Source organism: Telmatherina bonti (genome assembly GCF_933228915.1).
Source record: "Telmatherina bonti genome assembly, chromosome: 5".
Lineage (NCBI taxonomy): Eukaryota > Metazoa > Chordata > Actinopteri > Atheriniformes > Telmatherinidae > Telmatherina > Telmatherina bonti.
In genome coordinates, this window is record NC_136623.1 from 35,958,294 (window position 1) to 36,030,382 (window position 72,089).

The 72,089-nt window shown below is 40.6% G+C and overlaps 1 protein-coding gene across 2 annotated transcripts; it reads right to left on the bottom strand.

Annotated features, from left to right (window-relative positions):
* Nucleotides 1-4,003: 4,003 nt before the first annotated feature.
* On the bottom strand, nt 4,004-45,617 carry tgfbr2b (transforming growth factor beta receptor 2b). Of its 2 annotated transcripts, none has more exons than XM_079240713.1 (10): nt 45,394-45,617; nt 36,800-36,941; nt 34,182-34,378; nt 18,422-18,711; nt 18,081-18,329; nt 17,797-17,910; nt 17,268-17,405; nt 15,468-15,609; nt 6,403-6,530; nt 4,004-5,114 (listed from the first exon to the last, which is right to left on the bottom strand). In XM_079240713.1, the coding sequence occupies exons 1-10, from the start codon at nt 45,515-45,517 to the stop codon at nt 4,854-4,856; spliced, it is 1,785 nt and encodes a 594-aa protein (XP_079096839.1). In that variant the 5' UTR covers nt 45,518-45,617; the 3' UTR covers nt 4,004-4,853. The 2 variants fall into 2 exon arrangements, with proteins under 2 accessions (XP_079096839.1, XP_079096840.1); XM_079240714.1 differs by having other exon boundaries at nt 34,182-34,375; nt 36,796-36,941; nt 45,394-45,616.
* Nucleotides 45,618-72,089: the final 26,472 nt, after the last annotated feature.

Genomic DNA, 72,089 nt, shown 5'->3' on the forward strand with positions numbered 1-72,089 from the left:
GTGCTCAGAAATGTTTCATTTTCTTCCTTTTATCGGGGTAGCTAAAGCGGCCGATCCTTATTTTCTTATGTGTTTGATTGATTACAAAACATCAGATCAACTTCTGTCCCAGCCATGTAAAAACAAAAAAACCTCTTATTTTTTGTAAATAAGCAGCATAGTCTTGTCTGCTTGGCGTTCGTTTTGCAGTTTTGCTCAGAACGAGACAATGGTGTTTCTGACAGCCTGGTTATTTTATTAAACACCGAGCTTCCTCTGTTTATAACAAAACGGTCTGTCCTGACCCCACCACACCCGTTTCACAGAGTCAACAGTGCAAATTCCAAACTCCAAGCTCTTTTGCATCAAATCTTTATCCAGCAATGTCAAAACTTATCAACTGGAAGACCTCTTCCACAAGTCTTATCTGTGTATGTTCAAGGCTTCTTTATGAATAAATCCACATGCAGGATTATAAGAGACAACAAGGCTGAGTTGATAATAAAAGAAAAATAAAACAACAACTTATTTTACATCAATTCATGAATTTGCAGCATGAAACAGATCCACCAACAGATGTCAATGACAGCTGTTCGTGGGAAGCATTTTGTTTGTTAGTCATGTGCTGAAATGAAAGGAAATGAAATGAAAAATACTTTCATTTCAGTTTGAAAGAGGAAACTACCAGTCGTTTGTATTTTTGGGGAAGACAAACTCGGTGCATCCAGTGCAAACCCAGGTTCAACTGGTGTCCTGGATGAGCCATTCAGTTGTGCTAAATTAAGGCTAAAAGAAAGTCTTTGAAAGCATTAAGGAACCTGTAAATCTCATTACACTCAACATTGGTGCTTTGCAAACCACATGTCCAGGTTTGTAGCTGCCTGCTGTCGTAGAAGAAGAAGTTTATTCTCTTGTGCTGTTAGTTCCTACTCAAAGAAGACAAAAGTCGTGAGAGACAAGGGACTGCTTTACGTAGTGAAATTAAGGGTTGAAAATAATTAAAGGTACTGTGTAATTCTTGGCCATTAATTGTTATTTATTTAATTCAGCTGTATTTGTATAGCACCACTTCACAACAATGTTGTCTCAGGGCACTTTGCAGACACATGATTTCAATCCAATTCATCAATAGTTTAGCTAGTAGAACCAACTGGTTGCATCAAGTCTTGACTTCGTTCCAACCCTGAGCAGACATGAGGCGACAGTGGGAAGGAAAAAACCGCCTTTTAACTGGAAGAAAAACCTCCAGCAGAACCAGCTCAGGGAGGGCAGCCATCTGCCTGGACTGGTTGGGCTGGAGAGGACATAAACATCAACATGTCTAGCAGCTTTTATTCAGGAAGACCTGCGGAAAAAGCAGAAATATATTAATGATGTCAATGCTGTCATATATTTATACATGAATGAAAAGGAGTGAGGAACTGCTCAGTACCCTAGTAGGTGATGTCCCCATGGCTGCATATGTAATGGATGACGAGACTACCTCTTACTATAAGAGCAAAACAGGGGGGCCCTGTACACGCAGACTCCAACTCAGGAGACGCTCGTCTCCTAACTATAAGATTTGTTAAAAAGGTCTTCAGCTTGACCACTAGGGGCACTAAACCTGTAACTTCCCACAGGCCACACAGCAGTGGGTACAGTTACGTGATGCTTTTCAATTTTTACTTACTAATTCTGAAATAATTAATTTCAACAGCATGGATGTCCTCAAAACTGTGATCTATTTTCCAGGCACTTGGTGTTGATAATGTTGATAGGTGTGGATGGATTTATTTTTGAAAAATGAGGTCCTGTGGGCTTTTTACTGGCCGGAGGGGGGAAGGTATTCGGTTTTACAAAAACCCAGAAACATGTGTACAACCTGTTTTCGTGTCATAAGATGATGGTAACTTGAATGAGAATGAATTTCAATGGGAAGGTAAAGCAGAACCACCACATGTCCAGTGAGAATATAAAGATCCTTTTTTTACACTCACAAAAGAAAATGGGACCCCAAAGACAAAGCCTCCAGATTCTCCAGCCCTCAGCAGTCAACATAGGCTTGTGGTCTACTCAGACAGGAAAGGGAATTGCCAAGAGGAAACAATGGATACTTGAACAAACTAGAGGTTTGAAGAGGGTTAAGGTGGAGTTCAAAGCCACCCAAACAGAAGATGCTTATTGTTTACCAGATGACATGTCAAGTGAAGCCTATGAACCTAAAGAAACTCCTCTTGCAACATTCTAGAAAGAAGAAGCCAAAGAACTGAGAATTCAGATGCTGTGAAGGTCAGATGCTGTGATGCCTGCTGTTGTCCACCCTGCCTTTGGTTCGTAGTCTAAAAGAAAAACCTGAGAAGTAAACTAAAATTCAGAGCTCTGAAAGTCAACTTTGGAAATCTGTGTTGTCACTCATGGGACATACTTCCCGTTGCCATTGACCGCTGACCCTTTCCCTGTTTTGAGGTTTTTTTTTTAAACACCAAAACCCCAAAAATGCTCTAAAACACAGGACAGCTAAGCTCAGAAACAAGTTGAAACAACTTAAAATTGATTTTAAACAAAGCAGTTTGCTGCAGAAATCTTTTGTTTTCCAGAGTGCAATTGTGACTGGTTCAAATGAGTAACCTTAAAAAAATGATCTTTTACTTCTAGATCTAACCTGATTTTCATTTTTACACAGTTATGAATGCTTAACCTGAATCACTTTCAGGTGAAAAGAAAGCACCTGTAGAAATGGAAACACAAGCAGAGCCGTTATGGAAATGACAGATTATGGAAAGCAGGACCAACCTCCAACCAACAGGGTCCCGCATGCCAGTCAACAGAGTAACAACGTCAACGTTCTGACTCCAAAACAACAAATATAATAGCAGTGTGTAACGTGTGTACACTGTCATGTAGGACGATGCTGCCTGTGTCGTCGTGCGGCTGTGTGCAACAAACACAATATGTCAATCATTACTGGAGCTTCATTCTGGACTTTGTACTGAGCCCACCTGGTGGCATTGAAAGAAAGAGTATTTATTTAATAGATTCCAGGTGAAAATGAGATAATTAGGTCATTGGTTACACTGTGGCAGATCAGGAAAATTTTAGGTGTATCCACATCAGGATGGTCTGCTAGACTCAGACCGATTGGGGACTTGGCTCAGTTGTGGCGGGGGGGAGGTTTCCATGCGGGAAACCGAGATCGTGTTGCACTTTGGTCAAACAAGGCAAACCATTAGAATATTATATCCCCATTCTCACCAAAGAGGACGCTGTCTAGCAAGAGAGAGGACAAGACCGGTGTGAAGATGAAAACTTGTTCAGAATTTCTGCAGCTGTGATATATTTTCCTCTGACTATACATCTGTTAGTGCTTTTACATCGCCATCGCTCCACAAACCACTTCTAAAGATTCATGTGTGTTTGTTGTGGTAGCGTTTGTCTATAAGGCCCCATGTTTACCTACAATTCAATTCAATGCCAAATGCAGGAAATGTCTTTATTTGTAACTTTGTAGTCCACTTCCTGTGTTTGGTCACTTGAAACGGACCAACGCCTGAGTTTGTAGGCAGACCAAGTCTGCTTCTTTGATCTGAATCAGAATTTGTTTGGTGCATTCACATTTCCCCAAACGAAGCAGACTTTCCAAGGAAAAGGACTGGGATTCGAATCCAACAGGCTGATGTGAACGCCATGTGCCCAAAGGAGGGGAAGGTCTACAGGGAAGCATGACCTGAGTTTACAGAATGGTGGTTTAAGCCTCTCCAAGGTCTGATTAATAGAAAATAGTAACATAGTTACTGACTGCCAAAGCTCTTCGACTGGCAGTGTATTTTCTACATGACTTAAATGTATTTATTCGTTGACGTTGGATGTAAATGAAGTAGAAACCTTTTTGTTACCTGTGTTTCAGTCTCTAGACCAATCCTCTTCCAACTTTCTTATAGGAAGTGACACTAAACGTCTAATTCTGGAAGTTTTAAGGTTGTATCTTATGTAACACTGTCCAGAATATTATACAGGAATAAAAAATAACTGAGAACAGCATTGGTATACAGAAATATGTTTAATTCATAAAAGATTTACAATATCTTACATATGACACATACTGTATTGTAGGCACGGTAAAACATATTTGGCAAACTGCTTTTTGATACAAACAAAACAAACACTCTTCAAAGATATTCATGCTTTTGAAGTCTTTTTAATCTCTGCGTCCAACAACAAGCACTTTAACAGGATTACTTTCCCTTTACGGCTGATTTAGTTTAAATGTGAACCAACCGTCTCTACGTACATCATGCTTATCTGTCAAAAAAGGTTAAAATGTAGGAAATTACAAACATAATCATCCATCATCTCATACAGACACACACACACACACACACACACACACACATATGAATCCTATAACAACCTGCTAGTGAGGATGGAGTCTGCTGCATTGTTGGCAATAAGGCACAAAGACACTTTCAGGCAGGTTAGAATACAGAAAAATGAAAATGATAAAGCATCTGTAACACATAAGTATGTCATATTAAAGTGCACATCCATCATCTTTGGTTTGATACATATTGCCTTATTTATTTCTCAAACAAAGACCGTTTGGTTTAGAGTAAAAAAACCAACAGATTCTGCACATCTTTGGAAGTTTCCAGTTCATTTTGGATTGCTGCTTTTAGGTCAATCATGACCTTTAGTTACATGTCGAAAGTGGCATGACCTAGAGTTTACTTTTACTGGGCGGCAATAAGATTCAACACGTTACTGACACTTGTATTTGGCTCAAATCTGGCAAGAGCTCAGCTCCTCAACATCGCCATACTTAATCCCATCAGATAAGAACAATCATGCCTGCAGGGAGGCATCTGAGCAAGTCCACAACGACGGAGAGCTTCCTCTCATTTCTGGTCGCTCACAGAGCAGTCCACAGCGATGATGTTCTGTATCTCGCTTATTTTCACCTCCTGCTCTGGGATCTCCACTGTGATTGGGATTTTCAGCTCCTCCAGGATCTTCTCCGCTGAGGAGCTACGGCTCGACAGTTTGTCCGGCTCGTCCTCCAACTCGGCGATCCGTTCGGCGACGCAGTGGGCGGTAAGCCGGGCCTCAGGATCGTGGTCCCAGCATTCCTTGATAGTGGCACATATCACTGCAATGCCCTGCAGAAGCAGAAGAAAGATTTGTTTCAGATGTCACAACTTGTATAATCGAGAATTCAGTTTCAGTTCAGGAAAACAACTGTAGGCTGTTTAACAATTTACTGATAATTTCCTTATTTATACAACAGATACTTTTGTTAAAATCAGCCTATAAATGCCAAACACTTGTGGATTGTTTGAGGTCATTTTATTGTATCCTATTATTCTGCTAATGTTTTTAAAATAATATTTAAAAAGCTGTTCAGTGTGGCTCAAGCACTTAAAGTAACCACATAACTCTGATGTTAAACTTCTGCACTTCTGACTTGTGATGACACACTGACATTATGTACATTTCTGGAGCTGTCATCACCCTGCAGTGTCTCAAAGCTGAGAAAACCCACATCACAACTGCCTAGAGCTGGAGTTCAAGCAGATACAGCTGCATTTTGCTTTTCAGAAACACATCACATGCCAGCAACTGCTGAACAACACACAACCTGTTTCAGACGCACACTGTGTCTGATTCAGCACAGAAATGCAAGACGACTTTATCGGACAAAGTGAGGAAACAAAGAAAGAAAGTGACAGACTAACAGATAAGACAAGGGTCAACATCAGACTGACGTTTTCTTGCTGCTTGCAGCTGCAGAGATCTCAGAGTAGAGACAGGAGGCAAAGCAGATGCAGAATTAGTTGGTGTTTAAAGGTGCTTAAGTGCAAAAATCACACAAACTCATGCTGTGGGATGCTTCATGTCAACATGGAGCAACATCTCTGAGGAACATTTCCACTTTGTTCAATCATCACACCAAGAATTAATGAAGTTTGAAGGAAAACGGGGGTCTAACTCAGTACTAACCAGGTGGAATGATCTAGGGACTGGTGAGAATGATTACATTAAAAGAATATTTAATACAAAGAGAAAAAGTAGTTTGTGACATTTTCAGTGCGTCACAGTTTAGCTGATTTTCTGAAGTAATGTTTGTGTCTAACCCTACTCAGGAAGTCTTAGTCTCAGCTGGAGCTGAGAAAGTGGACAGTAAATGTATATTGAGGTGTTTTATTGGGCTCTGCACTCTGTTTGTTGCCTGAGATGATAAGACATACAAGTAAAATATACTATTTTGCAGTTTTTCCCCTACCATTACATTACGGGGGCATAAGACGCAGTTATTTGTATCCTCGTCTCTCTATATATATCGCGTGCCGCTCCAACCCCCCACCCAATCCCACCCACTGTGACACTCCACAGCCAAAAACCTGGAAATGAGGAATAAAATAAGCAAACATATTTTTTACGACAGACCTGATGCCTGAGCCAGCTGTCAGGGATTTCAGGTCTCCCTCTGTCTCTCAGCACGTTGTCCTTCATGCTCTCCACACAGGGGTGCTCTCGCACTTTCGACCCAAACGCTGGTTCATAGTCTTTCACCTCTGAGAAACAAACACAGCCCACAGAACAAACACAGACTGTAAGTTGGGAAAAGCCATCAAACCAAGTTAACTGTTGATCAAAATCTGTAAATAAATAAAGTTTTTAAGGTTTTAAAAAAAGTTGAATGAATTAATAAGTAAAATATAAAAAGCAAAAAAACATGTAACATATATAATAGGTGACCCGTTGAATTTGTGTGATTATTAAAAAAAAAAAAAGAAAGAAAAAAAGCTATGTTACCACAAAAGTACAGATCTTTTTTTTTTTTTTTTAACTCATAAACTGGCAGTTATAATGCTGACAGGACAGAAATAAAATGTTTCGTCCCACCGTAAGGGGAAAAAGAGTTGCTAATTGCTTCAAATAACATGTCCATTTCCAGACTGCCCAGCACCAAACTCACTGTCTGCTCATTTTTTCCTCTTTTGTGTTGAAAATTAGACAGGGTTCTACAAAAAACCCAAAAACTTGAAATTAAAACCATGAAAAATTAAAAACAAAGTTCTGGGAATGAGTCCAGGCAACATGAAACCAGACTCGCAACAGCTGCAGGCTTTCTTCAGCACGGAAGCAAAGAGACGGCTTCAGCATTCAATTGAAAAACCAAATAAAAAGGAAATAATATGAAGTATTAAATAATTAAGAAACTAAAGAAAAAAATTCAGAGGACAAATCATGCACATTAATGCACCCTGTGTTTTTTTTTTTTTTTTTTGTATTTTAGAAAATTCATTCATTCATTCATTCATTGAATGAATGAATGAATGAATGAATGAATGAAAAATTTTGTGACTGCAATATAAGATATGTTCATTAACATTAACTAAATCCCTTTTTAAACTGGTAAAAATATGAAGACCTCTGCCATCTCAGAGGTCTTTATCAGGCCCAGTTCACAGCACCGATAGAAAACAAGTCATGCGTGTTGTGAAAATGTTCCAGTCAGGACAGGAAAAATAAAACCAGCTTTCCAAAACATATGCTGACTGATCCTAATACAGCATAGATGCTGTGAAACTTACAGAAATGGCTCATGGACTAAAGGAAACGAGGAAGTTCAGCTCACTGGTGTTTGCCTCTTTTAGACACAATCTAGACTTACAGTTTCAGAAAATTCTTCCCATCAGAAGCTGTAATGGTGTTATGTTTCAGGTGTCGTGTTCTAGTTTCCTGTTTTATTTTGTAGTGTTGGGTCTTATTTCCTGTTTTGCTTTTCACGTTCATTAGTTTTTACCTGGACTCAGTTAGTTGATATATAACACCTGTGTCTTGTTCTGTTTCTGCCAGTATTCATAGTCCTAGTTTTCAGTTCTGTTTGTGGGTTCACTAGTTCTGTTAGCCTCCTAGCTGTTCTTGTCTTCAGTTATCCTGAATTAAAACATCAGTTTCTGCATCTCCGGCTCCTGTTTCTGCTTGTTGGGTCTATACCTCCACCATACTTGTGGCTAAAAACTACGTGTAGAATATCTTTTTTCATGCCTTCCTGTCGTAGACACAGGTTTCTTCCCTGCGCCGGGGTAAAATACAAGACTACAACTTGTAGCACTGATGCTATACATACTAATACAAAAATATAAAATCACATTAACTTGTAGGTATGCCCATTTAAGAAAATATGTTTAATTCATAGACTGTATAACAGATGTAGGGAGCCTCAGTGACGAAGCCCGTAAGCATCCTGAAAAGCTAAACAGAAGCTAATTGGATGGTTCCTACCATCGCCATCTTGGCAGCGTCATGCATGTCATCACTACCAGAAAATACAGACATGGGAAAAGAGGTGGAGCTGAAAGAGGAACTGTGAGTGTGGGAGTGGATGATTGACACTTAAACTCTGACCTGCCTGTATAGCTAAGGAGCTAATTGAGCTAACCAGAAGCTAATGGAAGATAACCAGCTAACCGAGGTCGGTGGGCTAAAGCTAAAGCGTTATTTGGCTAAAAGCCACAGTTGATCTATGCTCTCCTCTCATGCCACTCGATATCAGGTACCTGTCAATCAAAAGAACACACCCTTAATTGTGCCAAATTTCAAGATTAAATAACATCTAACAGATAAGTTATAAAAAAAATTAATTCCCCCACAGTTGTCATGAAGGTAAACCTAACCTATTAAACCTAAAATGTATTTTTGTACCAGGCTGTAAACATGTTTATTTCTGCTGTAAACTCCGTTTTGAAACTCCAAGTGGATGAGGAGTGAATTGCAATTTTTGGCTCTCATATCCAGGCTTCACGTTTAACCACCGAAGGTTGCTACTTGGTTTAATTACGTTGTATTTTGTCTCAGAAATGCACAAGTCATTATTAACAGTCATGATAGGGCATTGCCAGTGCAGTCCAAAATCAAAACTAATTTCCGACGCTCAAAATTTGTCTCTGTATCATACTATGTTGTCTTTTTTTTCCAAAATATTATGTATATTCCCAACATAAATCAAGGTCTCGTTATTTCTCCAAGCTGTAAACATCAAACAATCTTCTGATGACTCAAGATCATGAAGCTGGCTTAATAACTTAGTTAGATAGTATTCATTTTAGGTGATTGGATGACTTTAGTGCCATGTGACCTTGTAGTAACCTTCAGTAATAATCTTTGGTCATCATCAATGACATGGTAAATAGTGAAAGTACAAACATCTTACAGATGAGTCAGGCATGTCTGGAGGTTAATATAAACTTCCATTTTACTACAACACAGGCATTTTTTCTTTATGCTACCAGAGTCAGCAGCATTGTACCATAAAATATAGTTCCCACATAAATGTTGGACTTCCTCATTGTCTCTGCTAAAACCCAGAAAGTCGGGAGATTGGCTTCAGTCAGGAAGTCAAAGACCTGAAATTTGGACTCTGTGTGGAAAAGCTGACTCAGCAGTCAGCTTTTCCAGGTCTGCACTTCCTGTTTTGACATGTGGAACTTCCTTCGTTTTGAGCATTTTAAAACGAGGTCCAGCCCATTCCCCTGGAGGTTATTTATGCCAGAGCTGGCATTGTCCTCAGATCTCTGCTATTTACATCTCCTGCTGTGGGCCTGGTATAAATACCACGCATTTTCCTGGAGTGCATGCAGCTGAAACAGCGCAGCAAGAGAGTGGGCTGACCTAAGAGAAAAGTGGTGGGACGCTTTTTAAACATTAGGACAGAGTAAAAAAATGTCTCATTTAATTCTCCAGTACCATTTGTCTCCTATTCTCGTCCTAATGTTACTGTGAGCTGTAAAAACTATCTCTACGGTCTGCTTTCCTTCTCTGGACATTTCAAAGCTATGAGAAGAATTTCATCCGTGGTTTGAGAAGAGATTTCACAAGAGACTGCAACCAGTCTCAGTCTCACTTTCCCTTTGCTGTCTGGGGCCAGCAGTTAAAATTCTGGCATATTCAATCCAAGGGGCGGAAAGTGGTTTACAACAGTTTCCTTTTCAGATTATCTGTCTGAAACCTTTGTGGCCTGGAGGTTAGCAGGAACCCCTCTGGCCGCCAACACTGTCTGGGATCTACTATCTTCAGACAAACACAGCATCATGTTTGCAGTTCAGCAGAGCTTTGAGAGGTATAACATGAAAACACATTACAGTAAATGAACCTGCATAAATTCACTGAAACAAAATCTCTCTTCATCCAAACAAAACATCTGCCCATGTCTGGAGAAAGTTGTGGGCTGAATTCCTGTGGCAGGTTTGTAGGCTGCACATTAGTTAAACTGTAAAGTTAAATGTCAGTACAGTCAGGTTTTTATGATGGATTTTATAAGTCAAAGAAGGGATGGATTACCTCTTTTTGCTTGAAATCAGGTACATTTGACAGCTTTAGGATCCAGGTCTGAAACTTTTCATCTAAAAACTGGTTGAAAAATAACTTGAACCTGGGTACATGCATTTACTGCATTACTGCAAAAAGCCGCCATCATTCCCTTACTGGCCCACATAAACAAGTGTTATTAATAAGAACATTAACCACTATAATATGTTCTGAAATGAAGTAGTTCTACATGTCATGAAAGTCAGTTAATAAGTTGTACAGTAGCTGCCAATAACTGCAATTAAAACAACATGGTCGCCCATCATAATCGCTGATTATTAGGCTGATCAGGCTGTTTCCCCCACCTGCAGATACAGAACATGAAGTGATCGTTGGATATAAAATGCACCCCAATGCATAACTGTGCACAGCATCTGTCTCTACTGGTGGACATGGAGACTCTGGCGTTGAACCCGGCGCCTTCCAAAGGAAACTGACTGACAGGTGGGGGTTGCTCACGCCACAGTGGTGTAGCGGCCACCGGGCTCATGACGTGCAGGCGGAGGTGCCTTGATGCACAGGATGAAACCTGTTGCACACCTGCAAATATGTGCAAGATAGTGGAGGCATATGCTACATAACATGGCACTAAATGAGCGCATGTTATGTTCACCAGAGACAGGTGCTGCTGTCCCCGATCTCACGCATGTCAGGATGGTCTTTATTTCTCCTCATCTGCTGCTCCATCTCCTTGATGGTAATTATTGTGTCCTTTATATGGACATTGTTGGAGGGCACAAGGTGGAATCACTGGACTCCCCTCTTCCACCACAGCTGCTGCGCTACAAACCCACTGGGGACACACAGGAACTCCAGTATTTTAACAGTAAATAAACTGGAGTCAGACTTGAGTCTCATTTGTGTCTATATGTTTATTTTACAATGTGAAGCAAAGGAATAAACCGCCTGCAGCATCATCCCAGTGTATCTGTAGACTCATTCGTTATTCCTTCCAGCTTCTAATCTGTGGGGGTGGGCAGCAGCCCCCCCATCCTCCCTGGCGAACATCCTCCTGTAAACGGCGATGCACTTTCTCCCTACATTTAATATCTGATACTTTCTGGATAAGTCTGGTGGTCTGATGAGACGCGTCGACAGCATCTGTCCCCTGCTGACGCTCCTCTACCTTCCTGGTGGTGGTGATGTCCATCACGCTTCCATTAAATCAAATGGTTTTACATTTTACAACATTGTCTTTTAGAATTTTGACCTTTTATAGCAAACATGTCAGCGTGACAAGATGCTCCTTCACAAGCACCAAATTTAGTGTTGATCCTGATTCATAAGGAGAAAGAGACGTGGGACGTGTGTGTGCGCTGCTTTATGAATCGGGAAGTTGTTTTGCGCTGCATTTCCTGTTTTCCAACGTACGTCACCTGTATTCATCGTTGCTACGCACAGTTTTATAAATGAAGCCCCTGGTCTGGATATGTGGTGCTCATGTGGTATATAGTATGGTCTAATGTTAACAGGCAGCAACTCCAAATCACGGCTGCATAACACAGTTTTAATGGTCGGATGGTAAGGATGGCACCAACTGTTCATATGGAAGAAAAACCACGTCGGTCCATGTTAGAATCTGGTGGACAGCTGGATAGTCACGTCTCTTTGAAGCTAAGCAAACTCCCCCTAATACAGCTCCGTTGGCTCCCAGTCAGCCCAATCAGCTCAATAGGAGGGGAAAAATGTCCAAAACAAGCAAAAGATTTCTTAACATCTCGCCAAGTGCACAAATGTGCAGTCGTCCTCACACACGTGCAAAAATGATCTCCTCTCAAGTAAGACAGTCAACATCGGAGTGACTTTTACTGGCTGGACAGAGCTCAGAAATGAGACAGGATGCAAGATGGCCGCTGAATTACCCTTCTTCAAGGGGCACTACAGGGAGAAAATCGGCCAAAGTCCAAAGAGCCAATTTGAACTACACTACAAGCAGGTGGAAAATGGGAACTTTGACCTATTGGATGATTCAAGATCTCTGATCAACTCTTTCTCATTTAAATTCAAATGGACTGAAGGCGTCACGAGATAGTTTTAACTGGAGTAACAAAAACACCCTCTCTTACTGGTTTGTGGACTACCTAGTCTTGAGGTCAACATGTTGTCATCCTGAAAGTGAAGAACATGAGTGAGTGGTAGATCTGACTGAGAAATGTGGCGACTATTTGTGTTCATTGACAAAAAAGAAACAAAATGTTCTATTTTTAGTATTTACTGCTTTATTCTAGTCAGCAGTATTAGCTTGTAATGTTTGCTGTTATGCTACTGAAACCTTAAAATAATTAAAGATTTTAGTCCAACTGATAATAAAACCTTTGCAAGAACAAGAGTGATCCCTGCAGGCCATTAGATGGCAATGGGGAAAACCCTTCACCCATCACTGGCAGTGTCTTTCTGTAAACTACTACTGTAAACTCTTCACCACTCTCCATTTACAAGCTTACCCTCAGGTCAGAGAGAACATGCAGTCCCTGCCACGCCCTGTGGGCTAATTCAGGATATGTAAATATAATGACACACTGCTATAACTGTCAACAACAACAATGCCAGCACAGGATAGTATTTCCACCATTCTGACCTGGTTGTTGCGGTGCAGAACTATCATCCTTAAGCAGAGGAAGCCCAAAAACACACGCACGTGCACGGGCACCTGCTTTGTATTGACTTAACACAACGTAATCCCCAAACCTCTTAACCAAAACACCTGAAAGGCTAACTCTAATCCTTACTGTTGTCCCAGAAACAGGATGAAAACTAGTCCATATATCCCATTCATATAACCACACTCAAACAAGTCTAGTTTGAGATACAGACAGCATAAAAAACATTCACAAACACAGACAAGTCAGGACATGACTGCCTCACTCTAAACGTCTCAGGCTGTTAAGAAACAGTGACTCCTCAGAGAGAATCAGGTGGACGGAAGCCTCTCTTTGGTCTCTGTGGAGAATTATTTAGAAACAAACAGATATTTCTGCATGGAGACAGTTCTATCTTTGTAGATCTAGCTTGAGATTTCATCACTACAAAACAACACTCATCAAAGAGTAGAAACAAAAACTAAATTTAAAACATCCTTTTATAGCTACATGCAAAGCTCGCAGATCTTCGTTTGCAACCAGACATCTGCCAGTAACCAGGGCAGGAATGGAAAACTAAATTCATGTCCTTTTGCGAGATAAAAAGAAAAGTCTATTTAGTGGTTGTCTCTGCCTCCTAATTCTGTTTATGGTTCTCATAAGCTGTAGCATCTCTAACTGTAGCTGCTGGTGGAGAAAGTACTTTCTGCTATTTGTAGACCATGTGGTTCTGTTCATCAGACCTTGATGTTCAGTTTGCACTTTTCAGCCAAGTGTGAAATCACTGGGTTGAAAGTAGGCACCTCCAAATCTCCTACAGGTCATTATTTTCTGCAAGAGCGATTTGTCATCACAGCTAAAGGATTTTCAGCATCTTCTGGGTCTAGATTACCTTTTAAGGAAGCAGGTCTTACATCTGGAAGAAAGCTTGAAGTAGACTTCTAATCAAAATTATGCAGCTCGGGTGATAAAAATATCAGTATTTCATTCCTTGTCTTAAAGAATCAGTGTTTGTCTCTGACTTACAGACACACTCCACACACACCAGCACAGCCAGTGAAAACAGAGAGTGTTTTACAACACTACAACTCTCTCCCTGATTTTCTGCCCAAAGAAGGGCAAGAGATCAGCTCAAATTGTCTCCCTCACACATCAGACATTCCTCAGATTCCCGCTGCAGACCTGAAGCTGAGGTGCAGTCTGACAGGACAGACCATAAGTTTCTCATACTAACACTCATCCACTGCAGAACGAGAAACACACAAGTTCATTTTCTTTTAAACCACTATTGGCTGGACAAGTTCTTATAGTAAAAATAGCCCACAGGTGCATATCATGCAGAAACAATTGTCTGAAGATGTTGGAAGTGTCTCCAGTTTGGATTAATCATTTATATTGCCAGGCTTTATTGTACATTTTGTTTGACACAGTATAAACACTCTGGCTCATTTACACTCTATGTTAAATTCATTTAGAAGCCAGAGTCCTACTCCGCACAGTAAGAGGACTGTGTCAGGCTATAACCACAGTAGCATGGCTATTTTTCCCCTTAAACAATCCCATCCACAAGGCGTTGTGGAGGTTTCAGCTGGGGTTCAGGGAGCAGAAAGGCAGAGTGGTGCAGCTGTACTGCATGTCTAATTCCAATCTGTCTTCATCTGCAGGGGTGTGCCAAGGCTCCGGTTCAGGACACAGATCTGAGAGCAGACATCCAGGCTGGCTGGGGGTCTTTCTCCCATACCTGTTACTGTCCTGTTGCTGTGCGATCTGAATGCCTGCTAAAGCAGTGACACTGCCACAGACGGATGCATCTCCCATGTGCAGATGAAAACATCCTTTTTCCTGATCCACATCGTGATCTTTGTTCTCTGATTAATGCGAGTCCCGAAGCTGTTCTGCCAGCTGTTCCGTCACGACGTTTCGCTGTCCTCAGCATCAGATTCAGCGAAGCGTTTTGGTAGATTTTAATGTTCTTGTAATAAATAAATATCCTTCCACATATTTCACAGCTTCTTTGGCTGAAACAAGTTGTGTGAAATGAATATTTTATTCCTTCAGGAATCCCAGAGGATATTTATCAGAAATAAACAGATAATACATTTCAGGATTCGTTGCAGCTGACGGTGTGCAGACTTGTGCATTTTCCATCAGGTTGTGAAATGGCTACATGAGCATGCATCCTGTGAGCTTATTGTGGGGAAGACGTTGTCTTATGCATGTTTTTAACAAAGTTTATTGGTGAGAAATCTGAAAGGGTCTGATGTGCCACTGCTATGATGCAAGACAAACAGATTGTGATACACACCAGTCCTCCTGTGTACACATAAGCAGCACAGTCATTATGTTCATTCTGCAAGGCGTTTGCCTAAAAATTCATTTCAAAAGATGAAAATTAACAGAAAAATCTGTTTATTTTATGTAAGAACTAACAAACCTCTCATGTTGAAGTAAAAACATGTGACATTATTACCAAGTTTCCTACATGACATCATATTTGCAGCAGCTCAAAACCAGTAATATGTGTGTTTGTCGTGTGTGTGTACATGTGCACATGCTGACCTCCGATAGCTTCACATCTTGACGTCATTTCCCACAGAACCAAGGCCATGGAGTAAATGTCAGTCTGTTTAAAAGACTCAATATTCTTCAGGTTCAGCCGGGCCTCCAGCACCTCCGGGGCCATGTAGCGAGCAGTACCCACCTACATAAAAACACAGGCAGCAGAAAAGGTTCACACACATAATAATCAGTAGTAGATATAAAGTAGATTAAAAAAAGTAGAAAAAACACTGATAAGTCTGAAGGAGAGGAGGCGCTCTGCGACGGCACACTGTGGTGACAAGCTTCCTGTTTTTCTTATTGATGTCTTAAATGTGCAAAATGATATAAATGTTTTCAACTCTCACTGTTCAACCACATGTTATGATGCTTGGAGCTCAAAAGTCACAGTTTGCAACATGCATGAAGAGGAGAACGTTCCATAACCATTAACCCTTCACCTGCCTGCTCTACGGTTTGGTGGGGAAACATTTTCAATCAATTGAATGGATCTCATTCATCATCTCAAAGTCTTGTTTCGGTACATAATACCAAAAATGTTTGTGATTTCATTTGTGCTTTAAGTTGAAATGTTTCCATATTGTTAACTCTTCTCTCAAACACTTGTTAAAAACATTGATTGTTGTCAAAACTAAAAGGAAAGATGAAAAAAATCTTCAAAGGAGTAGAAGTTAAATCCCCTATCAGGTCAACTACTGGATTCAGTGCAAGTAAATACTCTAAATTACAGTGAGAAATAACAATAATGCTCATTCTTAACTCTAAATCCACCAAAATACCCTTTAAAACAAAGTTCCAAACCTGCTTGTTCTGCTGATGTTATACGTATCTGCAGCACACGCCGGACCACATCAACACACACATCCGAGGTTATTACTACAGCTGGGAATTTCCAGCTTCCAGTTGTAAGTGGAACACTGAGTAACAGCCAAGAATAAGAATTTGGACATGTGAGTGGATAAAATGATCACACACTGAACAGAAGAGTTTCATTACGAAGGAAAGAACCAAACAGCGGCAACATGTGCAACAAAGATGATAAGTGTATTCTAGTTTTTATCTCTCTAGATTTTGGAGTGCTTGTGTGACCTGTGTGTTTCAGCAGAGCCTTTGCCTCTCCATTTATTCCATAATAACTAGATTTCTCATATCATACAAAACTACACAACATGGTCATACCTCAGCCAGGTCCAAACCCAATTCACAAGACCTCTTCACGTATGCCTTTCTAATCAGATCTGACCCACCTGAGTGGGTTTGTGGTACCAAGGTGCTGAGGATGAAAGTGGATCTGCAGGTGATGCTCTTCTGAGCTGACTAGGGAAGAACTAGCAGGTCAGACCCCCATCGGTGTGTGCTTATGCACATCAAGTAAGCACTGTAGAACTTTAACCAACATCGTTGTGTTGTCAGCATGATGCCAACTTCACACGCTGCTGCGTGGCTGCTAGGTGCACCACAGAGTGAAGCGCACGGCATGAATGAACGTGATAAACCTCCATCATTACAAGCAATATACAGCAGTAAAGATGTTCCTGGAAAACTTCTCCTGTCACACATTTAAGTGTGAGAGGACTTGTGAATCCTGTGGCAGGAGAAGTTTAGGTAGAATCTAAGTAGAAATTTAGTATGCAGGCATTTTGCTGATAACACATCATTGTCATAGTGCACATTTCATGGTATTTAATCTCATTTAAATAAGTTTCACGGTGCCTTGATCAGCCACACAGGACCGTTTTTCTAAATAAAAGAATAAATGATAAAAATGGAATAATGTTGAGACACATAATCTGGACTTACTTGTCCACTATTAGCAAGATCGTCCACTGACAGGCTGCTGTCCAGACAGAGAGCAAGACCAAAGTCACACACACAGCAGGTGAGGTTGTTCTTCACCAGGATGTTGGAGCTCTTCAGATCACGATGGACGATGGGTACCTAAAAAAACATTTCAGGTAAAACTTATCCATCAAAGTCGCAAAGAAAGAGATAAAAACAGTAAAGAAGCTGAAACTATATGGATAAATAAATGTTTTATCAGTCAGTATTAGCTGTGTTAGTCAGTGACACTGCATGTTATAAAATACAGTTTGAAGATTATGTGATGATATTTTGGTGACTTTTAGTTTTTCATTACAATTAGCAACAAAATAAATAAATGAATTAATAAATGGAAAAAAAAAATCATCTGACTTCAGATACTTTATTTTTCCTGCAACATCATCTCCAAGCTCATCCTTGCAAATACTCCCTGAGATATTTCTGATATGCTTCTGTTTTGGGAAGGTGTTTTTCACCGGAGAAGGTGGAGGAAAGGCTTCAGTCTTACCTTCGGGCGACCACAGGGGAGGTGGTCGCTGTGGAGATGTGCGACACCCCTCGCTAAAGAGCTGCTCAACACCTGCAGTTCCTCCCAGTTGAGCACGTTTCGTGTCAGGTACTCCTGTGGTGTAGACGTATAATGAGCTGAAAGTTACTATTATCCTTTAACATCTTTATTCCCACTGGTTCCGTTGGCGCTCCAGTGGTATGCTTTGTCACCGTACGGTGGTAATGAGGTTATATATACCAAACAGATCCTCTCAGAACAGGAAAGCAGTACACTGCTCTCACCTGAAGGTTTCCTCTGGGGTGGAACGCAGTTATGAGCCAGTACTGTTTCTCCACCTTCCTCTCCTCAGCGGTCAGGAAGTGCAGGATGTTCTCGTGTTTCAGGTCTGTGTTAGAGAAGATGTCCTTCTCGTTCTTCCAGGAAGCATACTCCTCATAGGGGAAAATCTTCACAGCCACCGTTTCAAACTGATCCGAGGTTGTCTGCTTTAGTTTAGCCTTGTACACCTGAGCAAAGCGACCCTTTCCGACCTGCACACCATCACATGGACCAGATGGATCATTTGAGTTAAAAGCAGAGCAGCTCCTTAGATTAAGTCTGATATGATGATATTCATGCCTACCAGCAGATCGAGGTCTATTGGCAGTGGCTCGTTGTTGTGGTTCAGGTTGTTGGCATGAGTTGAGCTGCTGTCTGACCCATTGTCATCCCCTATAATGGCACAGGCATCACTGCAGTCCAGCCCACTGGCAATCGGCTTGCACTTCTTAATACCACTCTCCCATTCTTGATTGAGCTGGTGTCGCCGATGCGTTCGGCACCAATAGAACATTCCAATAACTATAATCCCCATCACCAGCAGGGGCAGCATGCTAATGAGGATCACAGACGCCAGAGGGGATGGATCCACAACTGGGAAAATGACAGAGAAAACAAAATCATGACAAGCTGTAGGAAGTTTAAACATGTGTAACAACATTTATGGGTTTATCTGTCCGTTAACTCAACAGCCTTTTGAGACATTGGTAACCTATAAAGAGCTTTATATGACCCCTTAAATAGTTAAATAGACTTAGTTGAGAACACAAAACAATTTATATACACTCACAATGCTTTGTTTATGTAACTGTTTTGGCTGGAAGCACCAAAAAAATGACTTTTTTCTAGATGTTGAAGCTTACTGAATATTAGAGCTGAATTCAGTGATCGTAACACATGGCTGTTAAAAACTTAGAGGAAATCCCTGTTTGGTGGGATCAACTTAAAAAGTCATAAGCTTCAGCTGTCGTTTGTTACTCGTTTGGCCACGTACAGAATGCACACTGCATTCTCCTTATGATGTGGTGGAACTGGAGATTCTCATCATGATGTGCAGCAGCTGAATGATGCTTCATGTCAATTGTGAGAAAAATCTCTGAGGGATTTTTCCACCTAGCATTAATGCAGCTCTGGAGTCCAACCTGGTTATAGCAAGGTGGACCTAGTCAGATTTCTTTTTCCATGAAAACCTGTGCATATGTAAGAGATCAACAGATCTCAAGTAAACTAAACTCAAAGTAAAGACACAGGGACTTCCCATTTAAAAGCTAAACTACTCTGAGGTAATACATCACATTAAGACTCACTTTGAGCTGTGCGGTGAGCTTGGTGAAGGACATGCATCACTGTAAAGTTTGGCTTTACTGGGAGCAGCTGCAGGAAATGTTGAGTTGTTCCAAGATATTAAAATGTTATGCTGATTAGCGTTTACTGTTTTTGTACAAATCTACATGTGAACATCTCTTTCCCCTTATGTCATTATAGAAACTATCAGAGTGCTACAACGCACAAAAATACACAACATTCCTGAAATTAAAACCATGCCCTAAAGTGATGAGGACCAAGATCGCACCATTTCAGAAAGGTTATTAAAAACAAAGGTTGTGGGAAGGTTGAGAAATAAAGGAGGGTGTCGGGGGAGTATGCTGCCATGTTTGTGCACAGAGCAACCCTGGTTTTCTTCCAGTGCTTTTACAATAGCAGTCCAACAGCAAGTCCATAGCAATGAAGCCATTCCTAAACCTGCGCTAGGAAAACATTTTCCCCCACTTCACAATGTAGTACGAATCCTACAATACTACACATAAAGTACATTTAAACATATCAGTCTGCGTGTTTCCACATGTGATCCCAGAAGAGAAAGGCTTCTAAACCTGGTAAATATGTCTGGACGCTACCAACAAAGCTAGTGTTTAAAGCCTCATGAGCTGGAGCAATAACTCCACCCTGGCAGTCTGGAGAGAATGGTAGCCAACCCTCAGAGCTGCAGCGACGGGGAGAGAACAGTTGAAAGCCTGTTTGCATCGGCCCGTTCTGGTCTGGGCTGCGCCGGCTGGGCATCTTTTCAAAGAGTGTCTCATTCGGTCTCTCAGGGGAATGTTACCCGTCTGAGCAAAACGGCCATTTTGACTGGACGGAGACGAACCTACGACTGACCAGTGAAGAACTGGTACCGTACTACATCTAATTTGCAGGAAGATTTTCCAACCGCATGGCGCCATGAAGACTCAAACAAAAATATCAACCAATAAGATGGAAAAGTAATTAATCAGTTAATTATACTGAAACTGAAATTTCACATAAATGTAAACTTCTGATTAAATATTTAACAAGTGCTGATCAGGATGTTTTTCTTGCTTTAAAATAAAGTGATAGACTAAATTACTAAAGATGAACCAACAGTTTAATTAAGTTTGTTTACATGGTGGAAATTCATGACATGTTAAGGTATATCATAAAAAACTACATGCTTTAATCGCCACAGTATAAACAAACTATAAAACTCTGAGGTCAATACATAAAAATTCACAAATCACATACATTTGCACATCTTATGATGTGTAGGCAGTTGGTTTTGTTAATAACACACTGTTTCCAAGTGAGATAAGTGTAGACCAGGGGTGTCCAGAGCTGCTGTCCTGAGGGTACTAAATGTACTAAATATTGTGTCCACTATGATATGAAGTATGATGCCAGCACCGAGTGTTGAAATTCAGAACAAAACAGAATACACTGCATCATTTCCCTGTGTTTAAACTTTCTCATACAAGACTTGGGGTCTGTCAAAAGATTAACTTCCTTGGTCATTTGTTAAGATATTATATGAGTCATGATGATGATAATGATGGTACATGCAGACAACTTTGTATATGGACAGGAAAACACCATTACACTTAAGTGTAGGTTTTGCTTTACGAAAGTGTTTTTGTTTAAAGCTTATTTTACACCACTTTATCTTACATGATGTGTGAGAAGAAGAGGTGAAGGGAGGGTAAGGATAGGAATGTGGAACGGGACTGACTAGGTAAAAAAAAAAAAAAAACAACTAAAGAACATTGGATTACCCTAACTTTTTATTTATTTGAACCCAAAATAGCACGTGACATAAGTAATAAACATATTTGGAGGATGAAGGTAAGCTAACCTGTGTAGTAGCATGTTATCTAAAAGTCACGGCTGGTTTTAACCGCAGTGCCAGAATATCTGTATTCCAGCCTCATTAATGACTTGACTCACAAGGTTTTAAGTTGTCTTATCAGCAAGTTTTACTACTGCTGTCACATCAAATAAATCTAAAATGGATGGATAAAGAACATCCTCTGCTTGTGTTTGTGTGGTAGTCGATTTGCAAGAGGACAGAGCCATATGTCTTTCTGAGATTACTCCTGGCAAAACCTCTAATGCAATGAATCAGAAGCATTAAACACACAAGCCCCCCCCCCCCCCCCCCCCCCCCCCCCCCCGTCCAACAACACTGCCCGGCACTCAGACTCTTCTGTTCACATTGCACATTTCAGTACATGAGTGTTTGCTTTTTAAGGGTTTTAAGATTGCTTGGAGGTTTTAAGGGTTCCAAGTTTAATTCCTTGTTGTCTCACGGCCATGTTGAGAGTGTAAATGTAAAGGCAGTTTAAGTGTGTGTAGGTGCGGTACAAACACAGCCAATCATTCAATGCTTGTACAAACTGGTTGTAGGATTACTGTTGCCTTTTCCAAGAAGGATACCAGTGTTTCCTGAACATTTCACACGTAGCTCATATGAATTGAAGGATTTTTGCCTCAGGCTTGTAATCACTCTCATTATTAGCATGTTTGCCTGTAAAAGGATATAAATGCTAGGACTTTGAATCTTGCCATGTCTGACTCATACTCTTAATCCTCAAACCAGTTGTTAGAAGCTGGTAGGATGTTTAAGAGGAACTTTTTACCTTTTAGGCAAAATTATTTCATGGCTGAAACAGGTGATGGGTGAATAGATGGCAGTCATTTTAAACAGGCTTTAAACAGACTGCTTCCATGTCAGATTATCCATCAGTTCCATATACCTGCATTTTCTTCACTGAAAAAAAAAGTATATATGTAAAAAAAAAGTATCTAAAAAAAAGTATATATAAAAGTATATGTAAAAGTATATATATATATATATATATATATATATATATATATATATATATATATATATATATATATATATATATATATATATATATATATATATATATACATACATATATATACATATATATACATATATATATATATATATATATATATATATATATATATATATATGTATGCATCTGGAGGCAGCTGATGGGTGCCGGCGGGCTAAGCGGCATGCGGCTTCGGCCGTTGCCGAGGCAAAAACTCGGGCATGGGAGGAGTTCGGCGAGGCCATGGAGAAAGACTTATATATATATATATATATATATATATATATTATATATATATATATATATATATATATATATATATATATATATATATATATATATATATATATACATATATATATATATATATATATATATACATATATACATATATATATATATATATATATATATATATACATATATATATATATATATATACATATATACATATATATATATCCTCGAAGCCGTCCGGAAGTCTTTCTCCATGGCCTCGCCGAACTCCTCCCATGCCCGAGTTTTTGCCTCGGCAACGGCCGAAGCCGCATGCCGCTTAGCCCGCCGGTACCCATCAGCTGCCTCCAGAGTCCCACAGGCCAAGAAGGCCCGATAGGACTCCTTCTTCAGCTTGACGGCATCCCTCACTGCTGGTGTCCACCAACGAGTCCTGGGATTACCGCCACAACAGGCACCAACGACCTTGCAGCCACAGCTCCGGCTGGCCGCCTCAGCAATAGAGGCACGGAACACAGCCCATTCAGACTCAATGTATATGCATATATATATATATATATATATATATATATATATATATATATATATATATATATATATATATATATATGTGTGTGTGTGTGTGTGTGTGTGTGTGTACATACACAGAATAGCTCAGAAAAAAGCTGCTTGTAGGCAACAGCTGAAGATTTGCACATGCAGGTCTTCTTCACAACACAATGGTTTCCATGTTGACTTAATGCACCGGGACGTTTTATACAATGAGGAGAAGTTCCACCTTGAGTTTTTGTTCATGATCTCTCACCATCTATTCTTGGACCCTTTTATTCTGGATGTTTATGAATGTTTTGTTTAAAAGAAATGCATGTTTGGCTTGCATGCTTCACAAGCCTATGGGCAGCCTAAAGTAAAACACTGACATGTTTTTTATTTGTTTGCATTTTGACTTTTGTGCTACTTATACAACCCAACATTGTCATCAGGAGTCACTCATGATTCATCAAGTGACATAAACGTCTGGCCGATAGCAGCCTGCAAACTGTACACACCCCATTATCATCACATCCAACGGAGTAGATGCTAAAAATGTGTCTGTTCGGCCTGATAGAGTCTGATGGAAATGACTGCAAATCAGGAGAAGTGTTGGGCTGGGTTCAGTGGGTGCTGGTGGAAATGGACTATAACCCCAAATTGGACTAAATGCTACTAAATGAATCAGTCAATGAATGAATCAATGGATGTTATGTAATGTATAAACACAAACAATCAAAAGCTAATAATCACAAAAGGAACCACAACAAAAAAAGACAAATGTTACTATGTAGACAACATTCCTAAATCCTGCTGCTTTTTTTTAAATTTTTTTTTTTATATCATTTTATTCTTATTAACAATACTAAAACTGACCACCATGGTGAAGAATGTGTCTGTTTCATTCATGAAGTTGTCCTGCAGAAGAAGTCTTTTTCTTTTGAGTATTTTCTTTTTCTTTCACTTTGATTTGCAGCTGACACTTCACTGTTTTAGGTCTTTGTTGAAGCTCACAGCATGGTTTGGTTAACTGTTAATTCCTCCATGCAGGAAATACGAATTGCATCACAAAAAGAACAAAAATAGAAAGGAATTAAAAAAAGCACACAATATTTACAGTCCCATGGCTCCTAAAATACATGCAGCGGAAAGTCCCCATGTTGTTTATGGTAGTTTAAGAGCATGATGTTCCATCAGAGTCAGCTGGCTGAAAATGGAACCACAACATCGGCCAGTCAACCATCCAAATATTCCCTTTTGTTTGGGTGATGTTTGTAGGGCAATGTGTAGAAATCCCCAAAAATAAAGTGGAGTTTGGCCAGTTATACATGTGTTAGATGAAACGGTAAACAAAGTGCTTAAAGATTATTTTCAGAACCTTCACTCCAACCAGTGGCAATATTAATACCATGCTCAAGTTTCAGGTCGAATTCCAGCACAGTCTTCTACTTCTTGCTAATCTTATCGATCTCAGATCAGTGTGAACCTCTCTGGTATTTTACATGAGAGACTCTGCCTCTCTGAAATTCTCATATTACGACCTGCTGCCAATTAACCTGATTAGCAGTCAAATACTCCTCCAATTGTTTTTACTTTTCCAGCCTTTAGCTGCTCAAGTTCCAACGTTTTAGAGACACTTTGCTGCCAGTCGGAATAAAAATGAGCTCGTTTCCCATGAAATGCTTATATTTCTCAGTTTTTGCATTTATTGTTTGTTTTTCTACTGGGAATAAAATATAGATTTATGAAATTTGCAAATAATTGAACTCTGTTGTTTTTTACATTTTACAAAACAAGTAATTTTTTTTAGCTCTAAATGCACATTTTATAAATAGTGCTTGTAATGTCGGTCTGGTGTTTGGATGGAATCTGCACCAGCTACGTCTAAACCTGTTTTATGAACACAAACTGTGTTGGATGTGAAAAGTGATGCATTATGTGTACTTTTCTTTGGCAACAACTTTGTGATAGTTGTTTTTCATTTTTTAACATTTTCCTGGTACCCCGGCTTCCTCCCACCGTCCAAAGACATGCATGTTAGTTTAATAGGTTACTCTAGGAGAATGAATGAATGATGATTTTTTTTTAGCATTTATAAATCCTTTCCTGATCCAACTATATTACATTAAACCTGTATTTAATTTTTATATGACTATGCTGGTAACCAGAGTTCAGACCTAAACAGAAAAAGGATAAAACAATTCATCCAGCTACATTTAGCTGTAACATTAGACGGCCATTAGTCATAAATTAGTCATAAATAAGTGAATGCAGCTTTAACATAACTAGTAATATGTTTTGCAGCTGCTGCATCATGACAGACCTTTTTGTTCAGTATATCAACATGAAAGAGAAAGTTATTTTTCATCTTTCAAAATGTAGATTAAACCCAACTAAAAGTTTATAAATATCTGCGTTTATCCCAGCTGGTATCATGTCAGGGCATCGTGTGGAGGAATCCAGCCACAGCGAGGCTGGGAACACTTAGTGAAAGTCGGTTTCATGCTCACTATTTACTTGTTATGGTAACAACGCGATCTTTTCATCCCAGGCTGCTTCATAGAGATGCTTTATGTTTCTCCAGCAAAACATTACCTTCCTTCTCTTTGTTCTGCTCCTCTATCTATCCCTCTTCTACTTCTGAAGGTCTGCTGGAGCCATTTTCCTACAAAGCAGTCAGCTGTGTTCTGGAATGACTGATGTACTCAGTGATGAGTAGTTCAGATTCCACAGCTGACTGTAAAAGTATGAGCAAAAAAATCCCATCTTGGAACATCGAAAGATCCATTTTTATAGTTCTTCTTCCTCTCTTCCTCTTTGTGGGCTGAATCAATATTGATTTAATTATTTTTCCCCAGTTCTTATTTATCATCAGAATAAAAACAGCCCGCTCGCATCAAAAATTCCTTTTTCATGCCAAGACAAAGATGATGTTCATCATAAGCAACGCAAAAATAAGCCATGAAATGCCTTGGAAGGGATCATCTGTGTGGAAAAAACACTGACTACACAAGAATATATCAGTTCTACCTTCATCTCGTTGCTTCCACTTCAGAGTGCCTGCAAACATGTAACCCTGATCTTCACAGCTGTAAACACATCGCTAAAACAAGTTAGTTACTGTGACAAGACAGTGTTTACTACCACCCCCTCCCTTCCTGCTGCACACAGCTCACCAGCTTTGAAACAAATGTAACGGATGGCGTCTGAAAGGAGAGATGAGTCATTTCTGATCAGAAACAACTGCTGGTTCAGAGATGATGAGATGTCCTGGCCTGGACGATGATTATCTTTGACCAGTTTCAAAACTGTCAAAGAATCTCATTATGGTTGCGACAATAAATACGTAGTTTATAGAACTTCTTGTCGTCTCCAAAAGAAACGAGACATGAATATCTGGAGTGTGTGTTGCCCCTTTCACTGACAGAGAGATTCTGTAAGAAAGTCCTCCGGTCTGCCCAGAAGTTGCGCACATACGATAAGCACACTCTGCACACACAGTCTCCAAAAATCACAGATATAACTTCTTAGGAAAGACTTAACCTACCGTATTTTCACGACCATAAGGCGCACCGTACTAAAAGGAGCAGTCTCAGTTATGTGCGCCCTTTCTGTATTTAACACATACATAAGGCGCACCTGACCATAGGGCGCGGGTTTTATATACCGGTACAATCCACGCCCACACTTCCCCCTTACATACAAGTATGCCTTTTTAAAAATAGAGCGGGAGCAAAACCGAGTTTGGTTGTGCTTTATTTAAGTATTGATTACAAAGTACTAACATTTTGTAATCATCAATCAACCATCAATGGGCGTGGGGATGGTAAAACACACGGATAAAACAAGCACACAAGTGTGCGTATTTAACAATAGACCAGGACCAAAACTGAGTTTGGTACTCACATTTTTTTTTACCGGTAATCGTCATCAGTCAAACCCATCAAAGTCCTCATCCTCTGTTTCTGAATTGAACAGCTGCGCTAAATCTCCAGCAAACATGCGAGCTTCACTTTCTTCACTGTCAGAGTCACTTTCCGTGCCGTGCGGCTCCTCGGAAATGATGCCGGCTTTAGCGAAAGCGTGGACAACATTGCCAGCAGACACGTTGTTTCCCAAGCGTCTTTCCTCCAACTCGGGCCACCTCGCCTTATGTCCACGGAAACTCAGCTGCGTCTTCTTTACCTGTCGGAGATCGTTTTCCATCTTCCTCCACTTGCGAACCATCGATTCATTAATCTTAAATTCTCTCTCGGCTGCTCGATTTCCACGTTGCTTGGCGTAGTTGATGGCCTTCAGTTTAAACTGTGCTTCATAAGCGTGTCTTTTTGCCATTTTCAGGGTTGTTAGAAAAAGGTGTTCTGCATAACGCACATACCTGTTCTTTTATATGTGATCAACGCCCACACTTCACCCTTTAACGTTCTCATGGTGTTCTCTGCTACGTCCGATTACACCATCAACAACAACAACAACATGCACACAAAGGGCACACTGCACTATAGGGCGCGCCGCACATTTTGAAGAAAATCTAAGACTTTTATGTGCGCCTTATGGTCGTGAAAATACGGTAAGTACATTACTTGTTTGTTTTATTTAGTTTAAGTGCACAAAACTTTTCAAAACCTAGATCTTCTTGAGGATCTAAAATATGTGAAGAACTAAATACAGTTAATTTGGTCATCAGGTGTTCAGATCCAATGAGGAAGCAGTCTGTGGACGGGCTTTCCCATATCTGGAGCAAAGAGGTGGTTAAAATGCTCCTGGGGAGCAGAGCATTGGGCAGGGGGTAGATGAGACCCACCAGAAGTTCCTCAATGTTCTGGATGCTGTTGAACTGTCTTGTTCAACAACAGGGAAGGTGGTCCTACTCTTCAAAACGGGGGGACTGAAGGGCGTGTGTTCAACAACAGGGGCTCATACCTGTCTGCATCCCTGCTAAGGCCTGGAGAGGAGCGTCCATTGGCCAGTGAAGCTTGGACTGAGGAGGAGCAGTGTTGTTTTCATCCAGGTCATAGAAAACTTCACCAGTTCTAGACTTTTAGCAGGATCCTGGAGGATGCATGTGAGCCGAACCAAAAATAATTTATATAAATCTATTAGCTACAGAAAATACATAGATACTGACTAGATCATCTACTGTTATCTGATATGATGAAAATCCTAAAAATCCTCAAACAGTCTTTGTGATGTTGGAGTACACTATCACTGTACTCCAAAATTTATCTAACATGATAAAAACTGAAGCGAAAACAGAACATTTGCTTGGTTTTATTTATGTGGTGACTAATTTGTCGGTGGGCAATGACTTCCTGCAGCAGTCTCACAAGATATATAATTGTTTTGCTCTTTGTAAAATAGATGTGAAGCATCAGGGCTGAGAATGAGTCATTTTTAAGACAATGTTGGCAGACTTGGTTAACTAAAATGTTGTTTGTCTGTTTCTAACTTTGCCTAACACTTTGATCCAGTGTGTTAGGATGGTTAAAAAAAAAACAAGCTGAGTCAACCTGAAAATGTAAGGCTGCAAGCTTCAAAGCCCTTCTGAGTAAACTTAACTAAGCGGTTCTGCCTTGGTCCCTGTCAAATCCAGATGGATCCACTAGGAAAGACCAACAAGGCGACTCCTGTCGGAGAGATCAGGAACAGTAGCTGAAGATGTTATCGATCACTCTGCATGCATCCTTGATGGAATGAGGCTTGTTCAGAGACTGAAAGGTGCAAGACTTGCATGAAGGAGGAAAGAGTATGTGAATAGATGTGGTCTTTATTGTACACAGGAAAGACCAAACATTGCTACGGCTATTTTTCCACCCTCAGCGGAAGAACATTGCCCTGAGACAAATGTTGCACAGTGGGAAAAAAAAGTTTTTTAAGAAATACAAACAGCAAAACTGCCTTGATTAGATTCAGTTTGGACCTGTGGAAGCTGTCAGAAAACCAGAAGAAGCTTTGACACAAACAGGTATTTGCAGCCTGTGGAGAGACGTGGTTTCGTCTGAGAGAAAAAGACTGGAAGGTTGTAGAGGAGCTGAAGTCTTTCATAAAAGGAGACAGACACCTGCATGCTCCTACACGCTAGAAGCATTTCTGCAGGACAGAAAGCCTTTAAAACTACAGTTTGAAGAGTCTGTGCACCTCTGTATTCATTAGACAGATACAAACCATTTAAAATGAAAGCTATCAAACTAGCCATTAAAACTTTTACCAAACATGACCTCATAAACGATGAGCATGGAGGAGAATATGCACCAGAACCATGAATCTAATTTCTTGTAGGGAGTGGTGAACTTCATGTGCCAAAGCTACCACTTAGGACCAGTTATCATACCAAAGTATCAGCTATAGACATGTGGCTTTTAAAAATTTGTTTCTAGATTTTCCACCGTAAGTGGTACTGATAAGTGAAATTTTGGAGCTTGGCCCATGTCCTTTTGTGTGATCCGTTAGTTTGGCTGAAGCCTGGTGGAAACATGTCTTGACTGGACGCGGCTGAGTATTCTGTTCTTATCAGCTCTAACAAGACAATTTTGTCAAATTATCTGTCAAACATCACACTTTTCCCTGCTGATTAACTCTTCTCAGGCTACTCACTGAATTCTCTTTCTATTTCTGTAAAAACTTTAGGTTGGCCACACATCAGATTCTTACCACTGACAATCAGCATGGGGGAGCCTGAGGCAACAAACCACATGTAACATACAAATACAATTGAAAGCACATCCCGGGAATGTAACATGGGGGAAGAACAATGCCAGGCATTTGTGGAAGAACAAGCCATGGCAGCAGTCCAGCAACCAAACAAGCACTTCCTGCTGCATGTGCCTTCAGAGAGAGGAAGGAACCACAACCCTTACCCACAGAGGTGTAGACTGATAGAAACACAGATATATTGTGATTTACACCAATTACTGTTCACATCCCAAACAGAACTCCTGATTTTGATCATTTAAGTTTTAATGGTTCCACGGATCGCCATGTTTCAGAACATATGCATGTATCTCATCATGCAGCCTTGACAGAGCTGAATCACAGCTCAGAGACATCGTGTAAAATAGACTGCTTTTCTATTGAAAGATGGCGCACGACCATAACTTGGAAGTATGTACACCCCAAAATATTCAGACGTATGAATCTGTGTGTAAGCTTCTTTCTGTGCAATCCCTACGCTTTTGGTGCCCTTCCTCTCTGGTCATGTTTTATTGTCAATGTTGAAGCCAAGCAGACATGGACCCAACTGCAGAAATGGGAGGCAGGTAAGCAGAAGAGGTGCTGAGAATCCTATTTAATGAACAGAACTGACCATGAAAAGCAACAAACACAATGAACTGGTGAGTACAAACAGAAACAGAGGAATTAATTCACAGAAAACACAACACACAGGTTGAATGGATGAGCTATATGCACCCAGGTGAACTAACAAACAGAGAACAAGGCTAAACAGGAAACACAAGAAAAACTACAAAATAAGAGAGGAAACCAGAACTGACAAAATAACCACACTATAACATTTATACCGAGGGAAGATATGTTCTGCCCCCCTTCTTGTCGAACAAAGTAATATTCCAGCTTTTGGTCTCCATGGTTGAAGTGAAATATGCCACACACCCCCAGCAGATAGCGCAGATTGACAAACTACATACGTGGTCATACGTGAAGCACCTGGTAAGGATTTGTTGAGTTCGTGCAAGAAGATGCTCGGGTATTTTGATGTTTAATGACGCTGTCATGTAGTTATGAAACCTTAAAAGTGGTCAGAACCTTGGATGTGAATCCAAAATGTAAATGATTGAATACTGAGGCTGTTAAATAACAAGTTCAATCACAATACATCAATTCAGTGGATAAAGACTCTGTTGTGATCCTGTTCCTTGGTGGGCGTGTCTGGCATCCTAACACCTGATCTTCATCTTGGCAATCAGCTGCAGCACTATTTAAGATCCGCCCGGCCTGCTGTTCATCGCCAGAATCTTTCAGTCCTGCGGTACAACTCTCGGCCTGAAAGATTCTTCCCTGTGTGTAGTCCTGATCGATAACCTGTGTGTTTTTTCCCGTCAGAGATCCTGCCTGTTTGCCCGATTGCTGTCCTGCCGCTTGCCTGCCTGCCTGCCCGCCTGCCTGCCTGCCTGCCTGCCTGCCTGCCTGCCCGCCTGCCTGCCTGCCTGCCCGCCTGCCTGCCTGCCTGCCTGCCTGCCTGCCTGCCTGCCTGCCCGCCTGCCTGCCTGCCTGCCCGCCTGCCTGCCTGCCTGCCTGCCTGCCTGCCTGCCTGCCTGCCCGCCTCTCTATCCGCTGGGTTTGCCTCCCCGCTTGTCTGCCTGCCTGCCTGCCTGCCTGCCCGCCTGCCTGCCTGCCCGCCTCTCTATCCGCTGGGTTTGCCTCCCCGCTTGTCTGCCTGCCGACTGAACCTGTTTTCCGCATCCACCTGGGAAGGAATCAAGGATCAGAAGGAAGCAAATAAATTATTGTTGAAACTCCAAGCCGAGTCCGCATGTGAATTCTCCGCACTTGACGTCAACCTAACAGACTCAGTTGAGGATTCGATTTATCTTATAAATGATTACCGTTTCCATGTTTGATACTTTCAGTTTGGATTGATGCGACTGCAACATGTAAGGGATAAAACTTAGAATTTCCGGGTACTGTACTCTGAAAGCACAGTAAATGAAGCTCCCTGGATTGGTTTTTAGCTGGGTGGAGACTTGAAAACTGTCTATGCTGAGCTGTGATTCATCATTTGGCCATCCTGCTGCACATCAGCTGCAGCATGTGTGTGAAATACTTCAAACATATAGTTCAGTGAGAGGGATGGGAGGAAGAAAACTCTAATATGTTGTTATAACACTGTAACTTAGAAGGAATAAAACAGAGACTAGCTCACCACAGAGGTGTTCTGTGTCTATTGGGCCTGTTCACCATGTGTTGGAGATGTTTCTGATTTGAGTTAAACACAGACAGGAAACCAGTGTGGTTGGACTACACCCCCCCCCCCCCCCCCCCCCTTCCCTCCACATACACACACACACACACACACACACACACACACAAACACACATATTTGGAGGCTGAGACAGAGACCTAGTTATTCTTCTCAGTGCCGTAAAGGCACTCCGAACCCAGCTGCACGTATATGACCACAACGAGGATTCCCCAAAATGTTGTTTACACATCATTCGATCGCTGTATTTCCACTTCCTGTTTATAATAATGGTGCATTCTGTCGTATTTCCATAATACAGCAGAACCCAAATAAGACCCTGAAAAAGTTCCCAGTTAGGTGTAAACATTTGAATAGATTTTACATGGCGGGACACACACAGATTTCCATGTCAGAGGTTTGAATGAAGGTCATAGAAGTGGAGCAAAAAGGAAAGACAGAGAAGACAGTACAGAGGATTGATTATCTACAATGATGGATAAAAAAAAAAAATATTTACAGTGAAAAATGAGGAAGGAGAGCAGATGTTCTGCTCCAGCAAGTCGTTGATTTTACAGTTGATACCTGATATGCAACAACAGCTGTGTAAACACAGCTTATCTTCGCTTCTTTAACTGACTATGACCATGATTTGTTTATTTGCTTGAGAAGTGGAATACTACCCAAGAAAAGATGAGAGAAAAAAAACACGTTTATCAACAAATTATAGGAAAAGCTGCTGGAAATGTATGAGTTGCATGTTTTAACTGCACACTGAAAACGGTAAAGGTAACCTACTGCTCCGGTATCTACCACTTTGAATATACTATATTTACCATCCAGATGTGTTAGGAAGCTTGTAGGTGTGTTTAAAAAAATTAACTGTGGATATTTTTTAAAAATCTTTAGTAGGAATAAATATTTTTGTGTTTTGTGGTGAAACAACACAGATAAAGTGGGGGAGTTTCTTAAGATCATCGAACCGAAACATTGCTGGTCATTTAACCTTTCAGGCCTGTGTATATGTTGTAGGTGTGGAAATTTGCAAACCCATAATGAAATGAGTATATCTCTGCAACCACAAGGCTTATTTGAATACTTTCAGAGTCATGATAAAGGAACACTTGTGAGATTTTATAAGACATGTAAATATCAGTATGCACTGCCAGTCAAAAGTTTGGAGAGGCCAGCTGAGAGATATAATCCCTCCTGCATCTCCTGGATCCTCCCTGGGGTATCCTTCCACAGGGGAATGCCAGGAACACCTCACCAGGGAGGTCCAGGAGGCATCCTGACCAGATGCCCGAGCCACCTCAACTTGTTCCTTTCGATGAGGAGGAGCAGCGGCTCTACTCTGATCTCCTCCTGGATGACCGAGCTCCTCGCCCTATCTCTAAGGGAGAGCCCGGCCACCCTGCGGAGGAATCTCTTTTCACCTGCTTGTTTTCACAATCTCATTCTTTCAGTCACTACGGACAGCTTGTGACCATCGGTGAGAGTCGAAACGTAGATCAACTGGCACATCAATAGGTTCGCCTTCTGGCTCAGCTCCTTCTTCACCTCAACAGACTGATGCAGAAACTACATCACTGCAGACGCCGCAGTGATCCACCTGTCAATCTCACATTTCATCCTTCCCTCGCTCATATATATGTCCGGGGTTACTGTACTCCTCCAGTTTGACCAGAACCTTATTACCGACCCAGAGAGGACACTCCACCCTTTTCCAGCTGAGGACATGGTCTCAGATTTGGAAGTGCTGATTTTCTTCTCAGCTTCACGCTTGTTTGCAACACGTTTGAGCGAGAGCTGGAGATCAAATGAAGCCAACAGAACCACATCATCTGCAACGAGCACAGACCTGATCCTGGGCCACTAAACCGGATTCTCTCAACACGTCAGCTGTGCCTTGAAATTCTGTCTATAAAAGTTATGAACAGAATCAGCGATAAAGGGCAGCCATGAAACTTTGGAGCAAAATAACTCCTAACTTATTTGAATATTTAGGCTTTTTTCCGTGAGAATATGACCAGAGATCAGCAGGTTAAACGAGTTTCCTTCGTTTTCTTTCACATATTAAATTGCTCTGAATCACAATCGCATTGTGGTCCATTTATATAATATTAAAAAGCTATATGATATTAATATAATATCATATTTTGATCACACTTGTAATTTACACCTCTCTTAACAACGTACACAAGAGCATGTTGATTTAATGTACTCACTGTCCTCAGTGGAGAAGATGAGGTTTTCATTACACAGTTCGCTTGAGCAGGAGCAGAAGTGTGCCATCCCAGTTGTTGAGTTCCTCTGCTTCATCACACAGGTGGAGCTGTTGTAGTCATCCAGCATAACACCGTATAGTGGTGTGAATGGGTTGTGGCACAGAGTTTCAATAGTGAAGCTGCTTTCATTTTTTCTCCTGAGAAACAAGACAGAGTTGAGCAGAATTACAATATTTTTGCACGCTGAACCATAAATTTTATCTAACCAACAAAATACAATAAAAACTAATGTTAATGTATAAAAATAAACATAAAAACTTATACATTTAAGCTATTCAACTGAGCTTGATGAATTTAAGGTGCATGATAACTCTTCTGTTAGAGGGGATGTTCTGGGGAGACGGTTGCCAACGCTGCCTGTAGATGAAGGCTGCAGTGCAGTCTGTTAGTGTGTGCTCTCTGTGCTCCTTCCAGAGAGAAGGAACGTAAACAGTTTGTGTCCAGGGTGTGTTTGATCCTTGGAGATACCGCTGGCTTTCTCGTGAAGTTGACCAGCATATATTTCAGTCCGGAAAGGAAAGAGGGGGAGGGGGATAATGTGGTCCCATTCATCCCAATCACCTTGTCTCATGTTGAGAGGTTGGAAACTGGGTTGGAGTTTCCTCAATCAATTCAGGTCATATCTGGAAGGCCAGAGTTGTTTAGTTACGATCAGCAGCTATGAATCTGAGGAAGTGGACATGACTTGTGGAGCACCTCAGGCGTCAGTATTTGAGTCTCTACTGTTCAACTTGTTTGTGCTCCTTTTGGGTCAAATACTTTAGAACATTAATTATCAGAGTTATGTGGACAATATACAGCTTTATGTGTCTTTGTCACCAGATGACTGCAGTCCTACACACTTACTGTACCAGTGTTTGGAGCAAATAAACACCTAGATGAGAGAAATGTTTCTACAATTAAAGGAAGACAAAATTGAGATTCTTCTGTTTGGTAGCAAGAGAAGAGGGTCATCGTTGGTAAACACCTGGAAACTCAGACTCTTAAAATCACCGACCAGGTCTGTAACCTTGGAGACTCAGATAGACTCAGATGTGACTTTCAGCAGTCACATCAAAGCTTCACTGAGAAGCTTTTAACCATCAGAAACATCAACAGAATGGAAAGTTTATCCTCCCAGAAAGACCAGTAGAAACTCCTCCATCATTCATCTCCAGTAGACTGGAACCATTTTATAACAGGACTTCCCAGTTATACCAGTAGACTGAATTACTGGAACCATCATATAACAGGACTTCCCAATAAAACCAGTAGACTGGATTACTGGAACCGTCTTATAACAGGACTTCCCAGTTAAACCAGTAGACTAGATTACTGGAACCGTCTTATAACAGGACTTCCCAGTAAAACCAGTAGACTGGATTACTGGAACCGTCATATAACAGGACTTCCCAGTAAAACCAGTAGACTAGATTACTGGAACCGTCTTATAACAGGACTTCCCAGTAAAACCAGTAGACTGGATTACTGGAACCGTCATATAACAGGACTTCCCAGTAAAACCAGTAGACTGGATTACTGGAATGGTCTTTTAACAGGACTTCCTAAAAAGAGCATTAAACATCTACAGCTTATCCAGATGTCGCTGAAAGAGGTTTAACTAGGACTAAGAGATCTGAATACATTACACCAGTTTCAATATCTTTACACTGGTTTCCAGTATATACTGGTTTCCAGTCATTCACAAGATTTTAAACTACTGCTGATTGTTTACAGAATCCCAGAATGGTTCAGGCCCAGAATGCATCTGTGTTACGTTCAGAGCATGTAAACTAAGCAGTTCTCTTAGATCCAGGCTCATGTCAACTAGTCCAGATCAGAGACCATACCAGGGACCAGGCCGGAAACTAGACCAGAGTCCAGATCAGAGACCAGATCAGAGTCCAGACCAGAGGCAAGACCAGAGACCAGGCCAGATCAGACGAGAGTCCAGACCACAGTCCATACCAGAGTCCAGACCAGAGTCCATATCAGTGATCAGACCACAGTCCAGATCAGAGACCAGATTAGAGATCAGACCAGAGACTGGATCAGAAACCAAACCAGAGACCAGACCAGAATCTAGACAAGAGTCTACATCAGAGACCAGACCAGAGACCAGACCAGAGTCCAGACCAGAGTCCAGATGAGGAGGAATGTTTCCAATATCTTGTGAAATCTTTATTATCAGGAATTAAAATGGTTTGGAAAGAAAGTTGGTTCAACCTGCTTCTGGCAAGGTGAACCTGATAAAGAGTGAAGTAAAACCTGTTAATGATAAGTAAAATAATAAGTAAAACCTGTTAATGATAAGTAAAATAAAAGTAAAATAATAAGTAAAATAATAAGTAAAACCTGTTAATGATAAGTAAAATAAAAGTAAAATAATAAGTAAAACCTGTTAATGATAAGTAAAATAAAAGTGAAATAATAAGTAAAACCTGTTAATGATAAGTAAAATAAAAGTAAAATAATGAGTAAAACTTGTTAATGATAAGCAAAATAAAAGTAAAATAATAAGTAAAACCTGTTAAGTCAGACGAGAGCGATGAAGGCCGTTTTGGCCGTCGGGTACCTACCAGATGGAGACACAGACCTCTGTGTTATTGGCACAGATGGAGTTGATGGAGCAGTTGGTCGTGCAGGTTCCTGCACCGCTGCAGTTTGAAGCCTCCACGTCACAGAACTTACAGAGATGATTCAGCTGGGAGAAGGGTAAACCTGCAGAGCACACACACACATACACACACACACACATACACACACACACACACACATTTTGAGTCACCACTAGTCCAACCTTCATCACCACACCACAAAGTGTAATGAACATATTATTAATATCATTGTTCCGTATTGATGAACCTCTGGTTTGGGACTTAACACGATGACCAAGAGCAGCAGTTTCAGATGTATTACTAGCAGGTCTACATCTAAATGTTTTAAAAAAGGTTCAGAAATGTGTGTGATCACATCACAGATGTGAAACACTCAGGACAACACAAGGTCAGTCCATATTTCTCACGTATACATTCACTGGTTGCCGAAGGCAGACATTCTCAAGGTGCTTATAGCTAAAACAGCAACGATTAGACATATAAATGTCATCTTAGAGGACTACACATCATCTGTTTAAAGGAAACCTTTCTAAGTAAGCAACGCGCTTAAATTTTTCAACGCATTTTTTTAAAAAGTTGAGCTGATCAGAAACATGGAATTATTAAATAAAAAGCCAAAGCCACACTAGCATCCATAGTTAAAAGGGCTTTGACGATATGCTTTTGTTCCAATTCAATTTGATTTTTGGGTGCCGATTTGCTTTAAAGTGCGATTCTCACAATTCTTCGATATTACTGATTTTTGCAGACTAAAAACACTTTTGTTGTTTGTCATTTTTCTTGATTTCGATTAGTAAAAAAACAACATGAAACATAGACCATCATTCTGCTGCTATAAAGCCCAAGAAGACAAGTAAAAAGATCAATGAAAACAATAAAAATGACAAAAATTTTATGATGGATTTTGTTTTATTTCGGAAAAAAAAAAAAAAAAAAAAAAAAAAAAAAAAATTTGATTTTAAAATTGTGAAGCAAAAAATCCAGATATTTGATTTGATTCCCCACCCTTAATACTTACAGTAATGCAGCCAGACCTGAACAACCCCCCCGCCAGCAACAATGGAAATAACCGGACACACAGGACCTTAACAGGACTGTAGCTGGGTACATTTTAATGCAGGTTCCTGTCTGACAACTTATGTGGACTTCAGGCTTCCTCAAAATTATGAATTGAAAACATTTTTAATAAGATGTTGATTTGTTCCATTTATTTAATCTGTCCTCAAAGCATTGTGAAGAAAGGGACACTTTTGTTAAAAGACCTACAAGTCCTTGGTGTACTTGTTAACAAAGGCTGAAGTTTCTTTTAGTTTTGCATTTTTTGCTCTTCAGTGGGCAGTTTAAGAAGAACATAGCTGCAGAAGTTAAAAGAGCTTTAAAATAATGCATTTATTCCACACTGTTAATGTTTGTTTTTACATTTATTTATATTTTTCATCCTGTAAGTTGGGATGTGTTTGTGGTGTTCTGACTTTAGTTTATTCAAGAAAGTGTGTATTCTCCTCTGCGTAGTATCAAAAATATGAACAAATACCATCCTTAGTATCGGTATCGAGTTTAAACTTTAGTGTTGTGACAACCCCAGATAATTTAGAAAAAGTACCATGATATATATGTCTTAATATCTCCAGGATTTAAAACTCTAGCAAAGTGTCTGATCTCTTCCTTTATCTGCTGTTTTTTACTGTGCTGGATTATTCCTCTCTTCTCTTCTCCTACCATCTTTTCTACTCATAAAAACTTTCATCATAACCAAAGTTTGATTCCACATCTCATATCGGTGTGATAACTGGGCATATATTACATATCATATATTACGCCACTCACTAAATAAAATGGCAGAGCTCATTTTTATGAAAAGAAATTATGTTAATTTCTTGTTCAATAAGCTTGAAGGAAAAACTGTGGCAGAAGAAACACCCTAAATGCTCCCACTGACTTACTTTTCCAGATTTCTGAATAAAATAACAGCCCTGCTGAAGTTAGATGGCGCGAGCAGATTTACGCCCGTAATTTTCAGCAGCTCGTGTAAGATCACAAAGCTAACGGACGCTTGTGCATAAAGGATTGCTGTTATGTAGGTCATTGTTTCAGCTGCCACAGTGCCGCAAAAGTCATTTATTATACTTGCTGCATTTTTCCGGCTCCAACTCAATATGGCATGAAAACAAAAGTGACCTCAATGAGTCAGAGGAAAGTGGAGGAGGAAAGCATGGACTGACATTAACTGCACTCTTGATGGCTCCTGAAGGGGCTATAATTGAAATGTGAGATCTGTTTGTTCTCCTGATGCAAAAAGAAAAAATGCTGCAGTGACCAGCTTCCATCTGGCAGCCAAACTGATGAATAAGCCTGATAAATACCAAACTGGAAGGAAAGGAAGGAAACTGGACTCATCAGGTTCCATGAAATAACATAAAAATCTTTGTGACAAATATTACTAAAGAATATTTTTTCTTTATAAATAAGCGTGCAAAACTATTGGAAATTATGTACGCCCAATAACAAATCCAATCAAGCAGGTTTCAATCAAGATATACAGAACATCATCTCTGAACACGTCCAGCCTGGAAGCAGATGGTCTCCAGCAGCAGAAGACCACAGCGGGTTCCCTCCTGTCAGTAAGAACAGGAAACTGAGGCTACAATTCACACAGACTCACCAGAACTGGACAATAGAAGATGGAGAAACGTTGCTGGTCTGATGAGTCTCCAGTTCAGCTCCACATTCACATGGTAGGATCAGAATCTGCTGCAAACATCATGACAACATGGATCCATCCTGCCGTCAGGATCAACGCTTCAGGCTGCTGCTGGTGGAATGGTGGGGGGAGGTTTTCTGGTCCCACTTTGGTCCCCTTAGTACCATCATGACATGGTTTAACCAGCACATCCTACCTGAGTCCTGCTGCTGACCATGTCCATCCCTTTCTGAGCACAGTGTAGCATCTTCTGATGGAAACTTCCAGCAGGATGATGCACCATGAAGCTCACATCATCTCCACCATGACGATGAGTTCACTGTCCTCCAACGGCCTCCACAGTCACCAGATCTCAGTCCATACAAAAAAACTGCTAAGAGGATGATCTCCTTCCAAGAGTTTACTTGGTTCCAGTGATCCAATGGGAATGGCTACTGGGATTGTACATTCCAATGGACCATACAATACAACTCATTTTTTCTGTAACAGACCATTTCTCAAACATCCCATCACTGCACCTCATCAATCTACATTATCTGTCAAAAGTTTGGACACGCTTTTCCATTAAAACCAGTAGGGAAGTTTGTCCTAACTTTTGACTGGTAGTACATATAAAATAGAAAATGTTACATCTGTGTTGGACTGCAGCAGACCAGTTCTCCTGTTCCACCATGCTGCTGTGATGATGCAGGATGTGGTCCAGCATGGTGGAACCTGCAAGGTCTTCCCTGAAAGAGACGTTGTCTGGATGGGAGCAGATGTTTCAGCATTGATGGAGCTTCCCAGATGTGGAAGCTGCCCACGCCATCGGCACTAATGCAACCCCATCCCATCAGAGATGCAGGCTGATAACAAGCTGGATGCTCCCTCTCCTCTTTAGTCTGCAGGACACGCCGTCCATGCTGTCCACAGAGAATTTACACTTTGCCTCAGACCATTTTTAAAAAGCTTTGATGCTGAGAAGATGGAAGGGTTTTGGATCCTGTTTACAAGTGGCTTCTTCTCTACATGACAAAGCCTTACTCACGCGTTCATTTTCCTAACCGCTTAGCCCATTTAAGGGTCATGGGGGAGCTGGAGCCTATCCCAGCAGTCATTGGGCGAGAGACAGGGTACACGCTGGACAGGTTGCCAGTCCATCGCAGACAGACCTTTAGGCTTCCTGTGTCCATGCAGAGATTTCTAGCAGAGAATCATGACTGGTTTTAATGCAGCCTGAGAATCCCAAATTCACGAGGATTAAAGTTTTGACTTTCTGCCCTGATCCAAGCGCACAGAGATTCCCCCTGATTATCTGAATCTTCTTATAATATTATGGTGGGATCTTCAAAGTCCACAATTTTATGTTGCGAGACATTTTTCTGAAATAATCCAACAATGAACCTCTGCTAATCTTTACATCTGAGAGACTCTTCCTCGCTGAAATGCTCCTTTCATACCCAGTCAAGACCTTGACCTGCTGCTGACTAAACTAATTAATGCTCAAATGCTTCTCCAGTTGTTCCTGATGTGTACCAGTTACATTCCCATCCATTTTTCCCTCCTGCTTCAGCTTTTTACAGACATGTTGCTGCATCAGATTCAACATGAGCTGACGTTTTCCAAGAAATGGTGAAATTTTTCATATAAACATCTGGTGTGTTGTTTATGTTGGTGGGAATAACATATAAGTTGATGATATCTGCATATCAGTGTATTCTGTTTCTATTTACACTTTACACAGCATCCTGTTGTGTTTGGGAATTGGTTTTGCAGTCATTGTAAGCAGAAGGACCCTGGTTTATCAGGTAAAACCGGAACTGTTTTTGAAAGCAGAATATCAGGGTCTCCTTTTGTTCTAAAATCTCGAGTGTTTAATTCATCTGGATTATTTTAAATACTGAAATATTCAGGCTGCAAAAAGTGAGTTTGTCCACAATTTCTTATCAGAACATGTCACCTTGCAGTTGTTTAGTTATTATTTATTTATTTATAATTTATTTAGTTATTCAGTTAGTTATAGTTGCAGAGATTTCATCAAAAAGATGTTTTTTTTTATTTTAATATAAATATCCATCAGCTCTGTCCTCTAAAGTCTATCCTCCTGTGTCATTTAAACAACAATAACTGAAAACAGAAATGCAAACACAAGTTTATTTTTCTGGATCTACAGAGACAAACTTCCCTCTTGCTTGTTTTTCTAACACACTGAGGAGATGAGTGCACAGTGCTGGGGGTCCACCCTGACAGCAGCTAACAGGAAACCTAGCAAGACCTGGTCAACCTTACAGCTTTTTCTTGAATTTATACACCAGTTAGGATTTCCCAAATGAGCCTTTTGCTTATGGCTGTGTGAGATACGATTATATAACTCCAACACTGGCAAGAAACATTGGTTTCTTTTTCCATTAGCCTTTTTCATTCAAGGCTCTTATTGGAAAACGGCCCCATACATTTCATCCCTATAGAGAGGCTCTATGGATCCTTCTCGTTCCAGTAGCTTAATCACTTTTAAAGTCTCATTTGTTTCCGCAGAGTTCAGGCTTCTCTTTTAACGCTCCAGATACGTTGAACACTCTTCAGCAGCCTCTGCCACTGGAGAGATTGCTGATCTTTTATTGATTTTAAATGTTTAGCATCGGATTTAATTTATTTCTTTGTGTAATTGTTTTAGTTAATCGTCTTGTAGTATTTATACCATTATGTTTTTGATTTCACACTTTTAATATTAATTATATTTTATCCATGCAAAGCTGTCTGATTTTGTTTTAGTATGTTGGATTTGTTTTTATATTTGTTTGATTTTAATTTTTCTATGTTTATGTTTGTGTTGCTGTAAATGAGGGAACCTAAGTGACTAACGAGTTTAAAAGAAAGTTAAATAAATAAATAAAACACAAACCTGATCAAAAACATTCACTAGGTTTAAATCTTTCTGTATAAAGTTTGAGAAACACTTGGTCCAAATCTAATCTTACATAACCTGTCACACATTTCATAAGAGACACTTTTCTGGTCCCAAACAGCACTGAAAATGAAAAAAGTGAAAATATCTGAGTGGAAATAAGAGCACTTCGTCACTCTGGTCTGGTCCCGTCACTGAAATGAGCGGAGACAACTGGCAAGAGGCCGCTCAGGGCTACATAACTGTCACAGCAGGCGGCTCGGCTCTCCCACTCTGCTCCTGAAAGTTATCCTCCCACCTCTCTCAGTCCACTTCTCCCTCTTTACTTGGCTCTAATCCTCTCATTCATCCCTGTCTTCATCTGCCTCCTCTGTAATTCTCCCTCCACTTTCATCCCTCCTTCTCTTTGACCCGAACAGTCCAGCAAAGCGGGAAGGAAGTCGACTTATGTGGTGGAAAAAAATCAAAGGGCGACACCTCCGAGAGGTCAAAGAAGGGGGTGACCTTTCTTTTTCTCTTCTCTCCTCTTCTCTTCTCTTCTCTTCTCTTCTCTTCTCTTCTCTTCTCTTCTCTCCTCTTCTCTTCTTTCTGAAGCCCAGTAAAGTCAGTGTGTGAACACAGTAGATTTGCAGGTTTGCCCACCACCGCTTTCAGACAAACAGTGTTTTCTTTCCACTCTCTGAAGACTCAAACTGCATGAATCAAATATCCAAAAATGTGTCTTTCAGGAGAAAATACTGTTCTGTAGTCACCTTAATGTCACCAGTTTGGCTAAGCACAATAATCAGCAAACTGAAACACGTTTTTGGAAAGTCAAGCTGTTGTGAATCTGAGAGTGATGAGCAGCATCCTGTAGCTCGATGCACACTGGAAAAGTCTGTGTCAGCTGGAGCTCGGTGGAGAGAATCGCAGCATGTGGGTGGAAGTTTTCTCGTAGCTATTTGTGACACAAAATGCCTCAGGACTGCACAGTCACTCTGGTATGTGGGATTTCCAGGTTTCAAATAGGCTCTGCTACGGTAGGAAGGCAGGAACAGGCGGTAAAGAGAGGAAACAAGGGAGGGAGAAGTCACTCGGGGCTTTCACGGAATATTTTTGCATTTTTTTTTAATACTGCTGTCAGTCTAACCAGCTGTTCATAAAAGTCATTAATATAACAGGTGGCAATGCCAACATAGAGGCAGAACAGAAGCACGAAAACATCCTCATATAATGAAGATTAATTCCAAACTCCACTTTTTCACTGAAACAGCATCCAAAATTACTAAAATATTACTTTAAAAAAGTGCAGCTATAAAATGTCATTTACTGTAGACATGATGTAACTTCCAGACAGCTGCGGCAGGCCGTGATAAATGCCTGAAAGCAGCTTCACTGCTAACGAGCATTTCCACTTGGACTTGCCTTAGGGACAATTACGCTGACTATTAGAGCTAATCCACATCAGATCAGGTCCCGATCAAGACCTGCAGCTTACTGCAGCATGACACAGCGTGTAGAGTCATTAAATGGCGAGGCAACTTTCTGATTTGTACAATCTTTACTCTGTTTGTGAACATGATGGATCTTCATAGAGTTTTCTGCCATGACAGTCCTGGTCCTGAACAGAAAGTGAAATATTTGGGAAGCATTTACACCATGTAGTCCAGAAAACTTGGTAAAATTGGGACTTGGTTAGGATGAACATACTGAAACAAACCAGACCTGTGAGCGCTCTGCTTGTGTTTCAGGCCTCTGCTAGAAAACTGAGTTTATCCCCCAAAAATCCAAACACGTCTTCCTTTTTCAATTTCTGGAATTTCCTTCAAATTAAATCAAAATCTGTTCATTAACTTTCTGAGTTAAGTTGCTAAAAGACAGACAGACTGACAAAGCAATGTCTTACTATTTATTCCACAAGGTGATTCCTTTTTGTTATGTTTTACATGACGTGTAGAATATTTCAGTCCAGATTTAGAGTCTGGGTTCAGTGGTTCTTCATCCTGGCTCTCAGGACCCCTGTCCAGCATGTTTTAAATATTTCCCTACTTCGACACATCTGACTAAAATCAATGGTTCATAAACAGACTTTCAAACAACTTGACAAGAAGTTTAAATAATCTGAATGAGGTGTGCTGGAGTTGGAAACATCTAAACCATGCAGGCCAGTTGTTCCCAGGACTGAGAAGCACTGATCTAGTTATTGTTGTTTTTAAGCAGGACCTGATGTGACCTCCTCAAGTTCCCCAGAGGAGCTGCCATTCAGCATGTTGCCAATCAGAAACCAACTTCAGCATCGTGCACGTAGGCGTCCATCTGAACTACGTCACACAACGCATCAAAGTGTCTTCTTGACTGAAATCCATCTATATCTTTAAGCTTCCTCCCTGTTTGTTCGCTTTTTGTTCCAGTCTAAGAATAAACTGCTATTTGTGGGTAAAAGTCGTGTAGGAGCTTCTGAACGTTACTTGGAAAGAAACTATTCAGCACAGCAAGAGGCTACGGGGTGAGGAAGGGGGGTGTATTCTGATTAAATCATTTGTTTCCAACTACATCTGTTCTTATTTACGGAAACAGAAACGTATGTTGTTTATCTTATCTGAGCAAACATGTCGTTGGCCAGAATATACTTTGGGGACAGAAGCAGAGTTTGCTCCTCTGGAAAAGGTGTTATGTGAAAATAAGTTTGATCCGATCATAAACAACCCGAAGGACACGAAAGTTTGTCATGCACGTTGTGTCCAAACACTTGCAGCAGTGTGGTCAGCAGCAGCACATCTGAGGGGTGGATCATCCTGCAGGATGAGTCACCTGTTGCGCCTGCTGTCGGTGCGCCAACGTGCCGGAGGAAAACATTCCCAGACTCCGTTATGTGAGGAAGAGGAGGAAGAGATGAAGAGTTCTAGCTTTTGCTTGACGTTAGCGAGGAAAGCGGGTGAGCTCCTGTCAGTCACCAAGCTGAGAGTTTGTTAGAAAGAAGTTTGAACTCACCACTCGCAGCTCCGGACCACGGCAGCAGCGAAAGGAAAATGCCAGATAAGAGAGGAGCCCACAGAGATGAAGAGCAGCACGCGCGACCCTGCATGTTTCCGTGTTTTCCCAACAAACTTCTCATTCACGTCCAAAGTAAAAGCAGCCAAAGTCCAGAGAAGGCAGCAGGGGTTTGGGTTGGTGTGTCCGCTCTGCTGCGCGCTCCTTTCTGCTCAACAGCTGGAGAGTCAGGGCTAAACCATCCACACACACACACACACACACACACTCACACACACACACACACACACACACACACACTGCTCTGGCAGGAAGCTAGAAGAGGGAGTGTGAATTCTCTCTCTCTCTCTCTCTGTATGTGTGTGTGTGTGTGTGTGTATATGTGTTGGGGGGGGGGGGGGGGGGGGGCTCTAACCACCCAAATACTGGAAATCGGAACAGTAAACACCGTTTAAAACATGCATAATCTAACTGCAGTGAAAAGTGTCCAAGCAGCTTTCTGGAACATCACAGTGCCTCCACTGAGCTGCTGGGAGGCCTGGACAAACAGTGGCTGCACAGAGAGGCTGAGAAATGCACTGCTAGTCACATATCATGAAGAAATGGAAATATCCAAAGTGCATTTAGAAAATAAAGCTTTCAAATATAATCTGATTCATTCATCATTCAATCATTCATTCTGTGGCAGACAGAGCCACCAGTGGGTCCCTGTACCTAAATTATAATTATTTTCAGGTTTGGTTTTGATTCCTAATTATTTGTACTTAGTACTGCTAATATTCAGAGGCTTGTGAAAAGTGTGTTTATCTGATGAAGAGATGTTGATTTATTGTTCGAAAGTGTAAAGTTATCCAGCAAGATGTAGTGTCAAACTGCGACCAACAGAGGGCGTGTTCACTGCGCTGTGTTCAGCTAAGCTTGTTTCATCCTCCACGAGAAGCCAGAACTTTTTATTTTGTTCTCGAGGCTCCGAGAAGAAAATGACGTCATTTTGTTCTCGCGGACGCGTTTGAAGACAGTTGTCGACACATCGGGCTGGCAGAACTTTTTTCTTGCGGGGCTCTGAGAAGTATCGTGTGATTGGTTGGACATGTGAGGTGGGCGTGGTTAACACGGAGAAAGCATGAAGCTGAGTTGCTGCTTCCGCGTTTTTACTGTTGCAGGTAAAACGGATTGTTTTGATAAAACATCTGATAGAGGTGGTGAGAAAGTACCAACATTTTTACATGTGGCAATAAAACACTCGGACCCAGCCGCATGCACGACCCGCCCTGCCGCGGACGAAGTTGCTCGTTAAATATGAAACTAGAAACTCAGAGAGCGGAAACCTCCGCCAAGCACAATGTTAAAGAATCCTTTTAAAAAATTCCTGGATCCAAACGGTGATCCGGATCACCACCAGAATTTAATCACTTCTTCATTTTTAGATTTCCAACAGCTCTTGAAATTTTTATAAAAATCTATCTGTAACCTTTTGAATTGTCTTGAGCCGGTAAAAACATAACCTCCTTGGTGGCGGTAACAACCGGGTTCATTGCTCATAAAGCAGACATCGCCCCCGCAGTGATCCCTCCTCGCTACAGACCTGCTTCTCCTGGAGATGGATGGACCTGACCAACAAGACGTTTTTTCTTGTTCTTGCAGCCTCGAGAGCAAGAACTCAGTTCTTGCTTCTCATGGAGTATATATCAAGCTGTGATGACGGAATTATCGCTAGATCAGAACACATAAGCTGAAGCCATTGTATGTGTGTGGCAAGCTGTGGCATTAAAACATATATTCTCTGTAACTCTTTGCTGTTACTGTTTGCAGGTAAGAATGGAGAGTGGGAACTGTGCAATTGATTGCTAAATATGTTAAAGGTGTGTTTATATTTCAGGTTTTATGTGTTATGGTGTATAAATGTTGCTTTTTCATTCAACGGTACAAGCTAAAAATGGCTAGTTACCCTCGGGATCCACTGAACGTGGAAACGCCACTGAAAAAAGGACTGGTTTTACCAGCTGCGCTGCGATGCATTTCTGCAGCAGAAATATACTGCAACAATGATCGCAGTATGAACGACAGACGAGGCAGAGGACTCTTAATGTGATTGCTATGTAAATACATACTCACATATACAAAGTCACTTCTAAGCCAAATGCAGGAAGTGACTTTTTTTTGTAGTCCGCTTCCTGTATTTGGTCCACTTGAAATGGGGCGAGACCTGTATTTGTTGGCAGACAACGTTTCTTTGGTCTGAATTGGAATTCATTTGGTGCACCGAACGAAGCCGGCTTTCCGAGCAAAACAGACGAGTCAAAAAGGCTGTGTGAATGAGTGTGAATGGTTATTCATCTCACTGTGTCGCCCCTGTGATGGACTAGCAACCTGTCCAGGGTGGACCCTGCCTCTCGCCCAATAATTGCCGGGATAGGCTTTAGTTTCCCACACTCTGAATTGGACTAAACGGTTCGGAAAATGGATGGATGTTTTAAGATATTTTTATAGACCCTTAAAGCTTTGTTAAACGTGGTGAACCCCTGCAGTCTATCAGAAGCTGTCTTAAGGCACATGTTCACCAGGATATTCCAGATGACTTGGTATATTTGGATGGGGAGTTACTAAAAATTTTCACATCGCACATGACTCAAGCAGATCAAACCACCTCAAGGACATCACTGCTGTCTGTAAGGGTTGATATTCCACGAAACTACCACTGACCAGGAAGGAAAGGGAAATCTATCCGTCAGGGCTGAATACATCTTGTTTAATGCAAGGAAACAATGGAGCAATAATAAATGCTGGTGTGGGGTTTCTGGTTGTATTTTGGTGATTAAGCAGTATGAGCAGCAAGAGAGGTAGCCAGGTCCAACATGTTGCTCTGCATAATTTCTTCTCTTTTGTTCAATAGATGATCCGTTTTCTTTCACACTGCAAGCGGACTGCACCAGGCTTCACTTGCAAGTGAACCAAAAAATGGACAACAATTTGCTTCTTTGTCAGCAGAATGACAGCTGAGCATTCACACTGCTCCAAATGAACTGGAATATCCGAACCAGAAATGTATCAGTTTGTTTAACGCAGACCAAATAGCACTCGTGTGAATGCATATTACTGTGGGAGCTAACGGCTCTGCAAAATATGCTACATGCTACCTACTTACATCAGCCAGTGACTCCTGCAAGTCCTGTCAGTTTTGATGAAGATTTAAGTTTGATGGGTTTGAGTTTAAAGTCCCTTCAGGAAATGAGTCTGTACAGGACTTAATAAACTCAATGATGAAAGTTCAGCAGCACTTTATGTTTGTTTTGAGAATTTGCTTCTCAGCAGAGTGATCGACACAGAGCTTGTTGCAGAGTCATAACCTGACAGCTGTTCAACAGACCAGACAGAGCGGCACACTGCTGAAAACATTGTGAATGTCCTTTCCACGGAAACTAAATGGAAAAGTGACAGCATATCTGTCTGACTATGCTAGCTATATGCAGTTAGCCAACACCTGCTGGGAGTGGAGGTATTCAAAGAATGAATTGTATTTTAGCTTTAAATGTCCATCCCTACTACACATGATCACATGGATACCATGATTCTACTTCAAGGACTTGTCTATGAAATACCGAGTCCTTCCGTGTCCTTACTGGAATACTGCGACGCTGACTTGTCTCTACATGTGTGATGGATGAGATTGCTGACAAGTGGCAGAGCCGACAGTTACTTTGACTTACTTTCATCAAGATGAATGGCAGAGAGATAATAAAGTCTACCAGTCAGTCTGCATATGTGACATGGCAAGTTTTGACATGTTGCTCTCAACCGACATTGGGACTGAGCGGTGCATTCTCTCTTCAGTCTAACAGAAACCTCTCGCTCCTCCTCTAATGCTGACCTCTCCTTACCATCTCTTTGCAGTGCAGCTCATTTTTCCACAAGTCAGGATCCAGTGTGTTGTTTGGTTTTGGAGCATAACAGCTACTTTAGAGAAGGTTGTACAGTATACAATAAAAGTATAAAATAACTTTTCATGAATCAGACTGCTGATATTCTAGGGCTTGTTTAATGTTAAAATAAAACCCAGTGCTTTGTGTAATGCTGTCATTTATTATGTAATTCTACACTTATTTGACTCAACAATTTATTTTTTTGACTGAACACTGATTTAATCTTCAGTGCTTTTGTAAGTGGACAATCTCTTCACCAAGGCCAGCTAATTTAAGGACTGGGCATGCAGTGTTTACATCCCCCCTATAATTACACAAAGCCTAAATATCACAATAAAAAATACTAATGGAAACACCAACATTTATAAAAAAAAATCTTTTAAATTACTTAAAAGTTATTACTCTCATGAGATGGCTTTTTAGATGTTTCGATACAGAAGTACATCACAACAGTGTAATAAAAACACTTTCCATATTTTTACATCCCTGGATATGACTTAGCAGGTCACAAGACCAATTTGTTTCAGGTAAAGACGGTACGGTATGTGTGGTTCGAGGATAAGATGGATATCTACTCAGTCATTTGTAAAATGATTAAAGACAAAATATAACCATCATCCTTGATAATAAAACACCAGTGTGCACAGTTTTATAATGAATTTGAAAGTGAAACAGGGGAAAAGAGCTTAGAAAAGTGGTGTTAAATGCTCCTCAGCAAGTGGAAACCCCTTTGCACTAAAGAGACACTTTGAAGTAGATAAGAAGTTCTCTCTACAAACATTATTCTGACCCTCTGTCCTCTACAGAGGCTCACAATATCATGATTACAAGATTGTTCCAACAATAACAACATGGTAAAATGGTTACATGGGGACATAGCTACACAGTAACGTGGTTACATGGGGACATAGCTACACAGTAACGTGGTTACATGGCGACATAGCTACACAGTAACGTGGTTACATGGCGACATAGCTACACAGTAACGTGGTTACATGGCGATATAGCTACACAGTAACGTGGTTACATGGCGACATAGCTACACATTAACGTGGTTACATGGCGACATAGCTACACAGTAACGTGGTTACATGGCGACATAGCTACACATTAACGTGGTTACATGGCGACATAGCTACACAGTAACGTGGTTACATGGCGACATAGCTACACAGTAACGTGGTTACATGGGGACATAGCTACACAGTAACGTGGTTACATGGCGACATAGCTACACAGTAACGTGGTTACATGGCAGCATAGCTACACAGTAACATGGTTACATGGCAACATAGCTACACAGTAACGTGGTTACATGGTGACATAGCTACACAGTAACGTGGTTACATGGCGACATAGCTACACATTAACGTGGTTACATGGCGGCATAGCTACACAGTAATGTGGTTACATGGCGACATAGCTACACATTAACGTGGTTACATGGCGACATAGCTACATATTAACGTGGTTACATGGCGACATAGCTACACAGTAACGTGGTTACATGGCGACATAGCTACACAGTAACGTGGTTACATGGCGACATAGCTACACAGTAACGTGGTTACATGGCAACATAGCTACACAGTAACGTGGTTACATGGTGACATAGCTACACAGTAACGTGGTTACATGGCGACATAGCTACACATTAACGTGGTTACATGGCGGCATAGCTACACAGTAATGTGGTTACATGGCGACATAGCTACACATTAACGTGGTTACATGGCGACATAGCTACATATTAACGTGGTTACATGGCGACATAGCTACACAGTAACGTGGTTACATGGCGACATAGCTACACAGTAACGTGGTTACATGGCGACATAGCTACACATTAACGTGGTTACATGGCGGCATAGCTACACAGTAACGTGGTTACATGGCGACATAGCTACATATTAACGTGGTTACATGGCGACATAGCTACACAGTAACGTGGTTACATGGCGACATAGCTACACAGTAACGTGGTTACATGGCGACATAGCTACACAGTAACGTGGTTACATGGCAACATAGCTACACAGTAACGTGGTTACATGGTGACATAGCTACACAGTAACGTGGTTACATGGCGATATAGCTACACAGTAACGTGGTTACATGGCGACATAGCTACACAGTAACGTGGTTACATGGCGACATAGCTACACAGTAACGTGGTTACATGGCGACATAGTCATATGGCTACAAGGCCACACAACAATATGGTTACATGGCAAAAGTTGCAATTTTCATAAAATCTTGTCCATTGGATTATAATATTCATTCATTCATTCATTCATTCATTCATTTTCCAAACCGCACAGTCAGATTAGGGGTCACAGGGAAGCTGGAGTTTATCCCAGCATCAATCACTGGGCGAGAGGCAGGGTACACCCTGGACAGTTCGCTAGTCCATCACAGGGATTAAAATATTGAGGTGCTATAAAAAGTCTAACAGTCATATTTGTATATTCATTGCTGCGGAGTAGTGTTAGGAGGCAGGCAGGATGCAGGTAAGTAAGTTTGATACACACAAGACCTACAGGAACGAATAAGGAGACCACAAGAATGAAGATAATTACATAGAAGACCACTAAACATCAATGAACTGGCAAAGGAGAACTGAAACCAAGTGGTATATGTACAGGAAACAACAAAACACAGGTGGATGGAATGAACTAAATTAAACCAGGTGAACTTTGAACAGGAAATAAAAAGTCAAACCAAAAACACAGAAGAGGAAAAGTATAAAATAAAACCGAAACCAGGTGAACACATGACGATACTACATCACCATAACACGACCCCAAAACCATAACAGTCAGCTGTTATGGTATAGAAAATGAAAAATGAACAAGTATTACAATTGCACTTGGAGAAGCAGTTCAGAAGTTTGATCAGGCCGCAGTCTGGAGCAGTTCTGATCTGAAAACAGATGAGAACCGGTTCTAAACCTTAGTTGTTGTTCCCATTCATGCTTGACCATTCACACTCTGGCATCTCTCAGCAGACAGAGAACCCCACTTCTTGGAAATAAACACCCTCTATCTGACCAGGTTTTCCTAGCTAGAAGCTTGTCATCCCAAGTTGCCATACATGCTTTACGTCAATAGAGAAGAAAAGCAGATAATTGCTAGACAAAATGTCCCTTGAGAAAGTACCTAAGGTTGACCTGACCACACCATTTTCTCTTTAAGAAATGCACTTAAAGAGAACTTTTTATCATACAGACTTACCATAAAGAGTGACCTAATGCATGAGGAATAACATTTATTTATTTATGAATAAATGTAACATGAAATATCACTTTCAGAAAGACACAATATGAAATTTCCAGTACACATCTCTCATAGTTATTTTAAGTTTTCTCTATTTTTTTTAAAGATCTTTCTAATGCACTAGTGCAGTGCATCTCAGCCTCTTGGACTGGATTTGAATTGGAACTAGAAAAACCCTCGGAGAGCGCAGACCTCCAAGCAGCTGAAGTTATCTCAAGAAAATTCAGTTATAATCAAATTAAAACAAGTACATTAAATGATCAACATTAGTCCAGTTGATCATAACTGTGTTCTAGGGTTGTCACAATAATAATAAAAAAAAACACCACAAATACATCACAATCTATAGGATGAAAAATATAAATAAATATAACAAAAGACATAAGCAGTGTGGAATAAATGCATTATTTTAAAGCTCTATAAACTTGTGTAGCTGTGTTCTTGTCAAACTGCTCACTGTACAGCAAAAAATACAAAACTAAAACATAAGCTTCAGCCTTCGTTACCAAGTACACTAAGTACACTAAGTGTACTTGTTAACAGATGTGTCCTTTTCTACACAATATCTTTAGAACTGTTACAGCTGTCATCAATTTCACCTCATCATTCCTCCATCACCCATGCAAATCATCCTGTGCCATCACCTGGCTGGGATTGGCTCTCTCTCACTACACCTCATTCATCTGCTCTGCTGATTCGCTGCCCTCCAAACCAACGATGACTGCGCGCATCAACACCTCAGTATAAAATGAGCTCCAACTCTTCATTCCATGGTAACCGTGTGGAGACAGCTTGTCCATCTAGTCAGCGGTTGGATATTTGGTTGTGTAAAGCGTTGACAAACCTTTTGTGATTAACGGTGGTTTTGTGGATTTTATCTGTGGAGATTGGATTGAGCTTTGGATTTGCTTTTGTGTTTTTCAGGTAGGCTGTATGCTGCTCTTGGTTATTTTGTTCATTATTGGTATGAGCTTCTCCACCTGCTTGTTTCCTTCGGCTTCCTCTGCTTGTTTGTGGGACAATAAATTCCCCAAAAACTTTATTTTATGTTGGGTCCCCTAGTGAGCCGGGTCATAACAAGAACATTAATTCATCCATCCTTCATACTGCTTGGTCTGATTAAGGGTCACGGGGGAGCTGGAGCCCATCCCAGCGGTCTTTAGGCGAGAGGCGGGGCACACCCTGTCCAGGTCGCCAGTCCATCGCAGGGCTAACATGAAGGGCAAACAGCCATTCGCACTCACTCCTAAGTCCAAACAACGAGCTTACTTTTCAGTAATTCTACCGATATTCGGTCGCTGCCATTTTGATTTTTGCCCAAATGTTTTTTACAACATTACTGTGTTCATATAAACTACATTTGTATGAATTTTTAACCAATTGTCTTCTCCAGTGGTTTCCAACTTTGGGCTCGTGGACCTCAAAGTGGGTCCACCAAAGGCATAGAGCAGGGGTGTCAAACTCCAGTCCTCGAGGGCCGGTATCCTGCAGGTTTTTGTTTCTCTCCACCAACACAGCTGATTCAAATCAAATGGATCCAGCAGCTTCTCGTCAACCTATTTGAGTGTCTGTCAGGTCTATTGGAGGATGGAGACAACAAAAACCTGCAGGAAACCGGCCCTTGAGGACTGGAGTTTGACACCTGTGGCATAGAGCATCCCTGAGGCTTTTACTGTTCAGAGCGAATATATAAATACAGACCATGTTCACACAGAGATGATTTGAGGTGTATTTGCTTGAGTTAGTTATCATTTGGGTGCTTTATTCACATGAAACCTCTGTTTTGGGAGCCCCAAAACATTAACTTTGGACCATTTCATTCATGTGACATGCTTGAGGAAAGCACCAAAAGGAAAGATGTGAAAAAAAACAAACAGTTTTTTCTGTAGCTGAACATCCCCATGGACTTGGTGTTTAACTGACTATTCTGCCTCCTCTTTCACTTTTACTATCTCTAGGACGAACCAGTCTGAGTGAAGTGCTCCTAATGGGAAAACATGGAACTCTGAGATCTTTAAGAAAAAGGTGGTTTTCTCCTAAATCCTTGAGATGAAAAAAATAAAATAAACATATTACACGATGGCAAGTCCACAAGTTGCAAAATAAGAGACAATTTGACTTATTTCAAAATGAGTGGCAATAAAGTAAATAACTCCTTGAACCCTTTGGTTATTGAATCATTCACCTCTAGATGTACTTGCTTTACTTCATCACTCAGTTGCAGTTTATGGCGTGTAATCTGTAGTTCTGCAGGCTGATAAATGCAACAGTTTGTCTGTAGCACTTTATTAATAAATATCTATACAAATAAGCTTAAAACCAAACATATGGGGTGACCATGTTTGGCAGTTTCATTCATGATAAAACAGAAGGGTGGTGATTCAACAGTTGTTGGTTGGAAATCCAGCACATAACTAGCAACTTATTTGTTTCCCTCAGAGTGATATGTTCCTACATGCTACATTATCTTAGGGTGAGGGCTTTTGCCAATGAACAAGGCAAACGGGACCTTGAAGAAGAATTGATCTGTTCAAATAAAAAGAAAACCTCAATTTCCAACAATGAAAAGTCATTATATCGTAATATATTGTATTGTATTATTATTCATTCATTCATTTTCCTAAACACTTAATCCAATTTAGGGCCGCAGGGAAGCTGGAGCCTATCCCAGCAGTCTTTGGGCAAAAGGCAGGGTACATGCTGGACAGCTCGCCAGTCTATCGCAGGGCTATGGTATTAATATATTATATTAAATTAGATTAGATTGTTCTCAGCTCAGAGGGATCTCATTATTAAATGCTACAACTCTTTTAAACAGCATTACATAATGTGGCTCATATAAACAATCTCAGTCTCACACACCACACAGACACACACATAATGAAATGTGCCACTCTTTCTCCTATACCTTCCAAAGTGTGTGGTTACAGAAATAGGAGAGTACGCAAGCCCTGGTCTGCAAACACACTTGAAAGCATGCAGCTATTTGCTATGTGCTGATGAGTGTGCATGTTGTGCTGCCCCACCAGTTGTTCAGCAGTCTAAGAAGACTCACTGTGATGCAGTATGTGGGTCTATCCTGATATATTTTTAGGTAACCAGTAAAATACCTCTGCAGCAGTGGAACTGGGTGTTTTTGTTGACAGTAGCTGAGCTTCTGCACATTCAGACCATTACTCTGGACTCTGATCAGGTCTTTGGTCTGGACTTTAATCTGGTCGAGTTGACAGGAGTCTTTGCATCAAAGACGTAAAGACTACCAGACAGAATATTATCAATTTTGTCTTCATTTAATTGTAAAAAACATTTCGCTCATCCAGGTGCTTATTTGCTCTGTCAGTTGGACTGCAGTTGTCTGGTGACAAAGACACATAAAGTTGTGCATTGCCTGCATACTTAATTGATTTTAAAGTTTTGTATTATTTGACCCATAGGGAGCAGATACAAGTTGAACAGAAGAGGTGAGTCCACAGGTCACTCAGATTCATTGTTGTTGATTGTAACAAAATAACTCTGGCCATCCAAATAAAACCTGAACCAATTATGGACTTACTCGGAAGGTCCAACCCAGTTTTTTGGCCTGTGCAACACGATTCTATGATCCACAGTATCAAATGCAGCACTGAGATCCACCAGAACCAGGACTTATACTTGATCAGAATCAGTATTCGACCTGATGTCATTTAAGACTTTAACCAGGGCTGTTTGTAGATTTGCAGATATGGTCAAATGACTTAGTTTAGGTTGTTGATGATGGTGTAATGGTGTTGGCGGATATTTTCTTGGCACACTTTGAGCTCTTAAGAACCACCATGGCATGGCTTAACCACCACTTCCTGCCAGAGTATTTACCATGCTGAGCATGTCCATCCCTTTATGGTTTGTGATTGTGTTGTCTCTTTAGTTCTGCGCTTTCTGTTTTATTTTGTAGTTTTGTTCCCTTGTCTCCCATTTTGCTTACTATTAGTTTGCTGACCTGGTTCAGATTTTTTCTGATTCAGTTTACCTGTTTCTTGTTATTCCCTCTGTGTATTTATGCCCCTTGGTTTGTGTTCTCAGTGCTGGATCATTGTGCTTGCTTATGCAGTTATGTTATATCTCTGTCCTGTCTTCAGTTCAAGTTTAGTTTAAGGATTAAACCTTGTTCCTGCATCTAGTCTGCCTCCTGCCTCTCTGTCCTGAGTTTGGGTCCGTACATCTCCATGAACCGTGACAAAAGCATCTTTTGATGGAAACTTCCAGCAGGAAGATACACATCATCTCCACCATGACGATGACTTGTCCTCCAACGGCCTCCACAGTCACCAGATCTCAGTCCAACAGAGCAGCTTTGGGACGTGGTGGAACACCATCATGGATGTGCAGCAACTGTGTTGCTTCATGTCAATATGGAGTAAAATCTTTGAGGAATCTTCCCAACACCTTGTTGACTCTATGACAGCAATAACCCAGGCAGTTCTGGATGAAAAAGGGGGAAACAGTAAGGTTGTGCTAATGAAGTTACAAAGTGAAGACTAAACGGTGTGAATGTGGCCTGTAGTTGTGTATCATACAAATTGTCTGTTAAGCCAAACTACGTAGGAGCTCTAACAATGGACCTTTAGTACTTTCAGCTGACATTCACCATGATTGCTGGATTTTCTTTATCCCCTCATGCTTCTCTGTCAATTGTTCACAGTAATGTTAGGGTCAGAAAGGAATCACTCTACACAGAGACTATAAAGGTCAATAATTTCAAACTGGCTCTCCAGGAAACTCAAGACCCTTTCATCATAACTTCACTCAGCACTTCTTAATGCCCTGGGAAGCACCCTCCACCCCCAGCCATAATTCCTCTCCCACCCAGCAGTATCCTCCACCCAAAAGTGGTGAGGAAGTAGCATTGTTCAGAGAAACAAGTTGAGAAACTGTTTGAAAAGAATGAATTCAATGCTGTTAAATTTTTGGTAGTTTAAGTCGTTAAGTCAAATGGTCTGCTCCCTTGGGAAAATGTTAATGTGTTTACACCCATAAACTGAGGAGATATCTCCAGTTCTTGTTATGGTGCCCTCTCCTGTGTGGTAGTGGTGGGTGTGCCTTATGCTCATCACAATGGATTACACCTGGTCCTTGTTCAGACAATCAGCGGCAGACTACTTAAAGAGGGCTCAGCCTACCAGTCTTCACCAGATTGTTGTTTCACCCTGTGTTACAACTCTCGGCCTTGAGAATTCGTCTCAGTGACATTTTCAAGTCGATAACCTGGTTGTGTTTTTTCCCTGTTAGAAATCCTGTCGGTCTGCCCGCCAGCCTGTTTGCTTCCTGACCTGTCGGCTTGCCTCCCTGTTGGTCTGCCAGTCTGCCTGCCAACCTGTCTTCCATATTCCTCTCGGACAATATCCGGATCCAGAGAGGCCAAATAAAATCATGTTTGGAATTCTGAGCTGAGCCTACGTGTGAATCCTTTGTATCGGACTTTAGCATAACAGTTCTGAATTTACTCCAAGGAAAATCTACAAAGATTAAAACTGTTTAAGATGGCAAAACTCTGGAAAGCTGGTAGGTGTTTAAGTTTGGAGCGAAAAATGACATTTGACAAGTTCAACATTTGGCAGGACTAACTTTCTCTGATTTTTAACTCCAGACTTTTTGCATCTACTTAACTGCTTTTCCTGGGTCTTTAATGACAATATTTAACAATACCTATGCCATAGTTTTTGTGACATTTTTGCAATGTGAGAACCTCAAGGTTGCACTTAAATTTTTTTGCAAATAATTTTCTGCAGTATGGGCCAGTATGAACTGGAGATCTTTAACACATACTGGATCAAAGATTTTTCTATGAGATTCCTTTAAATACACTGCCAGTCAAAAGTTTGGACACAATTTCCCATTTATTTTTAATGGGAAACTGTGTCCAAACTTTTAACTGGCAGTGCCAAATGTGTTGTGGTTGGCTGCCACAAACAAGAGGTTGTTCTTCAAACTACCAATAAAGACACAAAAGCCCAGAAAGATGTGATGACTGGCCAGCGGCTATCAAGCATGAGAGGCCGATGATGGACCTTTGAGTTCTTCAAATTATTCCACAATTTGTTGACATAATTTTGTGACTGGTGGGTAAAACATTTTTTAAATGATATTACTGTTTAAACTGTGTTTTTGCATAAATTCCAGACCACGAAACAGCTGGTTAGTTACAACTAGAAAAGCACTTGGATACCACCTGCAGATCTCCGATAAGCAGCTCATTTGCCCCCATGTTATGAAGGATCCTTTTAAAATTCCTTTGTCCGCAATTCCTTCCAGGTCAGTGTTAAAATTTAATGGAATCTAAGCTAAACTGTATCACAAATATAGGCGGCTGAAATTAGTTTTAGGGTGAGAAGCTTGGTCCTCAAGACAGCATAAGAGTAGCGCCACTGCTCCTCCACATCGAGAGGAGCCAGAAGAGGCTCCTCTCGATGTGAGGCTCCTAACCAGATCCTTAAGCATCTGGTTAGGATGCCTCCTGGACATCTCCCTGATGAGGCGTTACAGGGATGTCCCCAGTGGAGGCGCAGGACAGACTGGGGGGATTGTAACTCGGATGCCCTGAGAATGCCTTGCGATCCCCCTAAAGAGCTGTCAAATGTGGCTGGAGAGAGGGAAGTCTTCTCTGCTTAGGCTGCTGCCCCCTTGACCTGACCTCGGGTAAGCAGCAGAAAATGGATGGATGGAAAGTGTTATAAAAAATCTCTCTGCCCACAGTTATTATGAAGTTAAACGTAACCTAATAAAGCTAAAATGTTTTTTTGTACCAGGCTGTAAACATGTTTAATGCTGTTGTGAAGTTGGCCTTTTAAACATGGGATTCTTCTCTGTTTTGGAGCCCCTAGTGGATGAGGGGGGAATTGCAATATTTGGCACTTCACATACACACTTTTAACCACCAGAAGTTGCCACTTGGTCTTTCTTAAATCAATAGTTTCAATATTAATAGAATGGTCCTGAGATAACACAGTAGAAACATACAGTAGAAGCTGTGATACAGCAGGAGCATCTTACAGAATGTGTGCTTAAATATGAACAGATATCCGGTCACAGCCAGGAAAATGCTTAAAGTCCTCAGTAATCATTTACTGAATGGACAAAGAAGGTTGACACATGTTAGGATCCGTTGTCTGGGAGAACACAAGGAAGTGGAAATGTGAAGTTTATCAGGGCCAGTCCTGTTGCTGAGACCATGTCGTCATTGCTACAAAACACTATTGTCAGTTTGAGTTGGTGGTATGTGAACAAAGCCCAGGAAAGCGAACACATGCTGATTAGCTGATCATGAGAAACCTGGATGGATCAAAGATCAAGGATGTCTTTATCCTGTTACCCCACTTACAGGGGGGGGTATCTTTCCGTAAGGGAAAGGAGGTCATAGTTACTGCTGCGTGTTTATTTGTCGCAGGGGCGAGCGGTTTTGGTGTATTTCCTCTCTGTATGAAAAGTACAGGAAAATAAAAATGTGGGACAATTTGGTAATTTCCCGGCCAAAAACAGGATACTTAACAGCTGATCTGTGTATTTTTTTCAGTTCTCAAATATCATAAACTTTTGTCTTGTACTTTTTGCAGTCACATTGCACTTTTGTTATTTACATTGTTTGAAGGTATTTAATTAATGGGGGAAGCATTTAAATTAGTTTATTTTAATCAAGAAATACAAACAAGCTTAAAATATGTAATTAGGAACAAAAAGTTATTAGAGAAGAAATAAATTATTCAATAAATAAATGTGTAAACACTAAAACTCATCAGAAAAACTATTTTTAGCAGGTTACCTGAAAAACATAAGAATCAAAAGAAGTGTTGGTGTCTAACTGCCTGTGTTAGTCTAATTCAGTCTAACATTAGCTGGATATAAGTGAACATATTTATAAAGTTATAATTAACCGAGCAACTACAGCTAGCTTAGCCCCTTCTTACTAGCACCGTTTATTCCATATGCTATATTGTAATTTTTAGGTATAACTTTGCAAACCAACATTATAAATGATGATCATTTTCAGCGTAAGGAAGAACCTGTTGTCTTAAAAGTTACTTGCCGATTCACTTGGAGCTGAAATACAGAATGTCATCACAGTTTGTAAATAAAACTAGTCTTTGGACGGTGATGATGAAAGTGGTTCTGCTGTGTTTAGGGGGTGGGATGTGTGAGGAGTATTGCTCATTACTGCCACCCTGTGGTGGTTTGGGGAGTAGTGGTTTTGTGACCGGGTGTTGGAAAGAATCACCTTGAAATCTGACATACTCTGCTTCAAACAGTTGTAAATGTGGTAACTAAATGATTACCTCTGTATGCAGCTGCTGCCTCCTGCAGACACTGAACATTCATTCATTCATTACATATCCTAACCGCTTAATCCGATGAAAGGTCACAGTAAGGCTGGAGCCTATCCCAGCAGTCTTTGGGTGAAAGGCAGGGTAGACCCTGGACAGCTCGCCAGTCCATCCCAGGACATTGTGCATGCATACAGAAATTGCAAACACATGCATTCGCTGACTGTTCAGCTGACTGTGATGCTAAATGCATAATTAACAACATTATGGCAAAAAAATTGGATTCATTCATTCTCTAAACCGCTTAATCCAATTCAGGGTCACGGGGAAGCTGGAGCCTATCCCAGCTGGCTTTGGCAACAGGCAGGGTACACCCTGGACAGCTCACCAGTCCATCGCAGGGCCACACACAGAGAGACAAACAACCACTCACACTCATTCCTAGGGGCAATTTAGAGTAACCAATTAACCTAACATGCATGTCTTTGGATGGTGGGAGGAAGCCGGAGTACACAGAGAGAACCCACGCATACATGGGGAGAATATGCAAACACATGGAAAGGCCACTGACCAAACCCCTCCCCAGCCAAGGATCAAACCAGTGACCTTCTTGCTGTGAGGCCACAGTGCTAACCACTGTCCCACCGTGCAGCCCAGAATGAATGAATGAAGCGTGTTTGATGCATTGTTGTTCAGCAAAATCGTCTTCAGGTTTGATAGATCACACTGAAAGTGCTAAATTAGTATATTCACTTGTTACATTTTCACAGAGTGTAAACACCCCATATACTCCTTGCAGAAGACATATTAACTGGATGCAACCAAGACTTCAAGATGACTGGAAATGATTCAGCTAAAAGGAAAGGAATCAAAACACACTGGTTTTACATTGCATCTCATCAGTAGGTGTGTTGCAAACAGTCTCCAATAACGAATGGTGGGAATGCTTGGCAGACTCACAACAAGTGAAGGGTAGAAATAATAAAAAGGCGGAATGATTTAAAACTGAAGGATTTTCTTTCCTCCCCCTCTGTTCTCAGGAGTTTTGTTCTAGCTGCAGAGGTCAGGCAGCAGATCAGCAGAGCAGAGGGGAAATCTCAGGGCGGCACCGCTGATAGATCCGGTTTGCTGACTGATGAGCACTGACTTTTCTGCATCTCCTCTGCTCCTTTTTAATGGTATAAAACCTGCAACATGCAGCACATGCAGCATGCACATCTGTTACTGGCCTCCCAACGAACATTCTTCATTTGTTGCTTGTCTCTCTACTTCATTCTCTTTATTCTACTTTGTAGTCGTTCCTCCTTCAGATGTGCACTTAAAGATATTTTATCCTTCTTTCCTTCTACAGTTGTATTACTCAAACATCTCTTGACTTCCACTTACCGCCATGTTGAGTGAGTGTTTGAGCAGATGTCCTGCTGTGTGTGCATGTGTGTGTGTGTGTGTGTGTGTGAGAGAGAGAGAGAGAGACAGAGAGAGATGGCTTTGCCAGATGATCAGAGCGTGCTTCTGTCTTGCCAGTTTCAGAAATGAGAGGAAGCATTTTACAAGTTATGTCGCTGTATTTTCGTAACCTGACATGTGTTTTACATTTCAGCTTCTTCAACCCAACGCATGTATACAGATAAATATATGTGTGTGTACATACACTACTTATACAGCAAGCTGACATCTAATCAAGTTTAACGTAGCACTCTTCAGTGGTCAAGACAAGGGTTTCATGGTGCATCTAATGCTCTTGATGTAAAAGCATTGAGGTCTGTGCAATGTCATGAAACTGCTTATCTGATACGACACAATGTTACGACTTTTTAGAGATGAGTTCCTGCAATCAAATTCAAAATTAGCCGATATTATTAATGAAATGGGAAAATGTTGTTTTGTTTCTGCATCGTTGGCCATAAACAGGTTTTAGGCTCTAAGATTTGTAAATAATTGCATTCTTTTGCATTTATTTACATTTTACACCCCATCCCATGATATTTGGAGCTGGGGTTGTAAAAACATTGCGGAAATTTTCATCATTGCTGAAGTGAGTCTCGTTCATGTTCCTGCAAACTGTTGCATACAGTATACTGATGTGCAACTGTCCTTTCAGCTTCCAGTTCTCTTAAAAATGCTATACAATATTTTATTAGGTCAATTATTGCTTTATTTGCTGTTGTTGGGATCATTTACAGCCAGATTTAAGATATGACCATTCTATCAGCTACCTGCCTTGTACTTTATGAGAATATAGCAGCTGTTGTGTTTTTGGATCCAAAAAGGCTGATTTTGTAAACATTTGTAACATTTAGGATTGGAATCACAAATAAAACACTGTCTCTACTTTTATTATTGGACTTTTCATAAGGCTGATACTCACTTCGTGACCCTTAGCCATCACTAAGTTCTACTGCTAAATGCAATCACTATCTAGGAGCCTTGGTGTTGTGGAGATCCAGGTAGATGCAGCTTGACATGATGTCTACTCTATACTTTCTACCTGCATCTGATTTTCTAAATGTTCTTAAAAAAAGAGCAAATTGAACAAATAACAGGAAATATTTCAGTATGAGGCTAGAAGGCTAGAAAAATTAATACTTCAAGAATCTGCAGATGCTCCAGTGTCCTGAGAGTGTTGCTGTGTGTAGCTGTGTAATCAGTGTGTTGTGATGCCTTTTTTTCATTGGTAGTCAGTCACTACATGCAATATTAGATGCATTTTTCTTCAAATGATTGGCATCAGCGTAATTTTTGCTGCATCTTATACTTTCATGCAAACAAATGGCTTAATTGTCATTAGTGTTTACACAGTCAGACCAACTTATGATCAATCAATCAAATGTATTTCATTAGTCTGACAGTTGCTGATTTCTGTCTTCATTTCTAATGAAACAGCAAGGAAGCTAGCAGCATATGGATACTGCTTCTGTTTAGGCTTAGGTTATAAATAAAGACAGTGTAATGTGTTGTATGTTGGTTTTAAGCTGAGGTTGCATTTGAGATCACCGTTCTGACAGATGAAAATAACTTCAGTCGTACTCAAATGGATGAGCTTCCTCCTGTTAAAGAAAAGACCAAATTTACAATTGTCACTCAAATAACTACAAACTGAAAAAAGTAACAATAAATTCAAATGTGCCAAATTATATTTTGTGAAAAGAGACATGCTTTAGGACTGTGGTTTAAAAAAAAAAAAAGAAAAACCAAATGGTCCCAGAGAGATTAGAGCCCGACTAGGTGGTTGACACAGGGATGACTCCTGCTTATCTCAGGACATGCATCTGAACTTATTTATGCCCCCCCCCCAGTATGTATCACCATGTTGGAGCTGTGGTGGGGTGGAGATCCAGATAAATGCCCCCCCCACCCTCCAAATTCCCCTCTTCATCCCTAAAGTGTGTGAAAACTGTTTTGACAGGCTTGCGTTATTTTCAGTATTTCACCCCGTTATATTCAGTAGCTCTTTCAGTTTGCATCAGAACACTTGACCTTCTGTTCGTCTGTTTCTTGAGTGATGCAGTGTTTTGCTCTAAACGCTGGAATCTGTCTCCATCACAGAAGGCTCTGCCTTCTCCTCGCCTTGCAACTTGACTTGGGACCTATCTCTGCCTTGCCTGTGTCAGTGGATGGAAACCCAAAAATAAGTCGTGGAAAAAGGCAATAAAATAGGAAAGTGTGTCAAAAGAGTGTTTGCATAACGATATGTTTAATTTTTAATTCTTTCAGTTTTTTTCTTTGATTTTGTTTTTTTTTTAACAACATGACCAAATTGTGGCTTTAATTAGGATCCTAAAGTTTGTCCTGATGTCATCTAGTGAGATGTTGGATGTTACATTAGAATGAAAAGTTCACACACACTGCTGCACAAATTTACATCTGTGCAGCAGTGTGTGTGAACTTTTACTTTTCCTCTTAAGAACACAAATAATTTGTCAGATTCTAAACTATACTTGTGGTGAAAAACAAAACGCCCAAATTTAATCCTAACATTTTCGTATGAGATCACTGACAGTAAAAGCCATGATAACTGGGAAATGATATCCATCCATCTATCTTCTGTTATACATATTTATTTCTATTCTGAGCTGGAAGATCATTCTGTACCTTGAAAAGAAAAAGTATCTCAGTTTCCACATCAGATATGTTGTTTATGTTATATTGGGAATAAATATGGGAAAATGAGATTTGCTAATAAGTGCATTTACAGTTACACAACATTCCAGGTTTTTGGGAGTTGTGTTTGTAAGACTGGGTGAAGTTCCTTTGCTTCATGGCAGTACAGTAAGCAGCCTGCTGTGTGCTTGTATGAGTGTAAGTTGATGGCATGTGCAGAGCAATAGACGGAAGCACATTCCATTCCTTTGGGGGCTGGACAATTGCTTGTCTGCAACACTAACTGTCTCTCTCTCACACACACACACACACACACACACACACACACACACACACACACACACACACACACACACACACAAACACACACTGCATGCAGAACACACTCCACATGCTCCTCCACCCACTCTTATCAGCTGTTATTTTTTCCCTTTCTCAGATTACCCCTGGCCTCTCACATCTGTTATAGAGACAACACAAGCTACTATAAATCATTATGGATTCATATTTAATGGGTCTGGATGCAGAAAAACAACGCAGGTTCACACAGATGAAAACTTTGAAGGAAATGTTTCCTCAGTGTTTGATTTATTGCTGAATTTCAGTACTACTGCAATAAACCATGAAGCGTTGATCAAGTTTTTAGTCAAATAATTTTCATTAAAATGCAGTAAAAAAAAAACAAAAAAAACAAAAAAAAACCAAAACCATCTGATCACATTTAAAGTGGAATTTGCAGGATTAAAAATGTAGATTAAATGCAGATTGTACATTAATCATTTAAATTGAAGTGGTGACAGTGGGGCTTATCCCTGCTAAGACAATTCAGAAGAACTGCTGGGCCATAATAATTAAAGCTTGATGGTGGTGGTTTGGTTACAGTCAGAACTTCTTGTAGGCAGGACTGGGATAATATTGATATCGATCGATAATAGGATATATTACTATGGAAACATAAATAATGTAATTCAGTTTATCACATTGTCCACAAGAACAGGGAACTTTGTTCTTGTTTCTTTAGGTGCACCAACAAGGAAAATTTTGCCTTGACCCAGTTATTTAACACTTTTTGTCCAGTGCAAAGTTGTCCATGTCGCCATCTGCTACTTAACCACACCCACTTCAAAATTGTAACCAACATGTGTTCATAAACAGCATGTAAAAAAAATATTGCTCAGCTGATGTGAAAAAGTTCTCTGTTCTCACAGAATACCTAAGGGTTGCTAATGCAGAACTAGCTTTGAGGTTTAGGAAGAGAAGTTTAAAGCCTGAACTGACAGGTAGAGGGGGTGTCTGTGAGTGAATATATATTATATATATGAATATATATACTTCCTTATTTTTCATATTAATTTCTATTCAAAAACATACATGTTCTGCCTTCAAACAATAGGCTAATGTATAAGCAGAGTATTGTAACATCACTTTTATAAGGAGCAAATCAGATCAGATCGAATCAGTGGTTCCCAAATTTTTTCTGCAGGGCCCCCTTTCATTGACGACAACAATGTCAAGCCCCCCCCTCCCGTCACATGAACCAATGAAACACACTAAGAAATGCGTCAGTGATGTAGTGGCTGTCTTGTAGTTTACTATTAAAGTGTGTCAGTATTATCATTCATTCTTCTCCTTTAGTGTGAAATGTTTTAAACCAGGAATCTCTGCAAACTTCTTCAGGTGAATCGAGTTTTCAGTGAAACAGATGCTGCTTTCATCAAACAAGTCCGCTTTATATATGATAGTTGTGTGTTTTATTCCTAAAGTACTCTACAAACTTTTCTTTGTGTTCATGATGAAAAGTCCCCATGTGGTGCTGTAACTTGTTTGGCTTCATACTTCATAATATCAGATGACAACATTTAGACACATGCGAAAGGCTGTGGTATCTTCATTACCAAGCATTGATTATTACTATTACTTGGCCATTACCTGCTCAAACAAGGACAGATATTTTCATCTTTTCTTCTCTTTTTTTTAGTATTTGAAGTCTCTCTTATTGATTAGTCATTGTTTCCCTGTTATTCTATGACAAATTTTTCCAATGCCAAAACTCCAAAGTTTTCCTCCTCGCCCCAAGATAACCCTTGATGGCCCTTTACTACCAGCACCAGTACCACCACAGCAACTGGCACATGTCCCACCTACAATAACACATGTGGCTCCAGCATTGTCCTTTTAGCCATCAAAGAACTCACGGTTGAAGGACACACGTGAGCATCACTATTGATTTGATGGACAATCATGACCAACCAGCCAATGGTGTGCAAATATGGTAATTTGCCCCATAAATAGATACAGGTTATGTTCATAAACACAGATAGAATTAAAACATTGATCTTAATGCTTAACAACCCTGGCGAATCGGTTGCTTGTGTAGGCACCTGGGCTGAGCTGCTCTGCCTCGCTGCTGAGCCTGGTCACAGCTGCAGCCAATTGGTGATCAGGACCAGTGACACTATAAAAGACAGTCTTGCTTACCTGGAAGTGTGGACCTGAGAGCAAGCAGGGTGGAAGTGACAAAGTGTGGTAATGTATAACGTTTTATTTGTCATTGTAATGGCATTTATTTTGGGTCCTTGATAAGACCATTAAACAAGAGCCACTCACCCTGGCTGCTCTTGGGGAGGTCTGTTTTATTGCACATTTGTTTTTAGTGATTTTTGTATTTTAACTGCTTTTATCTGTTCCCTTTTAGTGGTCTCCTGTTGTACAGAGTTGCTCCACCTGCCTGGTGGTCGGGTATAATTTTAGATTGGAGTATATTTTAATGGCTTTATTGCATGTGGTTTTAGTGTTTCACTTTCTTTGTTAGTGTTTGTGTTTTTTACCAGTCTGGGATTAAAACCCAGAACCACTGCAGGTGGTAGCTATGGACTACATTTTGTAATACACAGGAGACAAACCTTTTTAATCTGTCTATTTATCCTGTCTTGCTTGGCCTGCTGAGGTGCTCTGACCAGGGGTGTCCTTATAGGGGAAGCTTAAGGGGGACACAGCCCCTCTTCCCCTTTTTGTGCGTGCTACAGCTTGTACCATCATATTCAGCACAGAACCAATCGGGTCTGCTTATATTCAAAGTTTTCATCCTTTAAAAGTCACTTTTACTCTCCTGCTGGCAACACACCAGTCTAACAACACTGTGACTCAAGCTTTCATCCTGGCAAAGTTTGCCTTTCACAGGCATGTTTGTGTATTTTTCCCACCTAAAACTACTAATTTGATATTACTAATCAAATTGCACAACAAGCCCCAACTGTGTGGAAACCTGACATATATTGGTACTTTCTGATTGCATTGTTTCAGTAAATAATCAGGGCAGCACACACTAAGAAAACTAAGATCCAGCTTTGTATGAGAGGTTTTTACTTCATGCTAGTAGAGATCAAAGAGAGGCAAAGTACAAGGTGGAATTAGTGGCACCAAACATCCATTTCTTTGAAAATAGACCTTTTAGTTCCACAGTGGAGCAAAGAGCTCACCAAGTTTGTCTTTTTTTTTTTTAACTGTGAAGTTTACACATTATAGATGGAAAAAAAGCGACTAACAAAACCCAAAAAGCAGTGAAATAGACTTATTTTTAAAGAATTAAATAAAGTAAAGGATACACACTGATGTAATCTTTAAAGGACTCAGTTTGAGAAGGGTGTTTACCGTAATTAAATCTGTTAAGTCATCATACTTCCACATTCATGCCATGCAGCGTGTCTGTGGTAGGTCTGCTGCTGCGGAAAGGCCCCCACCCCAACAGGAAAGGAAACATGGATTTCCTTGGCTGAGGGTACTGTAGGCTTTAAGTGGGTCATCTGCTCATGATTAAACACAAGAGGCTGGAAATCCATTTAGAGCCAAGGATGGTGTCAACAATAATCAGTCTGGGTGAATTTCTTCAGAAACACACCAGAGGAAATGGCTGGTATTAAAATAATTTACATTATCAAACATCTTGCCATAACCTGTAATTTTGTTCCTTTGCCTTTCTAACTTAGTTCCCACTTGGTTGTGAGGGTGCTGGTCCATTTAGTCTGCCTTGAAAAGAAATTACACTATTTTCAATTATTACCTTTTGCTCAAATATTTAGTCATTTATGTCTGATCTGTTTGCATGAGAGCAAAACGAGAACAAGTCTGAGAGCTTCTTTGTTCATAACTCCTTACATTAATAAAGAAAATGACTTTTAGAAAGTTATTTAGATTGTCTGACATGTATGTGCTTTCTGGAATTCAGTCTAAATGGTGTGAACTTACACACTTTCTTCTTTCACCTCCAACATTTCCAGAATCTGCCTTTCCCTCTCCATCCTTGCTGCAGAGAAGATCATCCACACCTTTGTCTCCTCTAGGCTGGACCTCTGTAACACACTCCTCATCGGGGGTCCCTGCAGAGCCTTCAGAAGCTTCAGCATGTTCAGAACACAGCGCTGCTAGGGTCCTCATGAGGGTGCACAAGCACGAGCGCATCACCCCTCATCCTCCACTCTCTGCACTGGCTCCCTGTTTCACTTCTGTAAAAAGTTCTCAAGACGGTGGGGCCCTTCCTTCTTAGAAAAGCCTTTGTTAATTTTCTGGATTTTGTTTATTTTTATTCTGCTTTTTACTCTGTTGCACTTTGAGGTTTTGTATGAAACGTAAAGTAAATAAAATTCACCATTAATACTTCCCAAAAATCTTTCTTTTTCTTTTGCAAAAAACATGTTTAACACCACAGAAGAAGAAATCAAGAAGACACTTTTCATTCATTGTCAGGCAAACTAAAATAATCACATCAAACTTCAAAAGACAAAAACATTTACAGCAATTTTTTTTACAGTTCAAAGTAAAAATTGTTACAATGAAGCATTTATCTGACATTCACATGATGAGCAGACTTAAAAACATTACCTGTGATGCCATATATCACATGTATGACATCATTTTAACTCCAATTATAAGGCGTTAGAATGATCACATATAGATTTATTTTTCTAAATAATTATAACTATAATGACAATGAGCTGTGTGATGTTTTATTACTGTGTTTGGAATTTCATCTTTTTATGGACACATTTTATTCTTTGTTGCATCAGAATATTATTGTATAAAATAAAACCAGGGAAGCTGCCTGCAGCAGAGAGGGACAGTCAGGTGGAGATGTTGCAGGTAAAGCCTGAAGACCCATTTATGTACCCTTAAAGACAACCTACAGAACTTCTGGCATTTTCCCCATCACAAGCCCCCTATTGACGGCTAATTCTGCATCCATCTTGCATCCTACCAGACCCATTACCTCTCTCCAGCCAGCAAAAGACCATATTATGATGACTTGTTTTGTCCCTTTCTGTCTTTTTTTTATCTTCTTGCATTTCTTTGCTGAATCAGCGTTGTTGCATGTTTAAACCAGCCAGTGTGTTTTCTAGCGTGAAGTGAATCTCTACTGCAAAGTCACATCACATTGTACTTATACAAGTTATATAGTGTGGGGTCTCAGCCTCGGGACGCTGCTGGGTAGCAGCGGCTCCAGAAATGCACATGATAGATGTCACTGTGTCATCAATCAAGCACGGGACAAAGACTTTTAAGGTCCAAAAGTTACATAATGTGTAGGGTTGCCACCTTTCAGAAATTAATATAAGGAACCCACCACATGGGTGCCCCATCCAGGTGGGTGGGGCGCCCACAGCAGTATGTTTTGTGCTAGTGTTATAAGTGAAAGAGTGATCAAGTAATCCATCAATCAAATTTAAAGATTATGATTGCACTGTGACAGAGTGACAACCTGCCTCTCGCCCAATGATTAATGGTTCCCGTGACCCTTGATTGGACTAAGCGGTTTGAAAAATGAATTAATGGATACATTCTTTGTTGTGCAACATTGTTGGATATAAAGTGTTGCCAATCACATAAATCTGTGATTACATGGATCTGTAATACATGAGGTAAATACAGAAAGAAAATATATAAAGTGCCATATGTATAAAGCTAACATAGAGGGGAGGAGGGGGATGACAAATGGTTAATTTAATTTATGACATGGTCACCAATAGTTCGGTAAATTAAAATACTATTATAACACTCTGTTACATGCGTCACCATAGCAACCAACTAGTTCGGATCATCTGGATTTTGACAGGCGAATGAGAGAAAAGCGCTCAAGCGACAACACTTGTTTAGCATAAAAACTACATCAAGGCCAACATAATTATATTTTAGCATATTTAGCAAGTTTTGTAAAAACAAAATAAACATTTGTTATAAAATACTGTGTGGGACCATGGTTGGACGTGTAGCATCTTGATGCGGACGCTCCATGTCGTGCCGTGAAATGCACGGCCTCTTGTTGTTTATCCTTACTAAACTGCAGGCTATTAGTTTGCTGCCTGTCTCATGACTTGAAGGAAAGTCAAATAAAACTGACTTCCTGGCATTTTTAATGAATGTAAAATGTGAAGATTATGCTGAGAAATGGAATTCTGAATTTCATGAAAAGTTAGTCTGATGTCAAAAAGTGACAATAAGACTAAAGTTCACCATCGAGTTAAACTAAGAAACAGCTTTTTCTGTATTTGTTTTAAAGGATTTTCAGCAAACGGTTGAAATCACGGCCCCAGGATTCAGAAAAGAGTAAAACTTGCCTCTAATAGTAGCTAAAACCAGCTGAGATAATCTGATTCTTACTTGGTAAAATAAATATGTATCAACCTCTGCACACAGTAACATCAACTCTCCTGCCTCTCAGCATCTTTTCTTCAGCTGCACTGGCTTAAACTCTCAAGATCTACAAGTAATTTTAAACATGTACATTTCCACAGGGGGGTAGAAATGCCCCCAGGAGTGCCTCCAAGTACCCCAAGTGGTACATGTACCCCCAAATGAGAAGCAGGGTCTTCAGTCAATAATCCCCCCAGCAGTCCAGATGACCCACACCTCATCCTCCTCATGTGCAGCGAGGTGTGTGGTGGTCCGAGGCTGAGTGGAGATCAAACGCTCACATTAACCCAAAAAGACAAACCAGAGCTGAATCAGCCTGGTGTACACAGCTGTCATCTGACTGATTTCCAGCAGAAAGCCGGGTGGATTAAGACAATCCTCTCCCCTCCCCTCCCTTCTCCTCTCCTCTCCTCACCCATCACTGT

Bases quoted from the DNA above. Each gene is read 5' to 3' on its own strand.
- tgfbr2b (XM_079240713.1), bottom strand. From the start codon at position 45,517: ATGAGAAGTTTGTTGGGAAAACACGGAAACATGCAGGGTCGCGCGTGC. The intron at 34,379-36,799 runs GTAGGTACCCGA...CTTGTTTCTCAG, and splicing joins GAGGTCTGTGTCTCCATCTG to GAGAAAAAATGAAAGCAGCT. The intron at 6,531-15,467 runs GTCAGCATGTGC...TTTGTTTCTCAG, and splicing joins AAGATGTGAAGCTATCGGAG to AGGTGAAAGACTATGAACCA.